Below are 72089 nucleotides of genomic sequence, written 5' to 3' on the forward strand. Positions count from 1 at the left end.
AAAAGACTGTTTTTCAGCATTACCAAAGTGGCTTGAAAATGCATATGCAAATGCACTTGTGGAAAACACTGAGGAGAACACTAGCCATTGCTGTGTAGGTCTGGTTGATGTACAGTGTGCAGTTTCTCACCAGATTGCAGCTGCTACACAAGATCTGCATAATGGATGGTGCAACGGTTTTGATCTGAGAGATGTTGTGGTGAAACATCTGAATTTGATCAAAGTGAAAATAAGAGTGAAAGGCCTTGGTTGAAAAAGTGCAAAGGATTGATGGTGCTCTGTCAGAGTTTCTCAGCACCTAAGTAGTCCAATTTGCATGGAAAGTATGAGCCATACTGATGACAAGCTGATGACAATGAGTAAAGAAATGCTGAAACTGTCCTGTTGAATTCCTTTTTTATTATTTTAGTTACTTATTTTAAAGAAGACTAACTGTTCCAAGAAGCTACTTACAGATCTCTGCACTAAAACATTTGAGCTTGGCTATATATGATCTGATTACAGACCAAACTTGTGTTTTGCCTTAGAAATAGAAGTAACATTCTTATATGATCAGCTTTGCAATTTAAAATAAATACATAAAAAAAAAAATTGTCACTTATGAAATGAAATATGTGTGATGAATTATAAATCATTTTATTATGATTTGAATTATCAAGAGGGTGGATTGATGGAGCAGATTTCATCTGCAGTCATGCATTGTTTTATTTTTTGTGCTTCAGACAGGCTGTATTTAAATTGCCACGCACATTTTGGTGCAGGTTAAAAACATGGCACATGAAAAACATGAAAAGTGAGGCCTATTCACTTCAGACTGAAAATGCTTTTGCTGAATTAAATTAACATGTGTTTTTTTTGCAATGTAGAGAAAAAGTGGCCTTTTTACCTTTGAAGATTTTTAATAGAATGTGTTTCTCTCTTCCCAGCACATCCATGTAAACTAAATGTATTATTCCTGTCTTAATAGACTTTGACTTGTTGCATATTTTGATAAACATTTTCAGTTAATAACACCTCTTTTTATAATGTGTGTGAATTAATAATGCACTTGGGACACATAATGGACTGATTTACATGAAATTAATATTATCTTTGTGTTTGTTTTATTTTTGGGGCCTACACAAAACATGGCTGCCTGTGAATCCATCAAGACTATGGCTTGCAATTTAATGAGAAGGGAGCATGCGCAGACTGTGGCAGCTTTCCTCATGACAAAAAGTCAAGGACAACCTGAATTCTTGTCATTCTGCCAATGTACCAGTTAGTTAAAAGTGTCCATCTACTGCGCTGAGAAGGAAGGAAAGATGAATTAGATTGAAACATTTTTCCTAGTAAATGTTGCAATGTTTATAAATGTAGTTATTCATGTATGCTTCTTTTGTTAAGACTAGTGAAGTCAGGTTTTTAGAATGAGTCAGGGAAGTGTGACCTCATGCCTTTATGACTGACCAATCACGTAAGGTTCTCCTGAAAAATGTTACATCTTTGTGTACTCTGCCAATAATTATGGTATAAATACTGTCCTCTCTGGATGGGAGCTGCCACTTCTTCTTTTTTCTCAGCTCAGCTGGCTTCTATGGGTTAGGTACGAGAAACGTCTCGGGAGATTGCTGAAGGGCAGGTTTGCGTCCGAGGAGATTCAGGGGGAGGTTTTTTTGCTTCCACGTCATATCTTGGCACTTCATGCCGCATTCCTTTGAGGTCTGGTGAAGGAGGGGCTGCTTTCCTCTTTAGACACAGACAGACAGAGAGTGCAGTGGATCAGGATAGGATTAGATGCTAATATGTTTTGACTAATTAATTAGGTCTGAAAAGATTTATTTGATTTATGCATTTATTTCTCTTAATAGCATATTTTTGCAAACTATTTAAGTACTGATTAGCTTTGCAAGACTATTTTTTCTTAGAAACTCTTTAAGAATTGTGACTGAAATTTTGCGCCACATTTTCATAACTACATGTAATGCTTATATGCAGACTGTAATGTGTTCTGTATTATTGATATTTTTCCTGTTTTCCAAATTCTGTAACCTAATTGATATTTTACTAATGAATAAAGGGTCAGAGAAAAATTAACTTTTTGACTAGAAAATAAAACCCTTTAAAATAATCAACAACTCTCTTTATTGGCTTGAATAATAAGATTGCAGTTTTTACTGTTCATGATTTTTAAAGTCTCCTGAAGGTAATACATGGTGTGAAGGGCCCAACACCTTTTGAGCGGTAAATTAGAGGTAGCATGGAGGTTTTACATTGAGAAACTACCAGAAGAAATTACCGCTCTCTATCACTACCGGCACTTCTTATTTTTGTCACTAGAAGTACTGCACTGCTCTACTGTGAGGAGAGTACCGGTACTCATGAAAGGTAGGCGGATTGGCTGCAAGTGCTGGTGAGCACTAGGCTGTCAGCATTGGAACCTATCTGACAGCCAAGGCCCACTGTATTCCTGAGCTGAGCTGCGGCTGAACTATTCAGGGTGGGCTTTTTTGCATGATGTCCCTTGTTCACCATCACATCGTGTTTGAAGGTGGAGGCCCCATTTAGGCCCTGTGCTGTTAATCACATTCACACTATTGTGTGGATTTGTGTAAACACAGGTATGTAGGCAGCAGGCCGACAGCAGCTATTAAACAAGCATTTGCAATGCAACGGTCCCGCCTTTAGGACCTTAAAAGTATTTAGCCATGCAGCACATTATCCTTGGTGTTATATCTACTCTTCTCATTTAGCCTTACACAACTGCTTTTGTGCCTTAAAAGGGTAGTATATAAATAGGATACTAAAATACCATGTTTAAAGCGGTGGAGGCTATTGATAATGTGTAGATTAAGGGAACAGAGACATAAAACAAAGTGAATATATGGTTTACTGCTCAAGTTGTGAACTCTAGAAGCACTATAATTATTTTAAAAAACATGACTACAAAAATGCATTCTTCCGAATACTCAAAAGCCTTTAGGACGTTGAACGTGTTTAGAAGCTGCTGACAGTGGACACGGGCGCTATTTTTAAAGTGCGGTAATTTTCAGTGATTTTTAACCGCATGCGTGCGGCCGCGATTTTCGCGCTGTGCGGCTTTTTTTTAAAAACGCGTTACATGACGAGCTGAGCTCGTCATGAGCATGCGAGCGGCGCAACTCATGACGAGCTCAGCTCGTCATGAGCATGGAAGGGGTTAAAAGATCGCATTTTAGAAACTTTGAACTATTGGTATTGTAAATGACAATGGCTTTCATTAGTGCAGGTTGTTTAAACAAATAAAAGGCATTGTCATTTACAATGCCAATAGATCAAAATCTCGCAATTTCGAGACCTATTGTATTGCAAATGCTTATTTACTTACATTTTTTGTTTGTAGTGAAGTGGATGGATGTTGTTTGTAGTGGAATTGTGTGGTTTAATTGGAATTGTTAGTTGTGGAATTGTGTGGGGTGTAATTGTGTGGTGTTTAGTGTATTTGCATATTGGAAATAAGTGGGATGGTGAATTGATAGGTGTGAGAGTTGTATAAAATAGAAAGTAAGAATGAAAGTGACAAAAACTTTGTGTATGAAGTGGTGAATGAACTCTATATAGAGTAGTGGAAAGAGTGTGAGAGAAAGAGAATGAAGTGGAGAGAAGGTTACAGACACATAAAGAGGCTAAGCAATATGAGTAATGCTGGATCAGTGTGTTTGTGTGTGATGGAATTATGTGGATAGTGAGTATGTGGTATTAAATGTAGTGGACTTTTATGTAATGGCATTGTGTGTCATAGAGTGGCACGTATTGAGTGGAATTATGTGGCATGGCATTATTTGGACTTTTGTGGGGTGGATTAGATATATGTGGTGTGTAGGGGAATTATGTGTTGTGGAGTGGAATTGTGTGGCGCGCAATGGAATTGTGTGGAGTTGAATTGTATAGTACTGAGTGAAATGTAATGAAGGTTGTAACAAAGAGTGGAGAGGTGTGGTGCAGCCAGTGCAGCTGACTTCGGAGCACAGGGTTCACGGTTCGATCCGCGGCTCCAGCAGCAGCTCAGCTCAGCACCATGTGACTGGGCAATAGCTCACTTAATTTCCACAACGGCCCCCAGTGCCTTGAGACCCGTAAGGGTGAGTAGTTCGCACTTTACAAATACGGATTTACATTTATATTTACAATAATCAATGCAGCAAGTGGTTCAGTACTACACGTTTGGAACAACCCTTCAAAATTCACGTCTGACACCAAAACTCTTACCACATATGCCCCTCTTTAAACTTATGCTACACAAACAAAGTACAATAAATGGAGTAACCTCATCCAAAAGCAATTTGGGGTTTTGAAAGGGGTATGGGAAACTACACAAATGTAATAAACAGTTTGCTACACTTATTAATACCTCAAGATCGAGTGTTCAACAATATGAAGTTCAGAAACTTAATTTCAGGGAGACTTTAGCAAAGCATTATCACCAGCTATGCCAAACCAATTTAATTATGTGGCGAACTAGTTCCAGGCAATTTTGCCCCAGAATTGTCACTCATTCAAATTCCAAACTGCCACAGAGGTCCACATTTTTTTTAAGTCACTGATTCCAAAATGATGCCAAGCACAATTTTCACTCTATGAGTGACTGTCAACCAAATACAGCCAAATCTCAAAGCTATTTAACAACCACAGACATGTTTTTTTTCCATGTGTGGGAATTTGTAGTGATGCAGTTCACATATTTCGATAGAAGTGAAACTTGAGCGGAGGCAGCAATCAAATGACATCTAGGGAAAAGTAAGTACAAATTTAAGTATAAAAGGATCCATTCAAATATGCAGTAGAAAATACTTTGAGTACTAGAAGGTAAATGAACACCTGTGTGGGTCTTCTGCAAGGTAGTTACCCCAACCCATATGGGCTTGACAGCATCACACAAACAAAGATTGCCTTTCGATTATGACATTATGCTAAGCTTTTGACCTAAATAGAATGCGAAGTGGAAGAGGCCAAGGGACAACAGTAAAAACAAATATGTTAAACTCTGAAATAATTAAATAAATCAACGATAACCACATGTTCAAAATTGCAGAAAGTAAGATGGAAGTGTAGTGGAATGAAGGTTGATAACCAAAGAAGGAGATTAAAAGATGATAAATAAAACTGCTTGTAGACCGGCAAAACTAGACGGGATAAGGAAGGAAAAAACAACAACAGTCCACAAAAATGTGATGGAGAAAACCTCTGCTTCCCTTTTTGGAGACTGCTTGAAAAGTGAGGGACTCGGATGAGCGAGGGGACATTAGATAGGCCAATAGAGTGCCTTGGGTCCTAATGCAATGAAGGAAAATGGACACACCGCCCGACTGTTTGAGGAGTACAAGGCATATCTGAGGTGCAGTATGCTACAGTGTTTCTATTTTTGGACTTTTGATTTACAAATCACCACTATCACATTTTTTTGTCTAAATAGTGCAATTTTGGCACTATAAAACTACAATACCCAGAAGGCATTAAGTTGTCATATGAAAGTCTAGGACTGGAAACTATGTGATGGCACAGAGTGAGGTGGCCATCTTTACTCTGTTCTTCAGACCCCAGGCACCACTATTCCTGCTGTATTAATGACAGCTACATCCTCAGTAGTACTTAAGCACATCAGCTGAACCACGAGGACCGAAAACATGTTACAAATGTTTGAGAAGGGCGCATCCAGGAGCATTTCCATGGAGCAAACATAGCTGGCAAGCAGTGACCCCCTCAGCAATAAGCAGATGAAAAGAGACGTTGTTCTCAGTTACACTGTGAAATGTAAAACAAGGAAACAGAGAAGGAGAAAACGGGGGAGCAGAAGTGAACATGAAGAAAAAAGGGTCGGTGGGATAAAAGAGGAAAATTAAGAAAGGCATTGGAAAATATTTTATATAGCAAATTAGAAGGAGGAGAGATTCTGTTTTAATATATTTTGCATAGTTCACCAATTCCGTGGCCTCTATGGGAATCTTGGAGCACAGATTCTCTTCTGCGCAGTGTGATGGATAAAGACAGACGTGAAGACAGTGTGGATGAAAGGAGGGGACGATGGAAAATGACGGGGCGGGGAGAAGTTTTCAGGCAAGGTAGAGAGATGTAATATGAAATTATGAAATATATGTAAGGAGGAAGAGATGGGGCTGAGAAGACCGAAAGAAGATAAGTAAAAAGATACACGGGAGAGGAAAGAGCGATCGTTAAGGAATGTGACAGGGGTTTAAAATGAAAGGAAACCTAGGAAAGGAGGATGACCCTGAAAGTTTTTAGAGTTTTACTAGTACAAAATCATAAACAGGCATATGCGGAAGGATGACTACAACTTGCAGAACTCTGCCCTCCTGTGTACAAAACATGATGTTGCAATAACCAGCCCCCACCTGACACGACTCTTGTCAACCAGTAATGACCGGCACCCCCGCTGACCCCTTGCCGGAAACAATAGCTATCAGGCTAGCTGGACAAGTGAAGACAGGGGGCAAATCTCCTGCGTGTTCCACTCCTCAACAATCAAGGCAGCATGAAACAATATTGGCCATAGGGTCAATTACGAAACCTATGGAATCCCAAACACTGAATAAAAATACCCGCACTCTCTACGCACGCGTATGTGGTGTGGCAGCAAATTGTACCAGCACGCAGATAACTACGATCGTCTCCCACCAATCGCAGTGCCTTTTCCATATGGCACCCTATTAAGAGAAATACTCTAGACACTTGCATAAATGTCATGCATTCCATTATAAGCACATCGCCTGCATAACACCAACGTCTTCACTTCCATTTACAACTTTTTCAAGTGAAAAACAAAACATCACAAACGGCTTCTGACATCTTTCATCGGCATGGAACTCAAACAGGAGCCTTTCAAACACATATAAACCCACCGCTCTCATGGAACCCTGTGACGCATAGCAAATCCCCAGCACGGTGCACGATACATCACGCGCTCACCAGTTACGCAAGATTTGCTGCATTCACGCGGCCACATAGAATGTATTTCCCTCAAATCACTTTGCTAATCATTTAAATACACTTCCAAAGTTGAAACTGCAGATATAACAAGGTGGGGATCCACAATTAGCTACTGCCCTTGAACTGTGCCTCAAAACAAGCCCCCCGTGGCCCTGCTATGCTGCGTACAGCACTCCCACCTTTGCTGTCACCCCAACTTCCAGCATGTACGACTCTTTATTTTTCTGACACTTTGTCTTGGATGCTGTCACTTGGGTACTCTATATTTGTGCACTCGATACATCGTCTACTTACCTGATAGCGTAGCTTTTCCGCAATGGTATGTTTTTTAAGCAAGGTGTTCTTTGCAGATCAACAAATCCGCAAGATTGTGTCTGCAGACGCTATATTAACAAAATGTATTGCGGGCGCCTCCTTAAAAAGCACCTTAAACTAACGTTTGCATTCCCCTCCCTACTTACTCCCTCATTCCTGGCTGACGTCAGGGCTCCCGGCTCTGGTACGTCGTTTGAATCAACCATTCAAGTTTGATTGTGTGCGTTCACGACCTCTTTCCAGACAGCAGGGATACAAAAATAGGCAACCATTTCGAAAATGTAACCTACAGCTCATGTGACCACGAACTTTACCTGGTAATCGTCCTTGAACACCCAACAAACCCCTACACTATATCCGTTTCTAAAAATATGCTTGTCTTTACAAAGCAGTCAGGTTTCTGCCTGGAAGATATAGTTAAAGCACATTTTTTTAATGCCAGACTTACTTTTATACCTGGTGGTTTTTCAAACACTGGATTACAATTTCTCATCCAATTTGTGATTGAACACAGTAAAAAATCAAGCGGTCCCTCTACAATAACAAGCCGTGAGCATGCACGCTCCCGAACTTCCGGTTTCGGGATGTGCACGCTCACGGCTGTCGTGGGGCGGGACTTCCGTCTTTGCGAGAAGCCCGCGCCCACGGAGTGGATGGCCCAGAGGACCGGTGGCAGCAGAAGTCAGGAGTGGCGGCTGAGGCCGCTGATGCGGTAAGTGGGGCTTGGGGGGCTTGGCACGTGTGTGTGTGTGTGTGTCTGCGCGTGTGGGTGTCTGCGAGTGTGTGTGTGCGTGCCTTCGGCCGGCCTGCGTAAGCGCGTCCACAGACCCTGGTAGGCTCGTGCACCGCTCTGTCTCCCTTGAGAGGCAACTCGGCGACAATAGGTCTCGAGAGCGAGACCTAAAAAGCCATGGGAGGTAAGGAGTTTAAAATGGCTTTAGTCCCACCTGAGACTTTGCGTGAGTGTTTGCATATGGCTGTGTGCTTGTCTGATTGTGTCTGCCTGCTTGTGTGTGCCTGTTCTTTTGTGAGAGAAAGAGGGAGAGAATCAGGACACTGGTTGCTCCCCATCGCCCCCTTATGAGCTTTCCATATCTGATTGTTAACGCTGCTGCTAGGTTCGTTCTCTGTCTGTATCGTGGAAACTCCCGGTGCTCCCTTTGGCAGGAGCTGGGTCAGGAGCTCTGTAGGAAAGACAGCCTCTACCTCTCCCCCTCACTGGCCGGACTTGGGTAGGGGAAACGAGTGAGACGAAACAAACAGATGGAACAGAGAGTAGGAAGGATTTCTTAAACACCCGTCTTCACACTTAAGGCAGCAAGTTTAGCCACTTCTTTCTCAAGCACACCTCTGCGTTCAGTTAGAGGGTGGAATGCTCGAAGTTAACTGGGTGGCAGCCATACAATGGGGGTTAAAAGCAGTGCTTAATTTCTGCTGGTGTTTTCCGGTGCTTAGCACAAGCACCTAATTCTTAACACCAGCACTTGTGTATGACAGACTAACATGTGGTGGTGCTGCCTAGTTATTTTAAAATACAGGATAAAAAAAACAGCGTTTATTAATTCAATACCAGTGCACGCAGGACAACTTTATGTTACCTGAAATAGTAAAAAGATCACATTTATAGGACCGTGATTTCATTTGGCTGTTCTGGCAGGGTGGATGGTGAAATCCTCAGTGGCTTCCTGCTAAATACCCTGGCACTTATTTTTCCACAAATTAAGTACTGGTTAAAATGTTGCACTTGGAGTTCCTCCGTCCTCACTTTTCTCTTCCTCTTTGCTGGTGGATTGCTGCCTGGCCTATGGCCGGGGTACAAGCTATGGCTGGATACTATAATGCTGAGTACGGGGACTGATGATGTCTATGATCACAGCGGTGAGGGCCGGCCAGCCATCATCGGAATGACGTCATGGTTGCATGGATTAGTGGGGTTACGATGAGCCAAAGGGTATTCTGCTAGATTCAATGACAATTGTCTCTCAGCCAAGTCTTTTTCTTTGGTAATTACACCCATTGCTCGGACAAGAAATGTGTCCAACTCCCCTGCAAGTCCAAGGGTTTATTGTGGGAATACAGGTTGCATTTTGCCTATTTTGCCAGGCAATAGTGATTGTTTTTCGGGTGCCTGGTAGGGCTATAGGTACTGTAGATTCTATAGATACTTTAAGTCTCCTCCTGCTAGAACAACATATAGGATCATACAGGATCAAACTAGCAGTATATTTATATAAGTATCTCAAAGGACTAAAGTAGCAGATCTTAATTAATGCAGAGTGCCAACAATGCAGCTGAGTTTATTATGTTTAGTGAGGTACAAAGAGACTATTTACAGACTATTAGTAGACTATGGCACATGGGTGCTTAGGGAACAAGCCAAGAATCAGTGAGAGGCAGGCAACACTGTGAGCACAAACTGCTCTGACATATTGCCGACTGCTTCTGTTTCTGCTTCTGTGCAACAAGGTTGCTGCCGAAGCCGAATGCACAAGCTGGCTATGCAACCAACTTCGGTCCTTGTGCCCTGTGCCTCCCTCTCACCCTCTACTACGCGCTGTTGTCTGCTGCATTCCCACTCAGGCCAGCGGCGCCCTTGCTCAGCCTCTGTCCCTCTAGCGCTAGAGCCCTCATTATTCAGCCTTCTTTATGTACAGTTGGTTTGCTCATATTGTGCCCTCTAAAGTTTTGTGTAGCTTTGTTTAGTTGTGCCCATTTTTGCTGGTGTGTAGTTTGGGTCCGTGTGCCGATTACCACTGTTGCTATGCTGCTGCCTTTTCCCGCCATCTCCCTGCCCTGCTTCGGCCTCCCACTTCCTGCAACCCGCCTCCCGTCCAGTATGTACATAATGAAGGCTGCAGTGCAGATGCCCCGCTAGCTTGCCAAAGGCATGCCCATCTCCACCCGCCCATGCCTGGACCGTGCCCAGTACTAGGACCCCTGGCCCTTCTGCCACCTGCGGCTACACCACTGAGAAGCTCCTGGCCCTGAATCCTGAACACTGTAATAACAGCTGCTGCACTGTCTCCCCGACATCCACCAAAGGACCATTCACCTGCTGCCATTGCCGCTTATCCTGCAACATAGGACCCACATCCCGCACTGGAGCCTGTGCCGTTACAGCCTAGAATACCATGAGCAAGCCGAAACCGCTCTAATGCATCCTGTTAAAAGCCCGATCCCTTTGCAAACACACCAAGGAAATCTAGGACACCATCACTAAGCTTACCACGAACATTCCCTTCATCACTGAAACATGGCTCAGCCCCTCCGCAAACCCAGATATCCCTACAGCAACACCCAAAGGCTACAAATGTAAATTGATACTTGTATAGCGCACTACTCACCCGCAAGGGTCTCAAGGCGCTTGTACGCATACCGCTGTGGAACCCATCCTGGCTTTCCCTGTGAGGTGTCCACTCCTGGGCACCCCCAAGGTGGAGGCCAGGCATCCTTAGCGTTGTGGGGGCCGTTGTGGAGATTAAGCAAGCTATTGCCCAGAGTTGCAGAGTGGGACTCCATGATTGGAATAGGCACCGAGGCAAGAATTATCAGGTCTGTGGAATTTTGAGCCCTAGACCTGCCGAGGCGGGGAATTGAACCCTGGTCCTGGGCTAGACCTCTGCATCAGGGTCTGCCACTCTAACCATTGAGCCACACTTCTCCACGGCAAAAGTGTGGCACGGCAGGGGCATTGCCATCATCTTCAAGGAAACCATCCCATGCATCACCACCAATGACTCCACTCATGGAACACCTCAACTTCCAACAACAGACGTACACCAAGACCAAGTTAAGAGGCACCCTCGTCTACATACCCCCTCGTCTACAGACCAACGGGACCCTGACCAGCTTTCTGTGATGTTATCGCCGACCTCATCTCTACGACTACATCCTACTCGGTGACCTCAAATTCCATTTCGATGACCCAAACAACGCCAACTCCACCTCCCTCCTGGAGATCCTGAACAACTTCGGCCTCCTCTACCTGGTCACCCAGCCCAAGCACAAATCCGGAAACACGCTCGACTCCATTTTCACCTCCAGCGACAGAATCAAATTCAACCACGTCAAAGAACTCACCAGGACCGACTACGCCATGGTTCACTTCACAATCTCCACTGCTCATCACACCATCACCAAGCACCACAGCTCCTCCCGCCATAGGTAGAGCAAGGTAACTGTGAGACAGTGGACCCAGGTCCACAGCACCACTCAACCCAAAACTTTATCAAACCTTGTCCAGAAGTTCTCTGCATGGATCACTGAATGCGCTGAGAGAGTCGCCCCAATGAAACCAGAAAAAAAAAACTCAAAACAAGATAGCTGGTACACCAGAGAGCTCAGAACCACCAAGTGCAACTGCTACTGACTTGAGAAACGATGGTGCACCACAAGAAACTCTGTTGAAAAAGCCACTCACAAAGCAGCCCTCAGCAACTACTACCTGGGCATCAAAGAAGCCAAGAGAGAGGCTATCACAGCTTGCATCAATACATCAGCCAACCACATGAAAGAACTCTTCAAAATAGTCAAGAAATTCTCCAATCCAGCAGCTATGAAGAACACAATTCACCCCTACCAAGAACTCTGCGATACCCTTCCGGACTACTTCCACAGCAATATCACCACCATGTACAACAACTTCAACCCTCTCAACCCATGACCATCAACCTCAACAGCCTCGTCCAACCAGGGCACACCGACTGAATGATTACCTCCTGGTCTCTGCTCACCACTCACACCACCACGGCCCTCATGTAATCCATCCACTCAGAGGCTCCCACTGACCCTCTGTCCTCACTGCCTTTTCTACCTCAGATTCAATCCTATCAGCCAGGCACTAACCAAAATCCTCAACTCCTTCATCTCCATAGCAGTCTTCCTGGATAGATGGAAATACTCTGAGATCAGACCCCTCCTAAAGACCCCTCCACCGACCCCAGCAAATAAAAAAATTATCAACCTGCTCCTGTCCTCAGCCAAAGTACTTGAGAAGGCCATCAACAGCTGACCGAATACCTGGAACAAAACCATCTACTTGACACCTCCAATCAGGACCACAGCACCAAGACTGAACTGGTCGCCGCCACAGACAACATCAGAACCCTCCTTGACCGTGGCGAGACTGTGGCCCTGATTCTCCTCAACCTCTCTGCAGTTTTTGACACCTTTTCCCACCACACCCTTATTGACAAGCACTGCAACATCGGCGTACAACAAAATGTCAACAAGTGGATGACCTCCTTCCTTACTGGATGCACACAGAGTAGACATCTGTCTTCCTTCACTTTCAAACCCGGAGGACATCATATGCGGTGTACCCCAAGGATCATCCCTCAGCCCATCCTGTTCAACTCCTACATGACCCCCCTCGCAGACATTGTTAGATCATGCAGCCTCAACATAATTTAAAACACAGACGACTCTCAAATTATCTTCTCGCTCACCAAAGACCCTTCCACCACCAGAACCAACTTCTACAATGCAATGACCACTGCAGCCAACTGGATGAGGTACAACTGCCTTTAACTCAACTTCAACAAATGATAGACAGAATGCTGAATGACTCAGACCTTCTCCTCCAGTCAAGAGATCTGGGTTAAATTTGTTGTTCTTTTGCCCACTATGCACCCCAGTTTGGACACAGCCATTTGGAAATCAGTCTTGACCCTGTGCCTCATGGAAACAGTCCAGACCGAACTGCCTGGACCGGAAACCAGCATGCTGGGACCGGTTTCAGGGTATGTCATCCTTCATCAGCCAGGCTAGCTTGAATCCAGTGGCATAGTAAGCAAGGGACCCACTTAGGGCAAAAAGTGTAACTGCATCAAATGATAGACAGAATGCTGAATGATTCAAACATTCTTCCCCAGTCAAGAGATCTGAGTTAAATCCATCGTTCTACGCCTCTCCATGCCACTTGAGTCAAGCTGTCCTGGCTGATGAGGGCTGAAAGCCCGAAACCGGTCCTCGGATGCTTGTTTCCAGTCCAGGGAAGACCTGGCCAGGTAGTCCGGGCTGGACTGTTCCCATTGGGCGCCGGGTCAAGACTACTTTGCATATGGCTGGGTCCAAACTGGAATGGCATGGTGAGCAAAAAAACGATGGATTTAGGCACAGATCTCTGTACTGAGGTGAATGTATGACATTGTTCTGCATTCTGTCCATCATGTGTTTTTTGCGCATTAAACTCAACTTCGACAAGACAGAGATACTGATCTTCAGGAAGAACACTTCCATATGGCACCGCACTTGGTGGCCAGCAGAACTCGGACCAAAACCCATGCCTACAGGCCATGCACGTAACCAAGGCATCATCCTTGACAGCAAACTGACCATGAAATGACAAGTCAACTCAATCAACCCCTCCTGCTTGCACACTTTTCGTACGCTCTGCAGAGTTTCCAGCTGGATCCCAGCCAACACCAGAAAGATCGTCACCCGGGCCCTTGTCGACAGCCACTTTGACTACGGCAACATTTTCTAAGTCATCATCTCTACCCAGCTCCTAAAATGTCTCCAGACCATACAGAATGCCACAGCCAGACTCATCCTGGATCTTCTTAATTGGACCCACATTTCATGAGACTGAGCCCCACAGTGCATGTGTAAGATGTTACAGTTATGTGGAGCATCTTCCTCTAAGAGGGCATTCCATCCATGCAGTTCAATGCTACTCTATCATGCTTGCCTTTGTTCCTCCATTCCTTCCTACAGTCTTATTATCCCAAGCCAGATTAGTTTTAGATAGAAGGCCGGGGTCTGCATTGGTTCTTGTCCCTACCATGGGCATCCTAAAAATGCAGGGCCACGTTCACCTTTCTGAGCCTGGCCCTATATCTCTAACAATGCTCCATTTTCTTGTGCCTCATTTGATTCAACATTAGGACCCTTGTGATCATAAGGTACTACTGCTTGCAGTTCTTTTGGTGTGGCTCAGGTATAGTAACAGTATGCAGTTACTTTTTCCCTCTTTATGGAATGTTTTTGGATAATGCTTATTCATCATTTGTGCATTGGAAACACCTAACAAAGAACAAAGCAAATACGCATTTGCATAAGGAATCATGCTGGCCCCCCTCCCCACAGCAGATTGTGGTGAAGTGGCCCTGAGACTCCTTATTTTACAGTCTTGAGTTGAAATTTGGCCCCCTGAAAGGTGGGGTACACCCTGTGCCTCAGGGTCTTCAGAGTCCTGTGTTAAACCATTGCAAAAACAGTTGCTGGATCTATGAATTGATTGCATAGTAATGCAATTAGAACATCCGTTTCAAAGGGAATTTAGTTGAGTACGAAAAAGATGTTTCTTAACAACTCATAGAAAGAAAGGAGGTTAGATTGGGAAGGACGTCTGGCAAGAAGCATGTTCAATATATTATTGCTGCTCTCTAAATGACAATATCAAGCTCTGGAGGTTGTTTTAAAGTAGAGTTATTTCCCTTGAGGGCATGTTGTTCAATAAGTTGCCATGGTATTTTGGTTTGTCTCTATGGATAGTTGTGTAAGGTAATATATTTTGAAATTGGTCCTTGTCTCAATGGAAAGACAATAGTGTTGTATATGTATTGGAGAACTAGGATCACATTTTTTCTTTTTTTTCTACACATTTTACAGCTAACATTTTAACCCACCCCTCCAAGTGGATAGTCCATTCTTAAGATTAATTCATGTCACGTCAAATACACAGATCAAACATTTATACATATATTCCTATCTTTCCCACTTAGAAGACACCCACGGAAAAAATTGCCCAGGTAACCCTCAATCCCCACATCCTATTAATAAAAAGAAAGATGCTCTTCCATCCCTCTTCAAGTGTAATCACCCAACCCATCAGAGAAGCCCACACCCTTAAACCTTTTCTCCTAGACCCCCTGTTTTTTTTTGCATATACTGCAGCCACCGGATGAGCAAGCCATTGTTGGACCAGTGGTGGAGAAAGGTCTCACCATAGCCAGCTATAGCCGAAAACAGTCATTGCAATACACACAAATGCTTGTGCCTGGATAGGGATTGACTCATTGCTAATCCCCCGTAATATAAATTGCAGGCTAAGTACTATACTTAGTCCCAATCTTCCCTCCAGGAACTCGGTAATGTCCCCAATCAGACCACCTAGGGCCGGGCAGGTTGCAAACATGTGAATTAAATCCACCCCATATGAATGGCATTTAGCTATTTCCCCCGGAGTGTAGTACAGCTCACAATAGGTTTTAAAATGCTTTACTTGCAGAGAGGCAAAAATGAAGATAGTCTGTGCCAGATTTCTGGACTCCGAGAGGACATCCGTTCCTGCCTGAATCTTCTCTACCTACCACTTTTCCTACTTTTCTATATCATCTGGCATGAGCCAATACAGCAGCTGATAATATTTCCCGATGGGTGTTTTCCTAATCAAAACTCTATCAACCTGTTTAATCCTAGAGAAACCTTCGGCCCCTCCCACCATTTTCAGTAAAATATCACGGATCTGAAGATATTTTAAAAACTCGTGATGCCATAGATTAAACCTATACCGAAGGGTCTCAAACAAGATACCCCCCACCCCCCTGAAAAAAAATCTCCAAATTTTACAGGGTTACCCTCTTCCCAATGATTCATATAGGGGTCCTGAAAAATTACCGGAAGATTAGGATTTTTGTGTTATAAAGTATAAAAGTTCAGCAGCGCCAGCCCTACTTTTTTCTGAACCGCTGCCCATATTTTGAATGAACAACAGAGGGTCTTAAAATCTGACTATTTTATAGTACCCATACTCAAGCTGCCACCAAAGTACTCCCTATGCCGCATCTCCAATCAGAAGCTCATACAAGGTGGGACTTTGATAAGGCATTCCTTCTATCCCCAACAAAATTATTTTACCCGGCGGTGGCCCAGTGATAGATTCTTATATTAAGTACCACTAGCCCCAACGCTCTCTCAGGAGGGTCAGATATTTCAGTGCCCTTCTAGGCCTCGTGTATGCCCACAAAAATCCAGAGATCACCCCATCAATAACCTTAACCTATTGCTTCCCTATTTCAAGAGGGATGGCTCTAAAAAAGTAGAGTATTTTAGGCAAAAGAAGCATCTTGATCATATTGGTTCTTCCAATTAAGGGCATTAGTAAAGTGTTTATTCTGCCAAATTCTACCCTCATACTTTTTATTAATGGATCTAAATTTTTATGTATAATTTTATCTACGTCAGCTACAATTTTTACCCCCAAAAAGGTAGCCCCCTCTACCATGCGCTGATCCTCCCATTCTTCTTCTGTGTTTTTAACAATTTGGGTCTTATCCTGATTTATTAGATATCCCCAAAAACTGCTTAGCCTCTTCATCTATTTCTCTCACTGCTTCCCAGGGATCTATAGTAACTACTGCCAAGTCAGCAGCATAGGCCAGTATTTTTGATTCCCAGTCATGTGACCTCATGCACTGAATTCATTTATTGTTTCCTATCCTTCTTATCAAAGGATGTAACTGTAAATCTGTATTTGTAAAGCACAAACTACTCACCCTTACGGGTCTCAAGGCGCTGGGGGCTGTCGTGCACATTAAGTGAGCTATTGCCCAGAGTCACATAATGCTGAGCTGAGCTGACGCCGGAGATTGAACAGTGATCCCTGTCCTCTGAAATCAGCTGCCCTGGCCACTGCACCACACCCCTCCACAAATATATATATCAATATACAAGGTGAATAATAAGGGGGAACAGGGACATCCTTGTCTAGAACCTCACTGTATTTTTAAGAGGTCCAACTGGCCCCCATCATGGAAATCCTAGCCTCGGGCTGCTGATACTACAATGCTTTCAAGGCCATACAAAACCTGGCCCCTAAACCAATATTCTTGATCAAAAACCAGAGATAGTACCAGGAGACCCTATCAAATGCTTTTTCAGCATCCAAAAGTATTAAGCCACAGGGTCTCCCTTCACTGACACTGTGTCAAAAAGTGTGATTACCCATCTGATGTGGACAGTTATTCCGCGACCCGGAACAAAGCTGCGTTGCCAAGAAGACAGGATTTTGCTAATTATTCCTGACAACCCTGTAGCCAAGATCTTGGAGTAGATTTTAGAATCACCGTTCATTAGGGTAATCGGCCAGTATAAGTCTAGTTCTAATGAAGAGTTCCCTTTTTTTGAGAACACTACAATATTTGCTAAGGCCCAAGACCCAGGTGGTGCTTCTCCTCCCTGTACTGTCAGAAAAAGTTCCAGCAAGTACTTATTGAGGCAATGGGACAAAATCTTATAGAAGTCTTGTCAGACTGGAAAGGGAGATTTCTGTGACTCGTGCACAAGAGTGGTTGGGCTCCACTCAGATTCCCCTTTTCCACACTTCAGTATTTCATCATGGAAACACAATTAAAAACCAAACCAGAATAATACCAGTCAATGGCTGGTCTTATTTTTGGGTGATTCATTGCCTCACACCACCAAACTCCTGTGGACAGACCATCGCTGCATCCATTTCACATTCAGAACACCCACCATCCACAGAACCCAGCACCTGCTCCCACGCATAAATTGGACTAAAATCACCGATGACCAGCTCCCCACTTCACTCAGCAACTCCACCCCAACCATCACAGACAACGACGACCTCAACACCGCAGCCCGAACCTTGCACAGATGAATCTCTGACTGGGCCAATACCATAGCCCCCACAAGAAGAACAACAACACACACACCAGGAAAGCCAGCTGGTTCACCACCGAGCTCCGAGAGTCCAGACGCACATGCTGCCACCTCGAAAAGTCCTGGAGAACTCCAAATCTATAGAAGCCCACAACTTCAGAGCCGTCACCAAAGCCCGCAGCGAGTCAGACTCTCTCCCTTCCTCTCAGACCCCACACCGACCACCTGCAGAGTCCCCCAAGGATCCTCCCTCAGCCCCATGTTGTTCAACATCTACATGGCTCTGCTCGTCCCCATCGTCAGAACCCACAGACTCAACATTTTTTTCATATGAGATGACACCCAACTCACCCTCTCCCTATCCAACTAACCCAACGCAGACAAACACAACTTTCGAGAAGGCATGGAAGCAGTCGCCAATTGGATGAAGAGCAGCTGTCTGCAACTCAACACGGACAAAACAGAAGTACTCATCATGGGCCAACACCCCGATGCCTGGAACAACACCTGGTGGCCCCCCGCTCTCGGGAGCCCGCCCACCCCCATGGACCACGCACACAACCTCGGAATCATCCTGGATTCCAAACTCAAAATGGACCACCAGATCAACTCCATCGCATCCTCCTGCTTCCACATCCTCTGCCTCCTATGCAAGACCTTCAAATGGATCCCCCTTGAACACAGGAAGACCGTCGCACATGCCCTCATCACCAGCAGACTTGACTACGGCAACTCACTCTATGATGGAATCAACAAAAACCTCACCCGCAAACTTCAAACCATCCAAAACGCCGCCGCCAGACTAATCCTCAACCTGCCACGACACTGCCTCATGCCCCAGCACCTGCACACACTACACTGGCTGCCCATCGAGGCTAGAATCACCTTCAAGATTCTCACCCACGCACACAAAGCCCTCCACAACACCGGACCAGCATACCTGAATAGCCGACTCACATTCCACCCACCCCAAAGGACCCTACAATCAGCACAGCTCTCCCACGCCATAGTCCCTTGCACCAGGAAGTCCAGATTGGGAGGCAGGTCCTTCTCCTTCCTCGATGCTAGACCCTGGAACACCCTCCCTCTCCACGTCAGACAGAGAACATCACTCCCCAACTTCACGACATGGCTCTTCGATAGACCTCCTCCTTGATGGACAGGACCTTGCGCCTCAACTCCCCCCGACAGCCTCGAGACCCTTATGGGTGAGTAGTCACGCTCAATAAACCCATGATTGATTGTTAGATTGAATCCTGTTGGCACTAAGAAGACACATTTCCTGATGGAAAGCAATGAGACAGTGGATGAGACACATTTCCTTTGGGCACAATCAGTTTTGAGTGGCTAGACTGAACCAACCTGTGTCCTGGATAGGGGAGTCCCCACTCCCTCAGCACTCATTCCCACCCACATTTCATAGTCAGTAGAAGATACATTTGGGGAGAATTTCATGTTCTGGGCATTGAAATCCTTCTGCTCATTCTTTTCAATGATAGCCCATAGGTTTATGATGATGTCTATTATTATTATGGCAATTCAACTTATAAAAAAAAATGGATCAACCTAAAAAGAAGAATCAACTCTTCATTAGATGGGCATATCTGTGCAGTGCAGGGAGTCACTTTGGAACCACAAACATTGGTGAGTAGTCAACCCACATCACTTTTGTCTGTTTCTCTCTGCCAAGTTGGAAGGTAGGCTGGGGTAGGAAGAGGTAATAAAGAAGGTGGCATCAAACAGATGCTTCAAAAATTATAGTTTCCAATCCTTACCCTTTCCACAGCGACTCAATAGCAAATAGGAAGTGTTAAAGGTCGAATGACCAGGCATGGGTTCAACCATATGAGGTCATCTAGGTTCAAAAAGTGTGTGATGCCACTTTCCTCTCCATTACATTTTGGGAAGCACATGTAGGTATTCCTGGAACTGTGTGCCAATTGCAACTCTTAGAATGAGTTGAACATTCTGGAAAATAAGAAAATTTAGCAAAATATAAAGGCCTAAGACTGGAAAAAACCAATCGCTTTTTAACTACAACTACCCTCAGTGTTCAGATGAAAGGGGTGATTATGTATTTAGATGTAGACCTTGCCAGTGAATGTCTGCATTGACATTTTACTGCTCTCAGACTTTCACATTCAATTAAAGATATTCCTGAGTTTTCTCGCTTTTTCTCAGTCTCACATCAAAGCTGCTTAACATTTCTAGGGCACAGTTGACTGATGCAAAAAGCACACTCTCAGACACATTTCTAAAAGAGATTCAGTATTCCATTTTGATTTATCATATAATATCATGCCTTTTTACCAATCTAAAAATATTGTTTATTTTTAGATTTTTTCAGTACAGTGAGTGACAAGTAACAAGTCCTGTCATATAGCATTCTCAATGAGGTTGATCAGTTTTAAGGTTTCTTTTCACAAAATACAGACTAACACCAACAAGAGCTATCGTGTTAGTGTGACATTTGAAGGAGCTTCTATGATTCAAGAGATGGAAGTGAGTTAACAATATGCTGATTTATTGAGACCTTGAAGTCACTGAAATAAGAGTTGACAAAGCCAATAGGATTGACTTAGGGGCACATGTATCAAGGTATGATTTTGTGAGTCCTTAATTGTGATTATTAAAGAATTGCAATTAAGGACTCGCAAAAGCCTACGCATGTAGGAATCCCTATAAAAATAGCAATTCCTAAACATTTCTTAATTGCGACTCGTAAATTGCGACTCGCAATTAAGGAATGGCTCCGCATTCATTCCTATGGGCCTACAGGCCCATAGGAATGAATGGGAAATTGCATGCGCAATTTGCGAGTACCAATGAGTACTCTCACATTGCGCATGCAATTTCAAGGGTGCAAGGGTGTCAAAAGGAACACTGTTACACCCCTGGAATTGTGATGTGCATCCATGTTGCGCACACACATGCCCCTAGGGCATGTGTGTGTGCAACATGAAACTTTGAAAAATGCACTTTAGTGCATTTTTCAAAGTTTTTGCAAATTACCGACCAGTTCAATTGCTCGGTAATTTGTTGCCCCAAATAGCGAAATCGCTATTTAAAAGGGGTTATTGCATTACATTTAAGGAATCGCAAATTGCGATTTCTTAAGTTGTGAGTGCCTTACACTGTCAGGCATAGCAAAAGCCCTTTTTGCCGGCGCAAACGGCTGATTTTTGCGAATCGCCCCGATTGCGCTCGCAAAAAAGGTTGATGCATGTGCCTGTTAGTGTTTACAGTAAAAATATTTTTTTTTGTCCTGAGCACTAGAGTTAGGGCTTCATTTAGGTATTATTGGCATAGGGCAGCATAGCAAGACACAGCGCTGCTGTAGACCAAAGTAAGCCTGACAGCAAGGACATTTTGTTTGGAGTCAATGGCAACAGGTTTACAGGCTTTTTTGTCCTTTGGACAAGTCCGCGCGGCACAAAGCCTTTGGCTGGCAGTTTAAAGTACCACATTATGGATCAGGGAAGGGCACTGTCTGCAGTTTAGGTAACATTTTTGTCCTCATGTTATTGCTGTTCAAACTTGTATTTATGGATCATTAATTGAAAGCCTTAATTGTTAGGGTGAGCGCTCCAAGTAAATGTTGTAAGCTCTGGCTGCACTACTGACAGTGGTTCCAGTATACAAATGTGTACCCACGTTTTCAAAGTTTAGCAATATGTGGCTATGTATATTGCTCCCAGAATGCTCTCTGGTTTGATGCAAATATTTGCAGAAGCTTGAAAGCAAGGTTTATGATTATTTGCTTTCAAATAAAAATGGCCATAACAAAGGGAAAACTGGAAAAAACCATTTAGCTGAACTACTGTACCATTCCTTTGCAGCATAATTTAGTAACATGTGTTGATGCATGTTAGTATTTCCCAAAAATATTTATAATGGAAAATCAGTGTAACCAGTTTCAATAAGATTTAGGGAAACAAAAATAAAGAAGCATTGGCAAAGCCAGTAGGTCTGAAATCGGTGGTCCGCTTTTTTTAGTTCTGTCAGTGTGTGAATTGTTTTGGCATGTTTTTTGTAAAACCTTATTTGTGGGGGAGCTGCTAGGCTCTCACCATTATAACAACCATTGGCAAACGCAAAACAAGTTTTTGGTCTCAAACAGCACACACTGCCACAGTAGTTACTGGCACTAAACAAAACTATTTTGTGTGCCGATATGCTACTTGTGAAAGGCTAGAATGCTGTCACTCACAGTGAAGCCAATCGATATAGAGAGAGAGACAGAATTATGATAAACGCAAAAGGTCATGGTCAATGCCAGAACAAATTAGGAGCCCAATTATTAAAGTCTTTCAAAGGACTCAAACGTGCACCCATTATATATGTCCTTGCTGTCTCTTGACAAAACTTTACCTTGAAAGACAATTTTTTTCTGCAAAATTCTTGCATTGTGAAGATATAGGCCCTAAAACTACAGTGTTTAAACTGTGTTGTGATTATCAAAGACAGATGTCAATGACAGACACACACTAAGTCTGCCTGTGATGTCTTGGTGCCATGCACAACACAAAATCATACTAGTGTGCTTAAATGAACCGTAAGGCCATTTGAGACCGCCCCTAAAGCTCGCCGAACTCCAGAAGAAGACAAAAAAGCAGTCTCTGACCCAGTTTAGGGTGCAGTTTCCCTCCCATTCCTGGAAAAGAGAGGTCCTGCGTCGCTATCAAGGATGCTGTTAACGAGAGGCTTGCAATGCGATGTCCTGTCTTGAAGATGTGTCCCACACTGGCTGGTTCTAAAGAAGCTGCAGGCTTGCAATGTGAAGTCCTGCACTGAGGATGTGGATTTTCTTTGAGGTGGTGATCCTTGATGCGTCGGTTCTGCTGGGACCACAGTTGGCTGGCAGAGCACCTTCAGGCCTCATTCCCAGGGTTCAGAAATGGGATGGCACCACTTGGGAGGACAGGACTCACAGCTGGCAGAGTCCAGGTGCTGGGTTCAAGATGTAGGAAACCAGTTATATCCCTGAGGCTTCTGAACAGGAGACCAGCCAACTAGCCCTCGAAGTCACTCTGGTGGTCCTGGGTTCATCCCTTCTCTCTCAGGCTGGAGGGCAAAAGAGCAGCACAGCAGGGCAGCAAAATGTCAGTTCTTGTTGCAACAGAGCAGTTCAGCACTCCTTCTGAGTCTTCCACGGGTCCAGACAGGTACTGAACAGTTGGGGTCTGAGGTTGAATACTTATAGCTGGGGTCCACTTTGAAGTAGCAGATGTTTTGAGAGGGTTCCAACCACCTGAGGTGTCAGGAAGCCCCTTCCTCCCTGTCCTTACCCAAGCTTGTCTTGGGACCCAAAAGACTGGTCACAAACCCTTAGGGAGTGTGTTCAGGCAGAGCCTTTGTGGTGTGCAAGTGTGGTAGATGTCAATTTAGCATCATTGTTAAGTCAGAATGGCCTATCCTGCCAACAACTTTCTTCCCATTGTTTTACTGTCTGCAAACAATACACCTGCACAAACTGTCAATTACACTAAGTCATGTTACCAAGGGAAAGGCTGTAAATGGTTAGGACAAGAAAATACCAACTTTCTAAAAGTCGAAAAACAAAGTGATGGGTGGAGTGCTTGAATTAATCTCTGCCACTGGTGATCGCTCTGGTCACATCCTAATCCATCATGTTTTGCCCATCATGCCACTTTAGTTTGGACCCAGCCATATGCAAATCAACCTTGACCCTGCTCTACTGGGAACAGTCCAGTTCAAACTGCCTGGCTAGGTCCCCCTGAATTGGAAAAAAAGCAACCCAGGACCAGTTTCACACTCATTATGGTATTGTCAGTCAGGTACATCTTAATTTCAGTGGCAAAGCGAGCATTGGACCCATGTCTGGGCATACCTGTGACAGTTAGGGCATCAAAAACAAAGTGATGGATGGCATGCTTGAATTAATCTCAGCCACTGTTGATTAATTAGGCCGTATTCTAATCCATCATTTTTTGCTCACCATGTCAGTTCATCATCATCATCAGCATTTGTAGAGAGCCTGTTTACACCAACGGTGTGTACCCGCGCTGAGCAGAAACTCAGAAATGATACGAGATAGGTAGGAGAGCCCTAGCTGTAATGTCTCAAGGTCTATTAAGGTTTATAGGGAAAATAACCACGTTTTCAGCCTTTTCCTAAAGGCAGCTTCACATGGTTCTTTCCTTTAAATCCATTGGTAATGAATTCCAATGTTTTGCTGCCAGGTATTTGAAAGAGCAGCCTCCTAGCCTGGCCTTTTTAAATCTGGGTACTATTACCAATGATTTTCCTTCGGATCTTGGGCTTCTTTTTGGGGTGTAGGTTCTAATCATGTCTTGTAGATAACTTGGGCCTTTATTTGCTAGGATAAGATGACAGAAGCACATTGCGTTGAACTGGATCCTCTTGCCCACAGGCAACCAATGCAATTTGGCCAGGGCCTTTGTGTTGGACGATCTTCTAGGTAGATTCAGCACTAACTGGGCAGCGGCGTTTTGGACTGATTGCAGCTTCATCAGCCTTTTTTTTGCTACACCTAGGTATAGAACATTGCCGTAGTCAATCTGAGAGGTGACCACTGCATGTATTATAGTTTTTCTGTCTTGTACTGGTAGTAGGTCAATGACGTTCCGTAGGGTTTTCAGCGTTCCGAAACATTTTTCTGATATTTTTCGAATTTGATTTTCATATGTGAGGTTGGGGTCAAGCCAAATCCCAAGGTTCTTGTCTTCGGTTTTAGGGGAGGGGAGATGGCCAAGTGTTTCTGGCCACCAAGCTGATGTCCAGATAGAAGGCGCTCTTCCCATTACCATCACTTCTGTTTTAATGTCATTAAGTTTTAAGCAGTGGTCTGCCATCCATTAGGCAACCCAACAGTGGAACAACCCAACACTACACACAATCAAATTGTGTGTGTCGCACCTCTTAAATGGCAGCACGCCCTCCCTCTCAAAGTAGGAACTAAACTGTAAGCTCCTAGCTCACGTGGTGTGCACTTCCACTGCTACTGTTGTCCCCAAGGGGCGATCTCAACAATCCAAATCAAAACTTCTGCCCACTGTGGATTGCACCACCTCACATGGGTAACAAAAGTGCAAATCAATTAAGAAATGTCCATCCAATGTTGTATGGTTTAACGTTTTCTTTTAATCTTCTTTTATTCAAATAGATATTCATCGGGCAGCCAACGCGTTTCGTTCTTATAAAGAACTTCGTCAGGGCGATGTTAAAATCCAAAATTCACTGGTCCCAGAAATTACAACACTTCCATAATAGTTGCATAATATATGGCTTCAGTGCCTGGATCACAGTGTTTGCTGGCGGCAACAATGTATCCTCTCGAGCGTTAAAACAAAAAAAACATGCCATCCATGCAGTTACTTCCTCTATACATTGGGAGGATTGATGTGCATTGCGTTGTGGGTTTTGCAATAGTGTGACGCTAAGCTGGGTATCGTCAACGTAAGATACAATGGACACTTTGTGGTCTTCCACTATATTAGCAAGGGGTCCCATATATAGGTTGAACAGAGTGGGACTCAGTATTGACCCCTGGGGAACTCCTTGTAATATGGGAAATCTCTTGGAAGTGACTGTGTCTTGTGTAGCCTGGAAACCCCTTTCCTCAAGGAAGGATTTCATCCAGCTCAGAGCTGTAACCCTGATTCCACAAGATTCTAAGCTCTGTAGGAGGAGGCCATTGAAGACTGCATCAAATGCTGCACTGAGGTCCAACAGGATCAGTGCAGATGTGCGTCCTTCGTCCGCCTGTTGTCTTAGAGTTTCTGTGGCCAGGAGCAAGGCTGTTTCAGTGGAATGTGCGTCACCGAAACCTGATTGTGAGCAGTGTAGTAGCTCATTACTATCGCTGTGTTTTGTGAGCTGAGTGTTAACTATTTTTTCTGCGAATTTAGCAAAGAAAGGTAGGAGCGAGATGGGGTGTAGATTATCTAGTACCTCATAATCTATTTGTGGTTTTTACCTTAATGGGCAGACCATAGCTTGCTTCCATTTATAGCGAAAGTTCAGTTTGGAACCAGCCATCTGTAAATCAGCCTTGACCCTGCTCCAATTGGAACAGTCAAGTCTGAACTGCCAGGCCAGATCCTGCCTGAATCAGAAAACAAGCAACCCAGGACCAGTTGTAGCCTTTTAATAGGCTTATCAACCAGGTACAGTTTGATTCATGTGGCACAGTGAGCACAGGACCCATGTCTGGGCATAACCGTCACACTTAGGCCATCAAAAAACAAAGTGATGGATGGAATGCTTGAATTAATCTCAGCCACTGATGATTGTTGGGCTGCATCCCAATACATTGTTACACTAGATGTAATTAAACAATTTAAGGAAACGTTTAATACAGTTGTATGATTTTACCCCACATTTAATTACCACACATGGCAGAACAGCGCATACTTTACTACGCATGAGCCACTACCCTGACATTTACCACGCAACTATTTATCTGCTTTTTACCAAACTTATTATTATTACTGTAATCCATTTGAACACATAAAACAGCCCATTCCATGCATTCCATTGTAATTAGCATATTCCTTTTGTTTACCTGACCAATTTCATGTAAGTAATGTGTACGTTTGTCCCTCGTCACTTTCGGTGACCCCTACAAATGTTTCCACAAATAAGATGGCTGAAATCCCTTTCAAAGAAGGTAACTTGCAATTTCCAAACTGTAATTTAAAATATACATTTAGTCACGATTTTTCTTATTTTAAAAGTCGATTCCCCTATAGAAAGGGCCATCCACCATTTTGATATCAATGGTTCGCGGCCATCTAAAGTATTCACACTATTGTCAGTGACCGGAGAAAACAAATTCTCATTTAGACCAACACTGCCATCTAGTGATAGAAGTAAGTACATCGATTTCACACAAAGAAGCGTTATCAAGCAACATTAGTTAATTTCCTGTAAAGTTTTTAAAGAAAATAGTTGTTAATTATACATTTCAGAACTTTTGTCTAGAAAGTGGCAAGTTCATAGAAAAAACAGTTAACTACAGAGCAGAGAGACAAGGTAAAGATTGTTTTGCATTGTTGTATTAAATTGCTTTTAATAGTGAAATGTAAAACATACTTGTTAACCTTAAAAACCGTTCTGTGGAATACATTTACACAACTTAAGTCTGTGATGTATGATATACATGTACATGTAGCAGAGGATGAGAAGATACCAAAGGAATAAATGTTGTCAATGAGTACCGGGCACAATTTGAATTGTAACACAAAAAGGAACTGGACAATGTTTTTTTGAGAAATAAGTGTATTTTTTTCAGTCTCCTTGCAAAGTTTTCTCAGACTAAGAGTATATCAGTGACTGGTTGGTTGTCTTTTAAATAATACCATTCATTTAATTTATATTGTACAGTAACTGAGAGGCAGTGATAGAATTTTTATCTGAGTGGGGTATTTAAATAAGGGAAGGTGTTGTTCAGTGTCTGGGGGCCAGTTTTTATATTCTTACTCCGCTGGGTACTTCAGGGAAGGTGTTGGTCAGTGTCTGGGGGCCAGATTTTATATTCTTACTCCGCCGGGTACTTACCTCAGCGAAGGTGTTGGTCAGTGTCTGGGGGCCAGATTTTATAATCTTACTCCACGGGGAATTTACCTCAGAGAAGGTGATGGTCATTGTCTGGGGCCAGATTTTATAATCTTACTCCGCCGGGTACTTACCTCAGGGAAGGTGTTGGTCAGTGTCTTGGTGCCAGATTGTATATTCCTAATCCGGCCGGTAGTTACCTCAGGGAAGGTGTTGGTCAGTGTCAGGGGGCCTGATTTCATATTTTTACTTCGCAAGGCACTTACCACAGGGAAGGTGTTTGACACCTGAATTGAAAGCCAGAATAAAGTATCTTTACTCAGTAAATTAGTACAAAGAAATGGAATAGGTCTAAAGTATGATTTAAACATGTGCTTGACCTTCATGTTTGTTTTTCTAATCAGGTATTTCACAGAAAGACATTTCCATCAATCTTTAGCGAAAAGGGAAGTACAGCCTGAAAAATAAGTTGCTAAGGAAAAAACAAACAAACAAACAGGAGCATCCATTTAAATCTGATGATCTTTAAACATTTTTGGGTTTCTAAAGTAATATTGAAAATGTTGAGATTGTAAAACTGTTTGACTTGGCCCTTTTTGCAGTGTCATCCCTGAACTTTTTGCCTTCCTCCTGTATTTTGTCTGACCTGTTTTTTGTTGGTTTTATGACTCTGGGCACTTTACCACTGCTGATCAGTGCTAAAGTGCATATGCTCTCGCTATTATAAATTTATGTGTGAATTAGTGATACCATGATTGGCTGGTTTCGTTTACCTGTCAGACCCTAGTACAGTGTACCAGGAGTGCCCAGGGCTTGTAAATCTAAATGCTGCTGGTGGGCTTGCAGTACTGGTTGTGCCACCCACAGAAGCAGCCTTGTAAAATGTGTCTAAGGCCTGCCATTGCAGAGCCTGTGTGAAGTCTGGTACTGTCATGCAGACTGGGCAAGTGCACCCACTTGGCAGTCCCTAAACCTTTCCTTTTCTTCATATCAGACACCCCTATGGTAGGCCCAAGGGCAGGGTGCATTGTAAGTATAATGTAGGACAAGCCCTGATGTGTGTGGCATGTCCTAATAATGAATTACAGCCATTTTCATTTTTCACCATTGCAAGGCCAGAATGGGCTGTTAGATTAGATTAGATTATTACATTTTATAATCCTAACTGACTCAGAGAACATGGTGAAAAAGAGTTTAGTACGCCTGAACTCAGGATGATAAAATACATCTTTTAGTGAAGTTGGTTTTAACATTCTGTGTTTGAAAATACCACTTTTAGAAAGTAGGTATTTTCTTGTCTATATATCAAAACTTGCCTCTGCTAGGTTGTGTATTCCTTGTCTGGAGTTTGAGTGACAGGGCTGGGGGATTCTAGGAGACAGAATGAGTCAGCCCAGTGATGAATAGAGAGATCTGCATCTAGATGGGTGGGAGGAGTTGCACCTGGGACCTGAATAGGACAGTGCCTGCCCCCCACAGTGCTGGCACAACCCCCTGTGGTGCGTCTGATGTCTCTGCCCTGCACACTGAAAGAAGAGAAGGAGTCCTGTAAGCAAAGTGCTTCAGGACTGTACTTGCCTTCCACAATGCTGGCTCCACCTCCTGTGGGGCGTCTGATGTTTCTGCCCTGCACTGTGAAACGAAAGGAGAAGTCTGGTAAACAGAGTGCTTCAGAACTGGTTTGGACTGGGCACATGCCCCTCTCCCCTCAGAGAACAAAGGATTTTGGGGTATAAGTATTGGGACCCTGATCCCATGAAATTAGATCACTTTTGGACAAACAAGAAGAAACCTTTGCTGAGGAGAGGAAACTGAAGAAACTGAGGAGAGACTATTCCTAAGCTGAAGTGCAGCTTAGGGGATTGGCATGCAGTGGTTGCCTTACTGCCAAAGAGAGGAGAAAGGAACTTTGTGTACTTTGCTTTCAACTTGTGAAGGATCTCCAAGGGCTTGGAAAAGAGCTTGCCTCCTGCTGAAGTCTCAGGGACAACAGACTTAAACCCCCAGCTCCCCAGAGTTCTTTTGGAAGTGCCTACTGCTGTTTTGGGCCTTCTGAGGAACTGTGTGTTGCAAGGAGCTGGAAGCGCGATGCAACGAAGAGAAAGCATGTCGCCGCGCTGCTGCTGCCGTCGCACTTCTGAACAAGGGTGTCGCCCCTGGAGTTGTCGCACTGCAAAGCATCGAGAGAAGTGTCTCGCAACAAAGAGGAAGCGTGTCGCCATCGCTGCTACCTGCCATCGCACTTCTGAACAGGGTGTCGCCGCGGGAGTTGTCGCACTGCCCCACATCGTGAGAAGAGTCTCGCAATGAGAAAGAAGCGTGTCGTCGTCGCTGTTGCTGCCGTCACACTTCTGAACAAGGGTGTCGCCACTGGAACTTTCGCATCGAGGAAGGCGCCTCGCATCCCCGAGAAGTGCACAGCCGTCAGAGCTGCTGCTGTCGCATTTCTGAAAAAGGATGTCGGCACTGTAGTTGTCGCATTGCGCGGAAGCTACACGCATCGTGGGAGAAGAGTGTCGCAGTTGGAGCTGTTGCCGTCACACTTCTGAACAAGGGTGTCGCCGCTGCAGTCCACGCATCAAATCGAGAACTCACATCCCCGGAGAACCATGCCGCATCTGGAAGATCTTCACGTCTTTATTTCTTTGCACCTGAAATTTGCCGCATTTCCCTCGCTGCAACATTGCTTGTTGTGGAAGCGCAACGCATCGTAAGGTACATTGACGCAAAGTGTCGCATCCTAAGAACTGAACTGAACTAAGCTAAATCTACCATCTTAAAGTAACAGTATTGTGTATTTTTGTCATTTATGGTCTTGTGGTAAATCTATATAAAGTATACTTATTTTTTATATAAAAACCTTGTGTGGTGTCCATCTGTAGTGTTGTCAATGGGTTACTGTAGGTTGTCACAAATGCTTTACACACTGCCTCTGAGATAAGCCTGTCTGCTCGTGCCAAGCTACCAAGGTGGTGAGCAGAGGTTATTTAGGAGTGTAATCCCCTTATCCTGACTAGAGGCAAGGGTCCCTATTTGTCATAAGTACCTACCTGTGCCAACTAGAGACCCCCAAATATAACAAAACCTAACTTTAAAAATGTTTGTTTTAATTTGCAGGTTGAACAACATTTTAAAACAAACTTTTCTAATCCTTTTCTTGATACTTCTCATTCCAGCTACCTCTATAAAGAACACCAGGAGTATCTATCAGAGGTGAAAAGAGAGTACCAACAAAAGCAGCACTTTCAATAATACTATTGAAAACAAAACTTTACCTCAAAAGAACTAAGAAATGCAAACCTCAGGTACAAGGGCAAACATTTAATTTATCTTCTTAAAAAAGTACCATAATTAATTTTTCTTTTACAGGAATTTAAAACGGTCGATTAATAGTTTAGCACATTTAAAATGAGTTGTTTAAACTTTCTCTTGCATCTTTTCTATTTCAAAATGAACCTCTTTTTTACAATTCTATTATTGAATCATACATCCTCTGTAAAAATAGACCAGTAGCTTCATAAAAATTACACTCACTTATCCTTATCCTTTTTTCACAAAATCATTCACAGTAGATTCCAGTCGGCGAGCAATTTACTTACAATCAAAGCGGGGTAACAGGTTATTGAAATTTGGTGGCTACATTTACTGCCCTTGCTACTGAAGACTGTGCCTAATACTTTCCACCAGGTCCCTGCCAGCCGCCCCGCGGGAGGAGTCACTAGCACAGGAGCACTATATCAGACGCTGGTGAAGCACCAGAGTGGAAGCCTTTGCTACTGGATACTGTGCCTGATACTTTCCATCAGGTCCCTGCCAGCCGCCCCCCGGAGGAGTCATGAGTGCAGGAGCGTTATATCAGACGCGAGTGAAGCGGCGGAGCGGGAGCCCTTGCTTCTGGAGACTGTGCCTGGTACTTTCCACCAGGTCCCTTCAGCCGCCCCGCGGGAGGAGTCACGAGCGCAGGAGCGCTATATCAGACGTAGGCGAAGCGGCGGAGCGGGAGCCCTTACTACTGGAGACTGTGTCTGATACTTTCCACCAGATCCCTGCCAGCTGCCCCGCGGGAGGAGTCACGAGCGCAGGAACGCTATATCAGACGCGTGTGAAGCGGCGGAGCGGGAGCCCTTCCACTGGAGACTGTGCCTGATACTTTCCACCAGGTCCCTGCCAGCCGCCCCACGGGAGGAGTCACGAGCGCAGGAGCGCTATATCAGATGCAAGTGAAGTGGAGGAGCGGGAGCCCTTGCTTCTGGAGACTGTGCCTGATACTTTCCACCAGGTCCCCTTCAGCCAACTCGCGGGAGGAGTCACGAGCGCAGGAGCGCTATATCAGACGCAGGTGAAGCGGCGGAGCGGGAGCCCTTGCTACTGGAGACTGTGGCTGATACTTTCCACCAGGTCCCTGCCAGCCCTCCGCGGGAGGAGTCACGAGCACAGGAGCGCTATATCAGACGCAGGTGAAGCGGCGGAGGGGGAGCCCTTGCTACTGGAGACTGTTCCTGATACTTTCCACCAGGTCCCTGCCAGCCGCCCGCAGAGGAGTCAAGAGCGCAGGAGCACTATATCAGACGCGGGTGAAGCAGCGGAGCGGGAGCCCTTGTTACTGGAGACTGTGCCAGATACTTTCCACCAGGTCCCTGCCAGCCGCCACGCGGGAGGAGTCACGAGCGCAGGAGCGCTATATCAGATGCAGGTGAAGCGGCGGAGCGGGAGCCCTTGCTACTGGAGACTGTGCCTGATACTTTCCATCAGGTCCCTGCCAGCCTCCCCGCGGCAGGAGTCACGAGCGCAGGAACGCTATATCAGACACGGGTGAAGCGGCGGAGCGGGAGCCCTTGCTACTGAAGACTGTACATGATATTTTCCACCAGGTCCCTGCCAGCCGCCCCGCAGGAGGAGTCACGAGTGCAGGAGCGCTATATCAGACGCAGGTGAAGCGGTGGAGCGGGAGCCCTTGCTACTGGAGACTGTGCATGATATTTTCCACCAGGTCCCTGCCAGCCGCCCCGCAGGAGGAGTCACGAGCGCAGGAGCGCTATATCAGACGTGGGTGAACCCGCTGCGTGGGGACATGCGCGCGGACACCGAGTGGGCGAAGACCGGGCCAAGACGGGCCCGTCTGAGCCCGTCAGAGACTGACTGAGGACGGGTCGGCCCCATCTCTTTGATCCTCCAAAAGGCTGCATGTTCTCGGTCTGGGCGCCCGCACTTATCTGAGGTACAGAGGTGTTGTAACTTAGTGGACTCTCACTGGACTGCTGTAAGATGCCTTGTTATTTTTGGGTACATTCTACTAGGTTTGTCTTATAACTGCTACTTAAGGGTTTCTCCCAAAGGTCTGTATTGTTATCTTAAATGGGGAAAAGGAAAATGTTAACTAAGCAGGTTGCACCCATGGAAAAGATTCCCGGGGACACACAACAAACACTGCTTTCATACCTGACAGGGGCAATGGGGGCGATCGAGAGACAGATAACATCTGTGGAGGAGTCATTAGAGTTAAATACACAACGTGTCTGTGAACCTAATAACACCACAGCGGAGGCGGAAACTGAGACCATTATTGAGAGCAAAGGTGTCCCTGTTTCCAAATCCCTTAAAAATGGCTCCATACAGTACACGACCGACACAATTGACCAAACAAGCGATAGGGACTCCTTTAGCCAACCGCCACAAAAGCAGATAAAGTTGCCCCCGATTCCTATAAAGAACATAGACCAAGCAGCTCCTGCAACCCCCACTAAAACCATCAGAGCCAATACCCCAACGAGAGCGGAACCAATCAAAAAAGTGTTGGCAGGAAAAAAAACTCCGTTAGAGAAAAACACATGCAAAACAGAAGGATGCGGACATAAGGACATTAGTTACATTGGTTACTAACTTAGACCTCGTTTTAAGGGATTCAAACTCAAATATCGAGGGAAGAATACACATAATAGAACACACTTTTGTGAGTCTTTCTGATAGAATAGGCCATATAGGCCTACCAAGTAATCACCCTGAAAGGCCGGACAGTGGAAAGGGCAAAAGGGAAAGTAGTACAGTACACAGTGAGCAAGCCCAGACAGCCCAATTTGAAGAACGGACACATTTAAATAGGCCCAATGAAAACGCTTAGGACCAACAATGGAGTATCATTCCCAAAAAGGGCAAAAGAAATGTATAAACAGAAAGTCGTAGGTATAGATCGAGTCCCTCGCACGAACAAATGGAAGATAGTTTTATAAAAGAAACATAAAACGATCCACTTCATTTAGACCTACTCCGTAAACCATAGTTCCAGCTAACGTGCCTAAGTTGAGACCAGAAGAGAAGGAAACATGAGAAAACTTAAGGAATAAAGTGCTCCACTGCTTAAGCAGAAGAGTGGGTTTAACCAATCAACTCTTCATGGCCTTTAAAATGGCTAGGCGGATAAACTGGGTAGGGAGAGGCCAAAAGACTCTCCCCGGGGATTGCATAGTGCTAACTTTTAAATCGCCGGACTTCGTAAAAAAGATCCTATGGAACGGGGGGAAGTGGGTGCCTAAACACAACTGAAATCAGCATTCTCCCCTTAGGCTACTTTTATAAACCTGAAAACATAAGGGATTGGGACAGCACAGGTTGGACACACGGAAAAGGCACTTGCTTCCATCCAAGTATCATGTTAGATAACCGCTAGGCACCACTGACATCTCTAGAGGAGATAGACTGACTGGATGATTGCTTAAACAACCCGGTTAAAGCCTATGCAGATGTCGCCCCCTAAGCCGTTGTGCACAGGATAGGCCTAAGTAAATAGATAATTGCCTTTCCTTAACAGAGGGAGCTATTACCAACTGTTCTTGTACTGATACTACCTTAGCAATTGATACCATCCTGGGGACTATTTTTAACTCGCATTTGCAAGGAGTTCCAAGTGGCGACCTACATAGAGTAAACAACATTAACAGCTTAGATGAGCAATTGCACTCACAAACTGTAGACCATAGTGGGACGTTATTGTCCAATTTTACGTAGCCCCTTACATACTAATACCCAAGTTCTAAATCAGGCAACAGCTATGATAAATAGTATTACAGTATTTTTTGGGAATATTGCAGGACTTCATTCCAAATTACACAATCAAGATATGGGACAAATTTGATATGGTAGCACTGCAGGAGACTTGGGCACTGGAAGATCTCCCTCTGGCAAATTATATACATTATACAGTCCCAGCAATTAAAACCAAAATTTACGGACGGCCGAAAGGGGGACTAGCAGTCTATATTTCTACAGAACTAAAAATCAACACTGAACAGATGGTTTCAGCAGGACCTAACACTCAAATGATCAAACTAACATCTGGGCCAGTGGGTAGAACAAAAACCGTCCTGCTGATCAATACATATACACATCCTGTAGTAAGGAAAAAATCAGCCCACAATGCTCAGTTGATCGCAATTATCACAGAAATAAGGAGTACCTATCCCCTATGGGACCTGATAGTTACAGGGGACTTTAACTGCAATTTAATTCATACCCCGACAAAGATGACATGCTTGTATCTGACAATATATACTGGAATGTTCCACAGCAATATCAGCCATTGAGACCTACAGTGGACCACTTAGGTCAAGGACTTGTAAATGCTCTAGAGTTTCTTGGGTTAAGAGTAATAAATGGCAGAACAAAAGACGATTTCCCACCGAAACACACATTTCATGGTGGAAATACTAGATCACAACAGGACTATACAGCAGTTTCAGTATCATTGATGCCATTCCTCTCCCATTTTTCAATAGAGTACACAACCAGGAGTGATCATTCCTACCAGCACATACCTTCAGGCTAAATATCATCACAAAGCATCAGGCAAAAACAATAATTGAAGGAAACATACACACAGTTGACCTAACACGTCTAAAATGGTCAAATGATACAATTGATACATTATAGTCCAAGATAAAAATGAAGATAACGGCTAGTAAACTGGAGGCCCAGAATAAAATTGAGGCTTGGGTCAAATTTACGGCGGATCTTACATCATTAATGCCGACTGGTCAATATCAGACAAAAATCGATGGCCAAAAATAGGTACCGAATAATAACACGGCTGGGCTGCGAGCTCTGAAATGCAAACTCACGCCACTTGTCCCTCTAAGAAGTTGGACGCCGACCGCTGGGGGTCGCGTAACTAGTTAGCATGGAGGAGTCTCGTTCGTTATCGGAATTAACCAGACAAATCGCTCCACCAACTAAGAACGGCCATGCACCACCACCCACAGAATCGAATGTCAAATGAAACAAAAGGCTATTAGGAACTTAAAAAGAACAGCTCCCGACCAAGTAGCCTGGGACAGGGTACGGCAGCTACGGAAAATCTACAAAAAAGAGCTATGGGAAGAGAAACGAATGAGTAATGATAAATTTTTGGCTGAACTGCTTTGTTGCGCTAAGAAAACGAATTCACACACATTTTGGGAAATCATAAACAAATTACACAGGCCGGCGATCGCACTATCATCAAATATTCAAGAATACGAGTGGGCTGAATTTCTAAGCACAAAGTTCGTAGAACCCGCTATGCCGGAAGGATACATGCAGGCCCAGGCTGAGGGAAAAGATACATCCAAAGGGGTCACTGAACCAAACAGCTCAGGAGAAGACATAACACCTCACACGAGAGAAAAAAAAGATCCAGGGTTTAAGCTAATTGAGGAAAAATGGAAGCCGCAGGAGAAAAATGGCATTCATTCCCCGGTAACAGCGACAAGCCAGTCATCCTTGTCAAGTGAAGGAGTGATACGTATAATTAAGAAAAGTAGAAGTGACGGCGCTCCTGGCCCTAACGGAATCCCTCAAGCAAATTTTGAGCACGATACATCGTTCTGGGGCAATCATCTTTCTGACCTATACAAAGATATAGAGCTCTTAAATTATGTACCATCAAATTGGCAAGGCTCGATATTGACACCTATTTTCAAAGGCGGAGAGAAAACCAATCCATCAAATTACAGGTTAATACCCCTCCTGGACGTCGAAGCCAAATATAATGCCAAACTAGTTCTAGAAGCCCTGAAGGATTGGTCTGATAACCTCAACCTTATCCTGGTAAACCAGACAGGCTTCAGGCAAGGAATAGGGACGATAACGAACATCTTAGCTCTATCTCTAATAGCTAACAAGTGTAAGCAGAGGAAACAACATCTTTACCTCTGCTTTATAGACCTAAAGGCAGCTTTTGATAGTGTTGATCGTCACCTCCTGTGGAAAAAGTTGCGAGCATGGGATATACCTGAAAGGCTACTAAAAGGTATACTGCTATTCTACTCCAACACATGGTTAAGAATCAAGATAGGTGACGGGTCCAGACTATCAAGGAAGCTGATAACGACCAGAGGCCTCAAGCAAGGGTGTGTTCTGGCCCCTCATCTTTTTAATTTGTTCATGTCTGATCTCTCACAGAGGCTAGACAGCATTAACTCTCACCCGGCGAAAACTTGGTAAATTGGTACTCACTCACATCTCATATGCCGATGATGTGGTTTTAATGAGTCAAACAAAGATTGGTCTTCAAAGAGTTTTAAATGAAATGTCAGATTACATTTCAGCAAACAAACTTGAAATAAACACTTCAAAGACTAAAACTATGGTGATTGGCACTCAGCGGAGATGTAAGCCGACTATCTGGCTCAACAGCAACCAACTAGAGGAAGTTAAAAAATATAAGTACCTGGGATTCTATATTGACAACTCACAAAATCATACAGAACAAAAAAAGTGCATGACGCAGAGAACCAGTGCCCTCTTATTCGCCTTTATTCAACCGTCAAAAAAGTTTAAGGGTCCATCATATAAACCACTGCTCGCAGTAATGACGGCTAAAATCCTTCCTACAATAACATACCCCAGTGCTGCTTTTCATGGAGAAGACAGAGAGGTTTTAAATCAACTAACCGCATCCATTTATAAAAAAGTATTTCAGATCCAATGGTCGGCATCGCCGGCTCAGGTCCGCCTCGAATTTGGCTTAATAAACGAACACATAGGGAGAATGTACGCTACAGTAAATCTTGGTATCGGCTGAAACAAAATGCAGCCACATCACAAATTAATGAAGCCCTATGGACCGAAGTAGACGAGGACAGAAACACCCCTTTTAATCAATACTTATGTAAATCTCTTTCAGTAACTTGTACAAATGATTTATGGAATAAAAATGTGCTGTATCAGTCTTTCAAACAAGCAATAAATAAAGTAGCTAAAACCCATTCAGCACAAACTGACAAACAAATCTTTAGGTTAAGGTCGCACGCTTGGATGGTGATAAACAATTATAAGTCTCTTGCACAGGCTTCATACTTGAATTTGACATTTTCAATTGACGTAAAAAAAAAACAACTAATGGCATTACGTTTTGGAAAATTACCATCTTTGGCGGATCAGCCAACCTGGGTGCACACAGGTCCTAATTCATGCCGACTGTGTGATTACTACAAAGAAGACACATGTAATAAACTTTACAACAAGCAAGCAATTCTCCTGAAACAAAGCTTTAATGTGAGAAGCATTAGGTCTTGTAGAGCTGCCATAACTGTGTGCCTAAATCCATCAGACCCACAACTGAATGGCAAACCGATCAAATTCCTCAAAGTCTTTTCAAAGCTTTGTTAAAAGGGTCTGAATTCGGGCAAAGAAAAATGGACAAACCTATGGCTACTGAATTTTAACAATGTAATTTTATGTGTAGCAAGCAGCGATGAAATGAATATAGTGCTTAATTCTATTTTTAATCTATTTTGTATAAACACAAGGCTTTTATAATGTTATGGCTTTAATTAACTAAACAATAAATATTTACTTACTTACTTACTTACTTACTTACTTACTTACAATCAGATATGGCTAAACTTCGTGAGCAAATTCGATATACTCTGTTTGCAGGAATCATGGTCTCTGGATGAAAATCATATTGAAGGGTACAAGACTTTTAACACTCCAGCACTGCCATCGGCAAGTGGGAGACCAAAGGGTGACCTGTGCATATACGTGTCAAACCTATTAAAGGTAACTAAAGTACAGCTGGCCTTTTCAGAACCCTATTATCAAGTATTGGTTATGAAATTGGAAAATCGTGAAACAATTATATTGGTAAATGTTTATATCAATGCACAAAGGGAATGTTTAAGTGATATGTTAAACCAACTCAGAAACGCAATGGTGAACACTGAGAATGATAATAGGGACAATGCACTATTGGTTTGGGGGGGTTATTTTAATACCGCTTTATGTCCACACAGTGATGAAGTTTTATATGGCCTTGCAGAAGAAAGAGAATGTGACCTCCCTCATTTTATTCATAGCTTACAGGGTGACGCCTTAAATGAGATTCTTTTCTTTTTAGATGTGGGTTTTGCAAATATACTGACCTCGTCGTCTATTCCGTTTGCCCCGATGTTCCATGGAAGAGGGTCGAACACAATCATAGACTATATAATGATTCCAAATAGGTCCACCTTTAGGGCTCTAAGCTTTAAGACCCATAAAATGCCTTAAGTGATCACTTCCCACAAAGTCTAGAGATATCAGTTGTGTCGAAATTACGGACAGTACATTCCGAAGGGACTCAGAAATTACAAGGTTTAGCAATAAATAAAACAAATGGATATTGATTAAAATGGACTCAGGTAGAACGTTTAGTAATTACGAAAGAAGTGGTGGAAAATAGTATGGAAGACATTCTGAAGTGTCTCGATGAGACCACACCACACAAAGACATATTAGGGTCCTACATTCGCATTGCAGATGTTATAAGGAATACACTGAAAAGGGAAGCAAAAAACGGGAAGGGAAGAAAAATTGGATGGTTCGATAACAACTGCACGAAAGCATATAACACCTTAAAGCATGCCCTACATAATAAGGAACGGGATAGAGAAGAAATAAGGTGATGCCGGCACGCATACAACCTGCCGTTAAAAATCAGAAAGAGGGAAATAAAAACAAACGCCTGGGCAGACTTACACAAGGCAAGTATAGAGGGGGACAGTATTGCGTTTTGGCGGGAGGTCAATTCCCCCCTTTTGAGACTGGAGACAGCTCCAAAAACCGGAATTGCAATTGATGAAGGGCAATGGGTCGACCACTTTTCAAAAATGTACTCCAAGCAAGATGTGGTTAGTAATCAGATTGCCTGTCCCATACCACTCGGCCCTACAAACGTGCCTTTCCCAATTAACATAGAGTTTACTTTAGATGAAGTTCAACTTGCCCTGAAAGCTAGCAAGGGTGGAAAGGCTCCAGGACAAGATGGGGCACCCGAAGACATATTCAAACTAAACATAGAACTATGGGGTCCCTTAATTAAACAATTGCCTGTAGCAGCCTGTGGGGTAGGTCTCATAGGAACCTGGTCAGAGTCACTGATGGTCCCAATCTTCAAGAAAGGCGATAGACAAAATCCTACATGTTACCGGCCTGTTTCCCTATTAGATTCAGTGGGAAAGGTGTTAGGTCGTATCATTTTAAACCGCCTTCAGGAATGGGCTGATGTTAAAAACATTCTAACAGATCTACAATTTGGATTTAGGGAAGGTTTAGGAACAGTTGAACAGGCCCTCAATCTAACAATTCGCATGAGGAAATACACCAAGGCCAAAAAAGGGAGACTGTACCTAGCGTTCGTGGACCTTTCCACCACGTTCGATTCCGTAAGTCACAGCAAAGTATTGAAAATTCTTGAAGCAATGGGGTTTGAACTACCCCTAATTTAAATTGTAAGAGAATTTTATTCTGGTGCTAGAGCCAGAGTATGGTATGGGCCAAATGGGGAATATACAGCCCCATTTGCAGTAGAGAGGGGGGATAGACAAGGTTGTGTCCTGGCACCCTTTTTGTTCACCTTGTATACCAACGGCCTTGAGCAGGTGATGCTCGAGGGGTGTCAGGACCTGCCTCAAGTACAAACTCGTCCTATGCCCACCCTACTCTACGCCGATGACGCGGTGGTAATGGCTCAAACACCACTAGAATTGCAAAGGGCACTGACCAGATATAGCGACTATACGGAGAGTCTTGACCTAAAGATCAACGCTAGCAAAACCTATGTAATGAGCTGTGGGAAGGCATGTAGGAAAGAAAGATCTATCTTTATTGGTGGCAATAAACTTGGAAATGCAAAAACGCACCCATATTTAGGAATCCTTGTGGACAATAAGGGCACTTGGAAACAGGCAATAAGGGCAAAAAAACGTATATTTATGAAAACAACAACAGCCCTCGTAAATTTTGCCCAGAAAATAGGAAAAAGGCCCCCATTGGAACTGATTAAAATTTACAATGTGAAATGTGTCAGTGCAGTATTATATGGCACCAGGATTTGGGGTCACTGCAATGTGGAAGATATACAGAAAGTGGAAAACGCCTTGATCAGTTAGATACTGGCTGTCCCCCGCTCAACTTCGACCTTCATTTGTCACACAGAGCTGGGGCTACAATATATCATGGATAAAATAAGGGTCCAGCCAGTGCTTTTATGCCATCGAATCTGGACCTCCACTAAAACAACTTTTAACTAACAGGTCATAGAAGATTCTCTTAAACTGGACCAAGCCCTAGCCATTAGATGGTTGGAGCATATTAGAGATATTATGGGGGACTTAGGACAACCTGAATTATTCCATAACCCAGTAAAGATGATGGACATTTCCAGGAAAGATTTCAGGAACTAATGTATGACGCATCTGGAAAAAATCAGATATGCCAGTGAAGTCCACAAATCGACTGTTAGATCACACCAGATGATTCTTTCTTCCACAAAGATGCAATCTTATTTGTCTTATTATGGTACTGGGTACAATAGATTTGTACTCACACGTTTTAGATTAGATTCTTTTTATCGTTTAGTATTGTTCCCTATAACAAATGATTGGTCAACAAATTTAGTTCCCTGCCCTTGTGATGGTATTGCGCCCCAAACAACAATCCACATTGTTTTATTTTGTAAATATTATAGGGAACAAAGAAAAAGGTGGATACTTCCAATCTTAAAAATCTGGGGTTTGAGTCAATGTCGCCCTGCCTATCTCGTATTGCAACTATTGGAGAATGAATGTTACACCAGAAATATTGTACTATTTTTAAAAGCCGTAATTAAGTGTAGGAAACAATTGTGAATTTTAATGTATGGTTTTATTTGGAAAAATGGTTTTAAATTAAATGTGCCACGAATCGATAAGCATTCATTATTCAGTAAAGCGGAGTAAGGGAGTGCCAATATAACATGATTCTGGTATCAAAATGTATAACATTTGTATCTATGTATTATGCTTTTATGGTTTTTTACTGCAAAGGAAAATCGAATAAAGCAAATTTGAACTTGAATTTACTGCAAAGAAAGATTAACAGAGTCCAGGAGTCATTAGAGGTGCGTAGAATAGTTCTCATCGCATTGCAAAGGCAGAGCGATTACTCTGGGTGACATAGTGGAGAGGTTCACGGAGCATAACCACTCTGCCTCTGCAATGGAGATAGAAGTTAGGGAAAATCTACAGCAGATTAAAATTTTGGCTGCCACCTCCAATGAACCCTGTGGCTCTGTTTTTCTGGAAGTTGAGCAAAACGTCCCCATGCACATTGCCAGTAATATGCCCACAATCCCTAATTTAAGGCGCATGATCCAGAGAACAAAACAGGTCATAAATCCACACGCACTAAGACCAAAAACGTTTTCCGATATTAACATCCTCCCAGAACTGACTGTCACTTTTACGAACAAGACTTTCCTTTTGTATGATTTTTTTATTTATTTTTTTATTTTAAAGGTTTTATATAGCGCTGGCTAGACCCAGGGGTATCAGAACGCTTTACAGGCGTGCAAGGAAGTACATTAATCAATACATTTGGTTAAACATTGAAATACGAACCAATAATAGGGAGGGCAGACAAATACGAGAGCTATTTGCAAGAGTACAATGATAACCTTATATGGGATCCGGGTAATTAGTTAGGGTGGGTGTGTGGAGGTGTAAGGGAGAATATAAAGGTGGTGGATAAGGAGAGGTTAGGTTAGAGGAATAGGGGAAAAGGAGATCAGTGGGAGCCCGTGCGTGAGGCTAGATGTCATAGTTAAAGGTAGGGGCAGGGAAGGGGGTTAGGGGGAGGGAAAGTAAGGTTGCTGAGATAATGGAGCAGTTGATAGTGTGGCAGAGTACCATGTTGAAGATATGGTGAGGGTAGGGGTCCGAGGGTGCTCCAGAATGCATATTCTTCATGAACTTGAGGGTGTCCTCAGCAGTGAGGGGAGTCTAGCTGAGCATTGTCTGTTGGGGTCTGATGTTGTTGGTGCGGTGGTTGCGGGTGCGGTGCCAGGGTCTTGGGTATCAAGGCTGAAGTGGTCGTAGATCTCCTTAATCTGGCAGTGGAAGAAGGTTCTGAGGTTGTTTTAGAGGTCTTGGGAGGGTGGGATGTTTGCTGTCTCTGTGCTGGTTTCTAGCTCTGTGCTGGTTTCTAGCTTGACACCACAGCTACAGTGGATCACCCAAAAGCACTAGCTGCCCGTACTGCAGCGGATCCTTGTGCGGCTCACAGGACTCTTCCTGACTGCTAACAATACAACAGTCCCCTTAGTTTGCTGCCTGACAGACAATCTTCAACTTACACTGAATTTGTATCAGTTATAAAATCTAAAACTCTGAACAAAAGACCTAGGAAAGTAAGAATTGATTTGAGTTGCAAATGATAAATACTATTACTAAACTATATCCGGATACCCAAATCCAAGGATGTTTTTTATAATTTTTCCCAGGCATATTGGCATAAAATTCAGAAAACATCCTTAGCTGAAGATAATGTGTCTGACATCAGACTTCAGTATGAACTTAAAAAAGTAACTCCTTTGTGTTTTGTTCCTCCTGAATGTGTAGATGACTTCTACACTGCAATTGCTCAATCAGATTATTTGATGGCAAATGAAGATAAATTGGCACCTCCTCTAAATTCTTTTGAGGAAACCTGGATTGGCCATCTGAGCAGGTCAAGTCGTAGGAGGAAGCCAAGGTTCCCCATTGACTGATGGAACTGCTACTTAACTTGCTTGGAAGGAGGAGCAAAGACAAACAATTCCATCGAAGGATGGCATAACTCTTTTAACAAATCAATTGGTAAGAGGCATGCAAACTTTTATAATTTCTTGGAAATTTTGAAACATTTTCCAAGAAATGCAGATGGCTCAGTCACTTTCAGGTAATCTGAATCCTCGAGTGTCACGACGTAGCACAGAGATGTGTGAAAGGCTTCTTTCTAAAATTCAATATTTTCCTTAAATGGACACGTCTGACTATCTTGAAAGTATTGCTTATATTCTTCATTTCTAGCTAACACTATCACTGTGTGGATTAATCGCCTGTTTTCACTACTCCCAAAATAATTAATTGGCTTTTTTTTTAATTTCTAAATTCCAGATACATTACAATTTTGCAGTCTTCCCAATTTGTTAAATTTTTCAGAACTACTGGCACATCTATTGTGATTCTGAGCTTATAGCAGTATACATTGTTTTCAAATTGTTCAGATTTTTAATTTTCTGAGTTTACAGTGTTACACAAGATATGGTTTAATGAAGGTGTCTGTGTTCTTCAAAGATATGTTAAAAACAGTACCTTACCAAAAAAACAAATCATCCATAAGCATGTGTGTTATGGCAACCTGCATGGGGATCAAAGTGTTGTTAATTGAAAATGTAAAACATACTCTTCATAGTATTTAAACATATCTCCCACATCTTTCCCTACAGTAAATGTACCTACCACATGTTGTAGTTTAAAGTAAATAAAGTTCTTAACCTAACCGCACCAAGTCTTCAATCTATTGCAGTCTGAAACGCACCACCAACTAGCAAAACACTCAAAAAACAGCAACCGTTGATGAAGTTTCTATAAATTGAAAATTGACTATTTTATACATTAAATGTATTGCCAAACTGTGGGAAAAAATGTTTTTTTTAAAAACTGAATAAAGTATTAGAGTTTGGTATAAATTATTTGTTTTGCTTCTTTAAAAATGTACAGAAACCTTTTTTTGGAAAGATTTCTATCAATTATATCTACTCAATAAATACATCTTTTCACGGTAAACTGGATGTTTTTAATTGTATTTTCATTAGATATTTTTAGTACATTGTTGCCTATGTTCTAATTTGCTTGCAATTGTGTTCATGTTTGCATAAATAATTGGATGACACTCAAAATGTAATACTTAGGTATTATTTTTCCTCTCAGAATAAAATACATGGGTATTAAAACACTAACCAACCCAATACCCCTGTATCCCAAGCATCCCGCTCCTAAAGGATGGTTTTGTATTTTCTTATAAAAATGTTGTTCATGTTTGCATAAATAATGGAATGACACTCAAAATGTAATACTCAGGTATTTTTTCAACCCAGAAAAAAATACCTGGGTTTTAACCCCTTCCATGCTCATGACGGAACGGTTCCGTCATGAGCGTCGGTTGAGCTGTGCTCATGACGGAACCGTTCTGTCATGAGCCCATAGGCTCATTAGAACCTTCCGCACAGCGCGAAAATTTGCGCCGCGCTGAAGGGGTTAAAACACTACCCCACTTAATACCAATATATCCCATGCATCCTATTCCTAACAGATGGTTTAGTATTTTCTTGAAAAGTATTGTTCATGTTTGCATAACTAATGGGATAACACTCCAAATTAAATACTCAAGTATTTTTTCTCTCCAAGAAAAATAAAAAAATAACTGGGTATTAAAACAGTGCCCCACCAAAACCCCAACATCCCGAACATCCCACTCCTAAAGGTTAGCGTACTATTTTTTCTCATAGATAATTGTAAATATTTGCAAATATAATGCAATGACTCCTCTAATTTAATGTAATACTCTGGGCTTTTTACGTAGAAAAATATCCGGGTATTACACCAACACCACAACCAATACTCTTACATCCTAAACATCCAGCATAAAAATAATCATGTACTTCATCCCAAAATTACTTCATCCTAATAAATGTAGCCTTAACCATAGTAAGATCAAAATATTGTATTAAACAAATTGCCCAATTATTAAAATTCATTCTATTTTTAACCTTTGTTAAAAAATACTTATGTACATCATCAACCCCCCCCACACACACATAAAACATGCCATCAAATTTTATATTTTATACAAGTGTGTATGGAACTCGTTTTTAACAAAAAATAAATATGTTTCTGCATCCTCCCAAAAATTAGTTTAACCTCCAGCAAGGAAGGCTCACCATTGTGTAAGTTCAAACAAAAACTGCCAATGCAAAATAAATCATATCACCGGACAACTCGACTTGACAAATGCTGCATAATTAGTCACATGTGCTGAACAAAGCAAGACCTCGTTGTATGTGACATGCAAAAAATAAAATACTTTAATGTTAATATTGCATTTTCTTTTGAACTGTGCTTTACTACTTCTTTTAAATGAATAAAAGTTTACTTATATAAACGAACAGTTTCTTACCTGTCTGCCCCACGCCTTCCACCAGCACCCTTGACTTCCACTAACCTGTGAAACAATCGTGAAAACATATCTACGCCGATGGTAAAAAGCAAAAAAGGACTTGTTGCAATAGGTATGTGCCTGATCAGCTTGAGTTGTAAAGTCGTTTGTGAAAGGCATACGTGTGGTAAAGACCGGTCAAAGAAGGGATTCCCGTGATGAAGAAGTGCCTGTGCCAGCCAACGCAGCTTGTGTTGTAAAGTCGTTCGTGGAAGGCATACTCGTCGTAAAGATGTTTATGTGATAAGTGTAACGTTGTAAACGTTACGCGTTGTATAGCCTGCTTAGTAAAGGATGTTTTCCATTTAATACTATTGCTAGCAAAAGTGCTTACATTCAAGTTCAAGCACAAAAATCTAGGAATGTCTTCTTCCGAAATAGAACTGGGAGAACACTAGCTAACCAGAGCGCTCCTGTGGCTGCGAGGTGGAGGATTTTGTAAGCATGTCCTTGAGGGAACAGTCCTTTTTAGTGTGTGGTGCTGCTATCCTGGAGCTATGGGCCTCCCTGCCCTTAACCCCACTGTCCATTCACCTGCACCCAAGTGGGCACAGCAGTGGACAGGCAGGGGATGCAGCCCGTGATCACCCCAGTAGGATGCAAAGGGAGTCACAGCCGTCTCTCCTCTCGGGGTACGTCCTCCGATTCCCTCAGGGCACCCCACTTCATTCCAGACCCCCAAACGGACTCCCTCATGGCCCATGGAACTGCCTCTAAGCCGGACAGGCCCCCTCCCCAGGCAATGGGGACTGAGAGTCAGTGCAGGTGCTTCTGGATAGGCTTCGATAGCATGCCCTGGGACCCCTAGGCAAGCTTAACCTGTTGTTTTGTTTAAGAGGGGGATAACCTGGCCAGTATTTAGGCAGTCAGGGATGGATCCTTGCAATAGCGATGCATTGATAATCTTGGTACAGAAGGGGATGATGATATGGTTGATAGATGACAAGCATTTTGAAGGGAGAGGATCGTTGTAGTGGTTGTTAGGTTTGATAGTTGATAAGGTCTTGGAAATATCTGTGATCGTGTAGTTTGAAAGTTGACCATTGAGCTTCATTTTTGGGCAATTGCAGAGCAGATTGGATTGGACAATCGACTAGGGAGTTCTTTGGGGTTGCTGAGTTGTCCGCGGCAGTCCTAAGGTCATTCTCTAGGGACTTGGCTTTAGATGTAAAGAAGGATGAAAATTCTTCACTGCTTAATTCTGATTTTGAAGTCATGAGAACGGATTTGGCCAATGTGTTTGATTGTTGTTTTAATATTTAGAAGAGTTTCCTCGGTTGAAAATTGAAGGTAGGTGTAATCTAACACCTGGTCTGGAATTGTATCATAGGAACTGATTATCTGGACTTACCCCCTACTTTTATCTGAAGCCGGCTGGGATGGTGTTGTCAAGGATTGGTTGGATGAAGCATCTAGAAACTCTAGTTGGGGGTAAGACCTGGGGAAATGTGTATTGGAATGAAAAATGTGCCAATAATAAGTTCTATGTGCTAGTGGGAGGCTCCAATCCTCCTCTGTTTCTCCATCTACAGCTGACCAGTGGGGGCAGCAGAGTAGCTTCCGATCCACCCAGATGGAGGACACCAACCTAATACAGGCATTGGGCCATTCAGTGGCTGAAGAAAACGGACAGGTAGGACTATATTACTGTGTGGTGAAGGGTCTATTATAGGGGAGGATAAACAAAGAGGACGATTTGGTGTCCCAACGGGTCATTCCCCTTCCCTTTAGAGACCCCCTTCCCTTTGGCCCATTGTCAGGTTGGGGGTAGACATTATGGGCTGAAAAAATAAAGGAATATTTGTTAAGAAAATTCTACTGGCCGCGGTATTTTCTGATACCTGTGACAGGTGTCAGGTTTTTAACCCACCCCATTCACCCAAGGCACCCTTAAAACTTCTAATCATTATCAACATCCCCTTTAAAAGGGTTGGGATGGACATTGTGGGTTCCTTGATACCCTTGGCCCGGGGCTCTCAATACATATTAGTCCTTGTGGACTATGCTACAAGGTAACCTGAGGCCACACCACTATCGAGTATGACTACGACCTCAGTCGGCCAGGCAATGATAGAGTTCTTCTCCAGAATGGGATTTATGTTGAATTTAACGTCTCAAATATGTAAGATACTGGGAATTAAACAAATTTGGACGTCCGTTTACTACCCCTAAACGGATTCCCCTGTTGAGCGGAATAGCTACACTATCTGACAATAAGTCGCTTGCCATATGGCAGGGACACTATACTGTTCTGTCCCAGGTCACCCAGTGACCTATATGCTGCCTGTGCCTCATTGTGCTTCTAAGGGGTAAACATGCCACATCAATCTCCTCAAGATGTTGGAGGAAGTAAATGAGCAGGACAATACCACACTCAGCGCTCTATGTGTGACAAACTCCCAATCCTTAGATTTTAGTTTTGTCCCTAGAGAACCACATGCACTTGCTGGTATGGTCTAGCTTGGTCTCTTTCTCAGTTCCATTCTGAAAGGGCAAATAGAGGAGAGAATCGAGCGATATGGGGATGCATTCTCAACAGAACCCAGGAGGACTTCCCAGATGAAACATGAGATCATCACAAAGGGACGTCAGGTAATGTGGCTCAGACCCTGTTAGATACAAGAGGCTAAATGGGTACGGTCGAATGTGAGGTGTCCAGCATGCTAGCAGAGGGAATTAGTGAACCCTCCAACAGTGTGTGGGGTTCGCCAGTAGTACTTGTCCCTAAACCTAACGGGTCCATTAGGTCCTGCATTTACTTCCACCAACTCAACCTCAAGTCCAAATTTGATGCATATCCTATGGCCTGTGTGGACGAGCTGATTGAGACCTAGTGAAAGCCGCATATCTCACCATCCTCAATCTGCTAGAGCTTTCTGGTAATCAGTCAAAGTGTCAGTTCAGGTCATAAACTATCCCCACTGTACAGCCCTTAATGACAGAGAAATGTGGGTATCATCCATGGTAAAGGGCGGGGGGCTACATCAAAGTAGAGCCCATTTCCAAACTGGTTCCCAGAACCCTGCACTCTCGCTCACACCTCCTCAGCACCACAGAGGGGGCAAGAAGACCCAGACTCTCGAAGACAAGGACAGTCCCTCCTCCTCGCCAGAGGGGGCCTAGAAGACACAGACCCTCAAAGTCAAAGGGTGTCACTCCTCCTCACCACAGAAAGCGCCTAGAAAACCCAGATTCTCCAAGACAAGAAGTGCAATGGCAAAACCTATCCAGAAAGTATTTCTTTCTCTCAAGAATTGCGCAGGTGGCGGTTTCACAATTGAAACAAAGGTCATGTATCACACCACTTGCTGAGAGGAGTGAGGCCTTTAACAATCTCTGCACTAAGGAGGCCTGGGCTGATGAGCCAGGAAGGGCGGTTTCTGTAGGGGGTCAGGGTAGGCTGAAGACAGGGAATTGCAGACACAGGCAGTGCCAGGATACAGGCATTGCTAGTGTGTGATGGAATGACACACTAAAAAGGCTTGGTGGGGGGGGGGTAGCAGCTGGGGAGACATAACATTTAATTTCATGTCCCTAATATATAGTAGTACATGTACCCAGGGCATGTAAATTAAATGCTACTAGTAGTCTTGTAGCACTCCTTCTCCCACTCACTAAAGTTCCCATTTAAAACATACCTCAGGCCTGCCACTACAGCAAGTAGTGCAAGTCTTAACCTGCCAATTTGACTTGGCAAAATAACCTGGTTGCCAGGCCTAATCCTTCCTTTTTATTACATATAAGTCACACCTAAATTATGCACTAAATAGCACATATGGCAGGGTTCATTGTATAAAAAAAGTGGGAATATGTTTTTAAATTATATATGTCCTGATAGTGAAAAATCCTATATTTGTTTTTCACTACTGAAATCCCTATCTCACCCATAAGATAACATTGGGTACCTTATTACACTTAATAAGTTCTAACTTTTGATTGAAGCAGATAAAATGCCAAGTTGGACCCAAATGACCTGTAATTTAAAAACCTCTTTAATCTTAAAGTTGGATTTCAAGTCACAATCCTGAAAACAACACTTTTAGAAAATTGCCATTTTCTTGTCTATACCATTTGGTCCCTGCTGCCAGTGTTCTAGGTCACATGATCCTGCTATTAGGCTTTGTATTTTCCTCTCAAACAGTGAGACAATAGGGCTTAGATGTAGGCAAAATGGGCCATCCTGATCAGATGGGTGGGGGCAGAGATGTGCCCTGTGGCACTTACATTTCAAAGTGGCTTGCCTCGAGCACACACAAAGAGCCTAACACCAGTGTTGTGTGACCCTAGACTTCTTGGAGCCTTGGTTCTCCATAACGAGCTGTGGGGGTAGTACACGGAACCCCCACTTCAAAGGCTGGAACCAGGTATACATATTGGACCCCCTGAGACGCTCATCAGAATGCTCCTGGGCCTATGGGCACTACGAAGTAGGATTTCCCTTCTGTTAGAGGTCTGCCCTTCTGCTTGAGGACTGCCTTGCTATATGAGAAGCTAAACTGGACCTACTCCCTTCATCTCAGGCTTACAGAATGACTCCATGGGTCACCTGCTGCAACTGGACCTGGCTGAGCCCTGCTGGCCTCTGCTGGAATGAGTTCCTAATCTCCAAGAGTTGCCTTATAAGGTCCCGGACCCTTGTTTGGTATCAGTTGAGCTCCTGATATCACAAAAGAGACAGGAGGAGGACAATGCAGCCATACATACCTCCCATAAACAACTCATATATCACATAAAATGAGGGTGCCTAGACGGAGAAGACCACGTCCTAAATGACCAGAGCGGTCATCCTCTATTGCTAAAATCAGCGAGGGTCAGATGAAATAGGAAGGCCATCCTCAATAGAAGAGGATGTCTCACACACATAATAGTGTCATGCTTCATCATCGGCATCCTCTCCCCACCCAGGTCAGATGGTACTACCAGGGCGGACCCAACCTCCACGAAGACTTGACAGCAGGAGGGAGTTCTTACATAAAACTTATTGGACAGGGCTCGATCCAGACAATCTAAACATACCTAGAGTCTATACTTGTTAGCAATAGTGCAATATTGTAATGGGACTCTACCTTCACCATTGTATAACATGTGTGCTACAACAGTGTATGAACATCTTAGCAAAACTGTCATAATTCAGTACATGCATTATCAGCAATGCTGTGATATCAGCATGTATACTATTATATGTCACTAACTATACTTGTAAGCGTGGTTTTTAGGCAACATGCACAATTACATGTTCAAGAATTCATAACACACCAGAGAGTGGATGAGCCAGTCGTCAGATGCCCATGTGCAGCCCCCACCCAGGAACAGGCAGCATACTTGCCAACGTTCTGTGGTGAAGATAAAAGTTAGCGTATTCCAGATTAGCGCTTCCAATAGAAGCCCAGGTTAGATGTGCAGGACATCTAACCTGGGCTTCAATTGGAATTCTATAACGCATATTAGCAAGCCCATTATCGCCGTTTTAGCGGCCGTTTCCTGCCGCTAAAACGGCGATAATTTTAACGAGGTTCTTGCTAATATTCCCCTTTATTCCTTGGCATGAATGTTTTCAGTATGGTAAGAATTGTAATCATTAATTGCCAGGGCCTGAAGTGTTTCCTTGCTGTATAATAACATTTTGCCTAAGCCTGCGAAGTGTGAGTAAATTAAAATAGATAAATCACTGCTGTTTAATGTTTATTAGCTGTCAAAAGGTATTACTATCAGTTCTCCTCAGTAGGCTCGCTGACTTAAGAATGTGAGCCAAACTCGTATATCCATCCGTTTCGTTTTCACCATGGCTAGGTTTCACAATTGTGCAGATCTTTTGAGCCCTTTCTTTCCGTACCAGCTAAGGTCACCCAGAGCACCACTCTCCCCTTTGCCTGAGCAAACTGTGTCCGGGCTGCAATAGCTATTTGTGCTCCGCTGTCTTCGGCAGCTAGCTGTCTTCGACGTGTTTTCTTGAGGCTTTGGTACTTATCTGAAAAGCAGTGGCATAACAAAAGCCCCGCAGCCCCCACGGAGCCAGGGGGCCCTGAGCTCTGCGGGCCCCCTCCGACACTGGCAGGTCCCTAAGCATGAGAGCTCCGGACTGGGTGTACTTTGTAGGGAAGCCCCTCAAGTTTCATTACGCCGCTACTGAAAAGTGGGAAGGTGCAGTGCTGTGTCAGGCACAGTGGCAGTTGCCCGGGGGCCTCATGAGCATAGGGGTCCCAGACCAGAATTTAATATAAGTTTATTTTATCGATAATTAGGATTTGTATTCCTGTGAGTAGTTGTGTTGGCAGGGCTCAGTGCACTACTTTGCCCGGGGGCCTATAATACTGTTAAGATGGCCCTGGGAAGGTGGATGTAAGACTGAAAGGAAGGCAGAGCAGGACCTTAGTTTGGATTGAGGAAGCAGTAACCAAGTGCGAATGGCCTCTCGAGAAAGGGCATACGTGCCACATTTTAGAACAGGAAAGTGGGAGAAAAAAATCGGGGAATGTATTTCCTCAGTTGAATTCCATTGATGCAGAGAACATTCTGGCAGGACGTAGCTAAAATAAAGCCATGGCTTAATAAATTGGGAGTCTCCGGCATGAATTGGATCCGACTTGGAAGACAACTCTCTATATGCTGCAAGGGTGGTGCTTCAGACAGGATGGACCTTTAATATCATGGCATTGCAGGGTGCTGTGCAGTGGAGCAAGGAAGAAGGTGTAACTCGTGAACAGAGTGCCCAGGGAACAGGTTGGGAATGGTGCTCTTCTGTTCTTGGGAAATTTATGCCAACTGCTGGGAAGCACCGCGATTAGGAAAACATACATTTATTATAACACATGCTAAAACTGTACCTGAATGGATAGAGAAGATAAACAAATCAGGCGTTCCCAGTGGTCGAAGTGGATAAAAATAAGTTGGGGAACTGTAGGCGGAGAACTAGGTGGTGGGAATAACCTGAGGATTGGGTCACAGGGCGGAGTCAGAGGTGTGGCCAGAAAGAACAAAACATCCCAGTTATTGGTATTTGTTTGGCATTTCACTGACCAGTTACAGCTTATTACGTTATTTAATTTAAGCAATGGATATACATGTTTATATATGGCTTAATATAAGTTATTGACATTAAAATACATTCACAAAGTAGGATACGTTTCCAATCATAGAATGTCTCAAATGAGCTTATAAGTGGAATCCTATGCCATTTGCCTCCAAGCCATGTAGTTTCTGTCATCATCACTTCTCCCTTTTACCACAAGAGCAGTTCAAACATGAATGGAAAAATATCCTAGTTTGCAAATGTTGTCAACATATTTATAGCTCTGTGATATTTGCCACATAATACATCATCTGGTGCATAATCTGACGATTTTAGCCCTAAACATGTTTCTAGCTCAAATGGATCAAAAGTAACTAAAAAATGTGACTTGGGTCGCTGCGAAGTGAAGGGCCCTTTGCAAAGGTTGACTGGTCACCTTTCCCACTGCTGCATTTGTTAGTTACACTGGTGCTAATGAGGCGAAAGCTTTGCAGGGTCTGTTATTGTGTGTAAAAATGCCAAAATAATAAAGTGTCAGAAAAAGTACAACATAACGCCACAGCCTTTTTTCCCAGCATAATTTAGTCAACACTGCAACATAATTTTATCCTCCATTGCCGCATAATTCCAGTGGCCCCTATGCAGTTAGCACATGATAAAAGTACTTGTGCATGGAGCAGAGAGACCGTGAAGTTTGCAAACTTAGTTTGTTGTGCGCTCATATCCTGCATTGCCAATCCCTAGTGAGTTGCACTGCTACTGCTGAAACAAGGCCAATGGAGGTACCAATGGGTGAAGCAAACTGACCTCAAGGGTCACGTGACCTCAGTGACAGAGTCACTTTTGCTTCAAAGGCCTGCCCCAAGACTGGAGGTAAACTTCCCTTTGGATAGTGGTGGAGAGGTTTTCAAGGTCAACCCACACTGGCCACCGCTCGGGTGCACCTGCTGCTGCTAAGAGGCCAGGCCTTCTAAGGTCCAGAAGGCCTTCTCTAAGGTCTATCAGGGGAAGGTGGTGCCTCAGGAGAATAGTTTGGTGGACTGGTCATTAAGGCTAAACCTGGTTCTCCGGTTTCAAATTCGGCAACTCTGGCCATAGAGCCATATACTCCTCCCACCGAACACCTTTCTGGCCCACTGACAAAAACTGGCCCTGCCTTCAGCTACAACCCAATTGTTCCCTGTTATAAACACCTGGAGGCTACTGAATTCAAATTATGCACTAGAGAAGAGTAATATGCTGCCTCAAAAAAGGGTAACAACTTTCTGGAAAAAACAAACACTCATAGGGACTGCAAGATTAAATAAAGCATGTGAAATGTAAGCTGGAACGACATGGTTACCTTGAAGCTCTTACACTCATTATTCAGAATTCATGAGTATTTTTTGCCTGAAAGGACATGAATACATGAGAGGACATGCTTCAATGTTCATTGCTTATAGACTTAAAAAAAGTAAGCAGTGTGATTTATAAAGACCTGGGGCCCGATGTAGGTAGGCAAATACCGGTCGGAAACGGCCGAAAATACCGATTTTCGGCCGTTTCCGACCGGTATTTGGATATTGAGATGTAGGGGCATGTTAAATTACAGAATCGGTAATTTTACAGAATCTGTAATTTTTCAGAATCGGTAAAATACCGAATCGGTAAAATACCGATTCTGTAATTTAACATGTAGGTAGCACTGTAATCAGTGCTACAAGGGTTTAAGAATTTGTTATTTACCACTGTTAGAACTGGCTATTTCTGGTAGGCTAAGGCTGACGCCAAAGCCAGGCAGAAACCACCATTCTAGTCAGGGCAAGGGAGTCACATACCAAGATAACCCCTGCTCACCCCCTTGGTAGCTTGGCACGAGCAGTAAGGCTAAACTCGGAGGCAATGTGTAAAGCATTTGCGCCAGCACACAACAGCAACAACATCCTAGGCACACCACAAAAGGAACTCCACACAAGGTTATATAAAATAACTTTTGTATTGTCAAAACACACCAGATAGTATCACACAATATACATGGTGCCAATTGGCACGGGCTATATTCACAAGGGATTATTTACAGGACAGGGCCACATGGGCCACTGTCAGAATCAGCACTTAGTAGAAATTAGAATAAGCGTAACACACAAGAACAATTATAGGTCACAACCAGTAACTACTGGTAAAGGTAGGTACACACTACGCAATACTAATAACCATAGGCCTAGATCACGTATGGACACATAACCTCTCTAGTATAACTATACTAGGCAAAATACAACCACCTAAGAATAAAATACACTTAGGGGTATAAGCAAGAACACCTTACACATGATGCATCACAACATTCAGCGGTGTAAGAACAAGGCACATGATGCATCAAAAACACATTCAGAGGTGCAGGGAAGGAAAACACATGATGCATAAAAACACATTCAGAGGTGTAAGGAAAGAAAACACATGATGCCTAAAAACATTCAGAGGTGTAAAATCAAGGGAGACACATGATGCATAAAAACATTCAGAGGTGCCAGAACAGGAGGAGGAGCTTAGCGGGCATCCGTGATGGCCGCGTGAGCACAGCGCTCTCCGGACCCCCGCCACTCCCGGCATGATATCCTGAGTATATCCTGACTTCTAATAAGGGCTAATGAAGAGGAACCTGGGCTGATCTTAATATTGTTTTCGGATTTCGAATTGGACCAGGGGCACCGAAGCTACGTCGACTCGAACTTTCGGGGCCCGCCTTGGTGGCACGCCCGGGTCTTGGTGAGGCTCTGTTGCCGTGTCTGAGTTGAACAACAGCGGCAGGGGGACTCGACTCATGGGTCCCCCTCTTAACTTTCGGTTTCGATTCTGACTCAGACTACGTCTTCCAACGGAGGTGTCTGGCCGGTGCTGAGTCCAGCGGCGCTGGATCGCAGAGGCACCTTTTGCCTGCTTCGTGTCCTTCCAGACCGGTTCACACCTCGACTTGCCCTCGCTACTGGCTTTTGGCTCCAGCGCCCTGTTTTTCTGCGGCCATTTTCACCAGGTCGCGTGGGTCCCTTGGGGACTCGGTCTCCGCTATGGCTGGCAGAGGGGACCAAGAGAAACGTAAGACCAAGACGCCCCTTCGCGGGGGCCCGGTCCAGTCTAATATCATGGACCGGTACACACAGTCGAAGGTGTCCCCCGGTGCCGCTTTGCCTGGCCCGAGTGCAGTGGGAAACCCTTTGGAGGCTTCGGCGGAGCCGTCCCTACAGGACATCATGGGCGCCATCTCTGGCATGAGAGAAACCATCGGCCAACAGTATGAAGCTCTGGCCCACAAAATTGATACTGTGGCCATTGATGTGAACCTGATTCGGGCCGACTTATCTAAAACCAATGAGAAGGTGAAGTCATTGGACCTCAAGTCATCTAGCCTCACGGCCGACGTCTCGGAGATACAAACGGAGATCGGCAACCTCAGAAAGGTGAACGACTTCATGACTCAGCGTTTGGAGGATTTTGAAAACAGGGCACGGCGTTGTAACGTGCGTGTGATCGGCGTTCCGGAAAATCCTGATCCACATTCTATTGATCTCCTGGTTGAGGACTTGGTACAAAACTACCTTTCTCCATCTGGATTGAGCAAATTCTTTGCGGTGGAACGTGCCCATCGTGTTCCGGGTGGCCGGGGCAAGCCGGGCGCCCCGCCGAGGCCCATTGTTGCAAAACTTTTTCATTATAGGGACCGTGACGCTATCCTGCAGGCCTCGAGAGTTAAGGGCCCGGTGGCCTTCGAAAATGCCACGGTGAACTTTTACCCGGACTTCTCTCAGCTTGTGCAGAGACAGCGAATGGGCCTCCGTGGAGTCAAGAAGCGTCTCAGAGACTTGGGTCTGAGATACGCCATGCTTTTTCCTACCAGGCTACGAGTTGAGCACGGTGAACGAACCTTTTTCTTTGATCGACCTGAATCGGTAAATGATTGGCTGGACTCTCTGCCGGACCGGCCTAACCTGACTGATCCCACCGAGCACCCGGGTGGTGCCGAGGGTGGCGTGGAGAGCTGACTTTGTTATCTAGGCCCCTGTCTCCGTATCATGTAATTTCTTCCTGGGTTCTGTACTTGAGCGCTTATATTTTCTGTGTATTCTCTCCCCCCTTTGCCTCTGTCGGGGTGGCGGGTGGGAAGGGGCCTTTTCCTCCTCCGGGGTCTTTCTGTAAAACGGGGTTGTTCGGGCGACAGGCACACTGCATGTTGGGGTGGCTTCTTTGTCTACTGCAGGGGTGCAGGGTGGGGGGTGTTTCCTTGGGTGTTGGGGGGTGGGTTGTTGGGGTGTTTGTGGTTTGTGTTTTGTTTTTTCAAGGCGATTCTATATTGATAATTGTATTCTCGGTGTCATGCTCATTGTGGGGTGGTTCCTGCATTACTTCGTGGGATGGGGGGTAGCGGGTTGAGGTTTATTTCATGGAATGTCAATGGTCTTGGGGATCGTATAAAGCGGGGGGGTGGTGTTGCGATGCCTGCGACGTTTGTCTCCCGATATTGTCTTTCTGCAAGAGACGCACCTAGTGGGCAATACTTGTCGCGCGATGAATAGGTGGGGCTATCGTCTTGTTGCACACTCAGGGTTTACAACGGGTTCCAGGGGGGTGGGCATCCTTGTCCGGTCTTCCCTTCCCCTTGCGATAGATGATATACTCCTCGATGATCGAGGGCGTTACGCCGTCCTCGTGGGACGATATGAGGGCAGGACCCTTTCCCTGTTCACCGTCTATGTGCCCCCCGGCCTGCAGACCTCTACCTTCTCTGATGTGGGCCGGGTTCTGTTGGGACTCCCTGATGGTGCTCTTTTCATGGCTGGTGACTTTAATTCTGTCCTCTCTGGTCTGAGTGATCGTTACCCCCCTAGGGATACTCCTTCGGCCCAATTATGGCTGGGTGGCTTTTTGGATACCTTTGGTTTGGTGGACTGCTGGAGACTTATGCACCCCACTCAGCTTCAGTATACTTTCCACTCCGGGGCTCATGGGAGTTTGTCCAGACTGGATTACTTCCTCATGCCAGCTGAACAGTCATCGGCTATCCGGGAGATTAGACACCTCCCCCGGGGCATCTCGGACCATTCTCCACTCTGGCTCTGTTTTGACGTGGGGGTGGAGGCGGCAGGTCGGGTGGCCCCTATCAACCCTTGGTACCTGAGCTCCCCTGAGACCCGTGGTCAATTGATTAAGTCCCTGGATCACTATTTTCTGGAAAACGAGGAGTCTGTCTCTTCTGCAGTGTCCCTATGGGAGGCTTTTAAGACTGTAATTCGTGGGCAGGCCCTGTCTCTCATTGCTGACACCAAAAAGGCGAGAAATCGGGAGGTGGTGGACCTTGAGATGGAAATACTTGAGATGGAGGCTGACCTGGAATCGGGTGTCACTCGTGACAAACTCCATGCCCTGGGTCTGAAGCAATTTGCCTATAAGTCCCTGGTCACTGATGCGGCCAAGATGATGTTTAGAGAGCAACAGGGCCGTCTGTATGATGTTGGGGACAAAGCGGGTAAATTGCTTGCCTGGTTGGACAAGAAGGAAAGGGCGAATCGAGTAGTGCCTGTGATTCAGACTTTGAATGGTGTGAGAGTGACTGACCCGGTTGGAATAGTGGAATGTTTTGCGGACTATTTTCGTGCGGTTTATTCCCCGGTGTCGGAGAGGGATGAAGACGACTCTCGCCTCTTGCTGCGCAACATAGCTTTGCCCTGCCTCTCCGATTTGGAGCGGGTCTCTATGGAGGCCCCGTTCTCGACGGACGAAATAGCGACTGCAATTCGCTCTCTCCGTTCGGGCAAGGCTTTGGGCCCGAACGGTTTGCCAATTGAGTTATACAAACTGCGTCCTGATAAGATTGCGCCCTATCTTCGAGCAATGTTTCGGGAGTCCCGTGATCGGGGTGCTCTCCCTTATGACCAGCGCCTGGCCACGATTGTGGTAATTCCTAAAGATGGTAAGCCCCGGGATCTTTGTGCGTCGTATAGACCCATCTCCCTGTTAAATGTTGAGCCTAAGGTTCTTGCCAAGATCTTGGCTACTCGTCTCCTAACGGTCATTAGTGACTTGATTCATCCGGATCAATCCGGATTTATCCCGCACCGTAACACAGCTCTTAATCTGCGGCGCCTTCATGGAGCCCTCGCGAGGGCGGGGCTTCTGACGGAGCCGGCCATTTTGGCTTCGTTGGACGCCTCGATGGCCTTCGACACGATAGAGTGGCCCTACCTTTGGGCGGCTCTTGAGAAGTTTGGTTTTGGCCCGGAGTTCATCGGATGGGTAAAATTGCTGTATACTGACCCCCTGGCACAGGTCGTGGTTAACGGTCAAGTGTCGGCTCCCTTTTCCCTTGGTAGGGGGACCAGACAGGGGTGCCCCTTGTCTCCACTACTTTTTGCTCTCGCATTGGAGCCACCAGCTGCATGGATCCGATGGGAGCCGTCTATCAAGGGTATACGTTGGTCCCCGGATTTTGAGGATCGTGTCTCGCTTTACGCGGACGACATTCTTCTTTACCTTACTTCCCCGCGTAAATCTTTGAATGTCCTTTTCGACGTTCTCACCTCGTTCGGCAAGAATTCTGGTTTGATTATAAATTGGGCTAAATCCTGTGTCTATGTTATCTCGGGTGGTCTGCCCCCGTTGCCGAGTAGATTTCCCATCCAGGTTGTTCAGTCAGGTTTCAAGTACTTGGGGATTTTTATTACGCTGGATTCGTCGCTCCGGTTTGAACGTAATCTCCTTCCCCCGCTTCATAGATTGAGGCTGGACGTGGCTCGCTGGCGTAAATTACCCTTGTCGCCGCTGGGCAGGGCCGCCCTTTTCAAGATGATGTCCTTACCGCGATTCCTTTACGCACTCCAGAATTCCTATGATGATATCCCTACTACTTATTTCCGGGAGGTCGAGAGTTTACAGAGACAGCTGATTTGGGACGGGCGTCCACGTATTGCCCTTGCGAAGCTCACCATCCCTTGGTATGACGGGGGCATGGCACTTCCTGATATTAGGAGATATTATTGGGCTACTCAGCTGTCTGCCATTAACCACTCGATGTACTCCCCGGGTCCGGATCCAGCTTTTGAAATGGACAAACTCCAACTGCCGGGTGGAGACTTTAATAGAGTGCTTTACTCTAGGTCGGCTGGGCTTCACCTTACCGGACCGACTAGGATTGCGGTTAGTGTGTGGCGCGCTTCGAATGTGAGCATGGGATGGGATGAACGAGTTACGCTGGCGACTCCGCTTTATGCATCTGAGCGTCTGGGATGTCTTTGGACAACGAAGGGATTTGACCGCTGGGACATGATTGGAATCAGTAGAGTGGGTGACGTGTGGGCGAATGGAGCGGTGAAGTCCTTTGAGGCCCTTCGGAATGACTATGACCTGAGTGATAGGGAATTTTTTAGATATTTACAGGTCCGTCATGCCCTTACTTCTGTTCTGCCTTCTGGTGCCGCCATCCCCGAGTCCTCCCCCCTTGAGGATCGTGTCCTGGATGGTCATCTCCCTGATAGCACTATCTCCTTGATTTATAAGAAGCTGATTAACAATCGCGCAGACTTGCTCGTTCGACTTAGAGAGGCATGGGTCGGAGACGGGCTGGAACTGGATGACGAGGATTGGCAGTCGGCTCTATCTTCTCCGAAAGAGGTCGCCATTCCGGCCCGCCTCCGTCTGGTTCAGCTCAAGATCTTCCACCGGGTGTATGTCACTGGTCCTCGTTTGGTTGCAATGGGTTTTTCCCCGGATGGCCTATGCAAGCGTGGGTGTGGGATGAGTGCTACGTTTATTCACATTATTTGGGAGTGTCCGAGGGTGGCTGCTTATTGGACAGAGGTGCTTGCGGTGATGGCTGATGTGACTGGAATTGCCTTGGTGCCGGAGGCCCGGAGATGCTTGTTGAACGTGTGGGAACCCACCGACTATACGGCGGCCCAGACCAGATGGGCGACCCTGGGGTATATGGTTGTGAAGCGGGACATAGCACAACTTTGGGGCTCGCACAGGCCTCCCACTGTGTCTGTGTGGGAAGAAAATATGGACTGGTCTATGTTCCGCGAAAAGACTGTGTACACAGCTAGGGGCAGACCTAGGGCATGGACGAAGATCTGGTGTCAGTGGAACACCTATCGCGGGGATATTTGTACTCCTCCCCTGGTAGAGACCCCTGATGTTCCCTTATCACCCTAGGTTGGCGTTCCTGAAAGTTCGTATACTGTCCTTTGGCTTGATTGACCTCCCCGCTGTCCCCCCCCCTTGACTCATCCTACTGATTGTAACTTTGTATTCCTGATTAGTGGGTTTCCCCCCCTCTAGGGCTGACTCTGTGTGTTACTCCTTCGCCTTGTTTTTGGTGTTTGTTACTTTTGGTTGTGATTTCAAATAAGAAAATTGTCCTATCCTGTTCCATATTATGGGCGGCATTTTGTATCCGGTTCGTGCCAGACCGCCGGGGTGGAGACCACTGTTTTATACCACATTATGCTCCGATTTTTAGCGGCCAGCCCGTGCGGTTGTAGGCCCATTTCTGTAAACATAATTTTGTTGCTCAATAAAAGTTTTTAACCCAAAAAAAAAAAAAGAGGTGCCAGAACATAACCCAATAGAGCAAAAACACATGATGCCCAAAAACATTCAGAGGTGTAAGATCAAGGTGCGTAATCATATTAACTGCATTACATTTCCTAGCACCACATCACATTGCGCACAACTCACATAAGCCACTACCTGTGGCAGTCCCTAGGCCAACTGGCCTTGTTGGGGCTAGGATGCCCTGTGTCTCACTGTCAGGGGCCTAAACGTGGCAGCTGCCCACAAATTGCTGGGCAGCTGAGGACAATCCCAAGCGTCTAAACGGTGCAGCTGCCCACTAATTGCTGGGCAGCTGGGAATCAAAACTGCGACAGGGTCCTCACTGACCCTAGAACAGAACTGCGCCAACTGTTAAAGCCACACAGGCTCTGAAAACACTTGTGTCCACGTTGGAGCCACACAGGCTCTGTCAATAACTTTGCCCCCCAAGAGCCCTCTCTGGGCTCGCAAAACAACAATGTGGGCATGGAGCCTCTCTGGGCTCTAAACGCAACCATGTGGGCAGGGAGCCTCTCAGGGCTCAACAAATTGCCCCCACGAGCCTCTCTGGGCTCACAAACAAATTGCCCCCACGAGCCTCTTTGGACCCGCAAAACAAAGGTGCAGCTTGAGCCTCTCGGGGCTCTGCACAAAGAGCGCCTTGAGCCTTCCGTGGCTCGGGAAACAGATGCGGCACTGTAAGCTGGAGTCCCCCTCCCGGGGACTTCCAAAGACAAAGGTGCTCTTTGAGCCTCTCGGGGCTCTCAGCAAGAATGTGGCCGCCGTTGGAACCCCTCACGGGGGACTCAAGCACAAGCAATGCCCCTCAGTCAAGACGCCTACACTCACCAGCTTCCCTGTGCGGCGGTGGCTCCTGGGGCGGCTCTCCTCCGTGCGGCTCGTTGGCGAGGGCAGCGCCCTCCTGTTCACCCCGTCCCGCTCCCGGGGGCCAGGTACTGCTGAAGGTGGCGGCCGCGACGTCCACTGCATCCCGGGGCTCTCCCTTACGCCGGAAAGCTTCCTCCTCTTCCCGGGGCTCCCTCAGCACACGAGAGCCCCACAATAGGCCACGCTTCCTCTCCCGGCCGGCGGTGGCGGCCAATCACAGCGCGGCAATGGGGCGGGACTTCCTCTGCAACTCGGAAGTCCGGCCTACGGTCAGGCGCAAGGCTGCCTGACTTCGTGTGCGGCCATCTTGACGCGGCTCGGGCCGCGGCTGTGATTTCGGGTGCAAAACCAGGGGTGGGCACCCTCGAGATTAAAATAAAATAGAGAAGCGAGGTGGGCACTCGCAGAATAATTAAACAAACGGGCAACGTCGCAGGGTAGGCACCTGCCAATCCTCACGCAAAATGCGTGACGGCGACACGCTCGCACTACAGAAAAAAGCGCTCTCAAGCGCTATGGGACCAAATAAAGCGCTCTCCCAGCGCTATAAGCAATAAAGCAGCCCCCATGAGTGAAGGGGGCAGGAGAGCCAGGCAAACGGGTCCCCAAAAGTCCTGGGCAGCAAAGTCCAGCAAAAAGTCCTTCAGGGGTCCAGGACAAGTCCATCAGGGGTCCAGGACAAGTCCATCAGGTATCCAGGGGCTGGGCAGGGCCCAGGGATTCCCCTGGGCCCAAGCAGCAGCACGCCCCTGGCAGGATTCAAGTTAGAAACAAGAACATTTTGGAAGGGGACACAGCCCCTTTTTATACAGAGAAATCCTTTGTCTAGCAGGGTGCAGGCAGTGTGAGAACCAGCTAGAACTGGTTATAGGGAATTCCTTTCACTGACCAGGCTAGGGACATCAGACGCACCCCAGGGGGTGGAGCCGGCATTGTGTGGGGAAAACCCAGTCTCACTCAGGACCCTCAGACCAGACAGTCAATCCACAAGCAGGCCCAGGCTCACTCCTCCCCTCACATCAGCATGCTAAACACTCCATTCACCACCGGGGCAGACCCTCCCAGACTCTTGGAGCCAGGCTCACCAGCCAGCCTCAGCCAATCACACGCCAGACACAAATTACACAAATATGCCAACTTCTAAAAGTGGCACTTCTCCACTAGACACAATCATGCCGCATATACCATTACGCAGTATTCAATCTCACGAGTTCGCACATACCCTGCACTCCCCACACATCAGGAACTACCATGGGCATATATATTCCCCATTCATTCCTATGGGAAGGCAGGTCACTCACCACACATACACAGAGAGCTCACGCACTTTACACTGTACCACAGTGAAAAAGTGCGCAGAGGCCTAAAATCACCAACCCCAGGTTCCAGAAACAGGCTAGGCAAAAGCAAAAAGTTTCGGGGTGAACCTGCCAAAAAGGGCCAGGTCCAACAACCACCAACTAGAAGTTGGTGGTAAATAATGAAAACCCTTCAAAAAGCATTTTTTTGGCTTTGAAAAATGTGTCATGTTGCAGACATACATGCCCTAAGAGCATGTATGTCAGCAACATGTGCACCCATGCACAATTGAGGGGTGCAACAGGGTGTCAAAGTGACACCCTGTCCCCCTTGCAAATTCGGTAATTTTACCGAATCGGTATTTACCGATTCGGTAATTGGCATTGATTCCTTTGGGCCTCAAGGCCCATAGGAATCAATGGCAATTACCAAATCGGTAATTACCGATTCGGTAATTACCGAATCATTCCGATTCGGTAATTTCAAAAGTGAAATTACCTACATCCCATTTACCTACTCTTAAATACCAAATGAAACAGACAGAGAGGTGGTACATATTGCATAAACTAAAAGAAGGAAGATAAGAGCCACCTTAAACGTTTCCACAGTTATTTCTTAAAAAGAAATCAGAGAGTCCGGGGGTCCAGTTGGGGTATAACTACCTGATTCTTCCGGTGCACCTATTTCCGGTAGGTATCATTGTACCTCACTTTTATTTTTATTTTTTCACACACCAGGAGGAATAGAGTATCCTGACATAAGGGGACGTGACTGTAACCTCTGTCTTATATTATTTGCCGCCCCCTTGAGAGTAAACGAGGTTCTGAGGTCCTGAGGAATTGCCGAGATACTGTTGGGACTTTTTTAAAGACAAGAAACATGTTGACCCTTCTGCACAACTCACAAGAACTGATACAGGTCTAATTTCCCCTCTCAGTTTGTGACTGTTCCAGTCTGTTTTTATTTATGGCCAAGATACTCCACGAATAAATTCACCTTGGAGTATCTTGGAGTCATTTTTTTTTTCTTTTAAACAATTTTTATTAGAAACAAAGCAGGACATTAGATTGATAGCTTGTGTACTGGTGTTCAAAAGATCACAGCATTATTTTCTCATCATCAATCCGGCATAGGCCCAGGACAGTATATTCCAATAAAAACATGCTAAACTACAGGAGGGTCACTTACATGGGCTCGTGTCAGGAAACTTCAACCATACACATCTAAGACAGATTGTCTGCCTCCAGTCCCAATACTTCCATCACATCTTCCCCCTGTCTCAGGAGCCTTTCCCTCCTTAGTTCAACTGTCGGCGAGACACATATATACCCTCTGTACTTGTTCCAGCATCCCCATTTGTGATCCCATTTACACGGGCACCCCCTGCCTTTGTAGACTGTTTGTAGCGGCAATCATGGCATGGTCCATATCTATTGCCCAGTCCCTTAGTAGTGGTATGGTATCTACACCCCATTTCTGGGCAATGTTTCGTTTCACTATACTCCATGCATCATGGCCCATGATTGTTCGGCTTGTGTAAGGTCCGCTGCTCCCCAGATATTAAGAAGACACAGTGTGGGGGTTGAGAGGATAGGTTTGTCACAGGTTCTAGTTAGCTGCCTGGTGACAGCCGTCCAGTATTGTTGTATGTGCGGGCAGCCCCATAGGATATGCAGGAATGTTCCCGTTTGATTACAGAGTCGGAGACAGCGAGTGTCAGGTCGCCTGCCTAACCGGTGAAATAATGTGGCGTCAAAATATACCCGGTGAAGAATTTTAAGCTGTACCAGTCAAAGCTGCATCGGGATGGCTACATCCCGGGGTGAAGACAGCGCCTCCAACCAGTCGTCATCGGGTAGCTCCCCCAACTCAGCCTCCCAAGATGCCCTGAGCTTCAACATTGGATCGGTACGGTTATTGATCAACTTTTTGTATGTGAGAGAGATGGCTTTGCGGAGCATAGGCTCCAACAGAAGCCTGTCTTCCAGGGAAGAGTAGTCTGGAAGGGGAGTATCGTTAGGGAGAGTGGAGTCAATGGCATGGCTGATCTGGAGAAATCGAAATCTCTCTGTCGGCGCTAGCTGATATTTAATTTGGAGATCTGAGAATGATGCCTTCTTGCCCTTGACCCACAAATCGCCCACCCTGGAGATCCCTATCGTATCCCATTTATCAAAGCCAGCACAGGCACTAAGCCATCCCAAAATGTCTGTTTCCCATAGGGGGGTAGCCTTTGTGAGGCGGCCCTGTCAGCCCATATGCCTCTGCGCTCCATGGCACACCTCTACAGTACGCGCCGTCGGACCGATCAGGCCCAGTTTCCTGTGATTCATATACAATGTTCTATTATAGCCCCCTTTCCCTAACAACCAATGGTCAGTGCGAAAGGTGGGGTCGTTATGGCGCCCAAAGACCCATTGGTTGATATCAATCAGTTGCGAAGCCTGATAGTAAAGGCACATATCCGGCAGAGCTATCCCTCCATCGTACTATCCCATAGTAAGTTTGGCCATGGCAATACGAGGTGGCCTGTTGTCCCACAGTAAGTCCCTCACTGCAGCATCAATCTGCGCAAAATAGGAATCCCGTACCGGGATGGAAATGTTTTGCAGCGCGTACAGAAACCGTTGTAGCGCCAACATTTTAAATAAGGATGCACGCACCTAGCAAGGTAAGGGGGAGCGTTTTCCAATATGTGATATCAAAGCAAAACCTCTGTAACGGTCCGAGCAGGTTTCTTTCAAAGAATAGTGAGGGATTGATAGTGATAAAAATTCCTAGGTAACAGAAACCCTGAGGTGCCACCGGAATATCGTACCTTCTGGGACTCCGCGGTGGCTCTCCCCAGAGGGGATACATCTGGGTTTTGGACCAGTTTATCTGGTACCCAGATTGCGCACCAAAGATGTGGAAAATGTGGAGCACCCGGTGCAAGGAACATGTCGGCGAAGCGAGATGAAGCAAAATATCATCTGCGTACAGCGATATGGGGTCTTCATGGTCAGTTGTCCATCTAATGCCTCTAATGCCCGGGTCTTCCCTTAGCCAAACCGCTAGCGGCTCTAGAATCATGGCAAAAAGGAGTGGCGACAACGGGCAGCCTTGCCTGGTGCCTCGACACAGGAGGAACGGAGCGGAACGGTAGTTGTTTACTGAGACATGGGCCATGGGTTGGGTGTAAAGTAGTTTGACCCATCCCATAAACTTGGGTCAGAACCCGAGTCGGCCAAGTACTGCAAACAAGTATTCCCATGCTATGGTGTCAATCGCCATTTTGGCGTCAAGCGCCAGCAGAATCGTCCCTTCTTCTAATGTGTTTACTCGGCCCAGTGGACTATGCACACGACGTAGATTGCAAGCAGTATTCAGTTCTGGCATGGATCCACACTGATCTGGATGAATCAAGTCAGCAAGACAGGGGAGTAGGTGGGTCGCCAGAAGTTTGGCAAAAATGTTGGTCTCTACTGCAATCAGAGAAATGGACCTATACGAGGCGCAGTCCTCTACCGGCTTGCCAGCCTTATGGATGACTACAATAGTGGCTTCACGAATATTATTTGGGAGGAGGGCATTATCGTAGCTTTCATTGTAGAGGTTCAGTAGATGGGGTGCAAGTTTGGAAGCCGTAGGTTTGAATAGTTCGATCGGGCCCATCGCTTTACCCGCCCGAATATCCTGGATTGCCTTCCGGATTTCCTCAACTGACAGGTCCATGTCCAATGCCTCCCTATCTTGATCCGCGATGCCTATCACCCTGATAGTGGCTAGGAGTTCCGCTGCCTACGATGCTTGAGAGTCCTGAAGGGTATTATACACTGTCCTAAAGTGGCTCGCAAAGGCCTCGGAGATGCCCAGAGGGTCCGTTATTAGAACACCCTCAGAACCCTCAATCGTACGCACCCACCTCGCAGCTTGTTCCTTACGCTCCAGCCACGCCAGTAGTTTGCCGGTGCTTTCCCCTTGTTCGTAAATGCAATGTCGTGTGGCCAGGGCGCGTCTGTTGGCATCCTCTACAAGTAGTTGTTTGTAATCCTGTCGTTTAATATTAAGTTGGTGCTGAGTGTTAGGGTCCGGGACTCGAGATATGTCAGCGTCAAGATGCAGGATCTCGGCTTCCAATTCCAATACCCTCCAGCGACGCTCTGCCCTGTGGCCAACCATCAACGATAGCGCCCTCCCCTTGATTACTGCACCATAGGCTCCCTAAACTGTGATGGCTGGCTGGACCGAGCCAATATTTTCTTGGAAATAATACTCTGTATCTTTGGGTAAGGTATCCTTAATATGCGGGACCTTCAACGCCCAAGGCTGGATCCGTATCGGGCCAGGTTGTCGTGGGTGTCAGCACCGGGGAATGATCAGAGACTCCTCGCGCGAAATACCCCGAGTCAGAGAAGGTGTGTATGTGTTGTGCATGTGTGAACAAATAATCAATTCGGAATTGGCTGCCGTGTACCCCAGATTGAAACGTAAAGTGTGTGTCATGAGGGTGTGACCACCTCCAGATATCTACCATCCCCAAGGCCTCGATAAAGTCCCGTAATTGGGAGCCATGTATTGGGTCATGTCTGGGCGGGAGTCTGTCTAGTTGACCGCCGACCGTCAGGTTGAAGTCACCTCCCATGATTAAGGTGCCCACCGGTAAATTAAGCAAGAGTGCCCCTACATCTGTCAATGTCAATTTCTGCAGGCCCGGCGGAGCATATATGCCCTCCCACATGCCTGTGCAGGCCGCATATCGACCCTGTGGATCTGTCCAGGTGTCTTGTAGCACATAGGGACAGCCTTTTTGAAGGAGCTTGGAGTAATTTTTAAATCACACCCACACATTCCCACATCTACTCACTTGACACAGATTTTCCCACACATAATATCATCTAGCTTCACGATGGCAAAACCGAGAAGATCTCTGTCAAAGAGACCCCTTGCGGGGCCCGTTGGACATTGCAGCACAGGCCCAATGAGGAGCTGCCCGATGATGAAGCATGACACCCCCAGGGGTGTGTGAGGGCCCTTGCTCCTAATTGGAGCTATCCCCAGATGAGCATTCACTCACTTGCTCCCTTTAACACCACCTGTTCCCTCCCTGACGTGTCTCTCCTCTCCCCCCTCATTTTTCTTACTCTCCCCTCCAGCCCCCCAGGAACAGCATACCTTTTGACTTCAACTTCTGAATGAAAGGCTACCCTGGATGGAAGCCACTGCGACATCCAAGGTTGTGTTTCCGTGCAAAACCAGAGCTGCACCCCTGGTACCGATTAGCCTGGCTTCTGCTCCACTGTCAACAGAAAGCATTACAGGAGCATACCCCTTGTCAAGTAGATGCTCAAGCCAGAATTGATGATTTATTTGTAGAAATGAACACCACCAGCAGTGCACTCAACCTTTGTCCTCAAGCCTTCTGCAACGGTCCTTCACGCTCCATAGAACTCTAATATAGAAATTCCATAGCTTGCGTAGTGACAGAGCTAGAGACTTAAAGCTATACACAATACCCCTTTCTAGGGGTGTGCAGGGGCTGATTCACGATCATGGGCATTGCAGTCATTAGGCCACCTCTCTGGTTGCTGTGCAGCCCCCAGTTTCGATAGTAGGCTGTTGGTGTCTAGCCTTGCTTGTGGTTGCAATGCCTGGTGTTAGGCCATCATCTTTGCTGAATCAGCAGGCTGAGGGGCTTGACAGAGCTCCAGAGAGACTGAGAGTACAGACATGCATAGAGGTGATGGCCGCTTCACAGATGCTTTTGAATGGCTCCTCTTCAGCAGGGCTCTGCAGCCCTCCAGAAGGTGCATTTGGTGAGAAGGGACCAGGGCATCAGTACTCGTTATTGTTGGCATGGGCATCGTCACACCTTGAATTTTTCTTTAGTACACTCCTGAAATACTGTGTTATCATGAAAGTTGCAGAAGTGCCATAAAGTGGGTCCATGAGACTAGGAACCGCTGGGGGACGTGAGGGATTTATCCTCCCATATTTTGAAGGGGGGATACTGTACAAGGGTGGATGGGGGAGGGGTGCAATGTAGTCCTGTTTGAATTTTTTTGGTTTCATGGGGACTGAAAAAGGAACATATTTTAAATGGGCTGCTGACTATTTTTCCCCTGTCCAAGCCTGCAACGCCTATGACACAGGATTCTTATTTTGATCAGTGTTCTGGACTGTAGTATTTCACAGTTCATTCAAATACCTTTTAAAAGTTTGAGGCTTTTTTTAATTGCTGCTTTTGCTCCCTGCAGAATGTGCTCTCTTCATCACACTTACAAGGAGTCGTTTAAAGACTTTGTAGGGACAGGTTAACAGATGGATGGCTCCATTAGCATATCTTTCCCCAATGAGTAATACACTGCAGTAGTACCATGTCACACTCTTTTCTTCTTTTCTTCAAAGGAGAGGTTATGCAAGATTCCTTTAAAATATAAATGAGCAAGACAGTTACAATGTTTTAATATATCAGCATTTCTATAGCGCTTTCGTAACCCTTGTGAGTCCTAAATGTTAATGTGTTTTTAGGTCTCGCCTAGGGAGCGCTTGCGCTGCCTTTTCGAGACTAGCTGCATTCCGGTATGGAGTTTAAAGTTCCTCTCATTTTCCGCTCATCTTTACAATTGGCTTCTCTTGCAGTCCTTTGTAAACGATGGCTTTTGCTTTGAGAATAGGCTTATTATTCCCTCCTTAGTACAACCACTTTCTGCTACCTCCCATAAGGACAGCCACTCTTACTTGTGTCCTTACACTCTAGCTTTCATTAGCAGTAAAGGTGCCCTATTTACTTAATTCATGTTGTGCTGAAGCAGGCACTACAGTGCCCATAGCAATGGAGCCTCATCTTGTATGCATTTGCAGCGCCCTATGCACGTTTTCACTTTAAGAATGACTTAGTGACGCCCCACACAGCACTTGTAAGACGGTGGCTTCGCCAATGGTGGCCGCTTGTTTGTGTTTGAGCACGCTGTGTGCGCTTTCACTTTAACAATGGCTGCCCCCACAGGGCACTCACTGGGTGCCTGTTTTTTGTTTTGAGAATCTGTTTACCCTACAATATACTCATAAAATTTGCTGCACTATGTCGCATTATTTATATTTTTTTTACTCTTAATTTACTCAAAAATCAAAATGTTAACAACCACTGTATAACAATATTCCAAACTTTTTTGGAACCACTCCTCTCTGAAGAGCCCTTTCTTTTCAACCTCAAATTGAGCCAGGTGGTTTCACGAGATGCCAGTTGTAAAGCGCTTCAATGCATCGCCAGGAAAAGTAAGCAATATATTAATTCAATTACAATACAGTATAAAATGAGAATCTTTTATAGAAAAAGTTAAATTCTGTCATCTGGTTCTATAAGTGATTTTATTTAATGGCCCAGCATCCCACGTCCACCCGCTCTTCTCATTCCCGGTAATTGTTGCATTTAGAAAACTATATTGTGGGTGCTGTAGACCCTGTTGCACTGTACAGCGCATGTCACGTTTTCCTTCCATGGAAAATGCTTTGAGGGGATTGAGTGAATGCATTGCATGGGCTTTTTTTAACCCTGGGATTGCACCTAGGAAGGTTGGTACCCTTCATCTCATAACAAAATAGTCCAAACATAGGCTACAAGTCACTCACACACTTCATCCATACATTAGAATCAGTCGAGAGCAGCCTATCTCTCGCTCCTTTTTACCTCAAATTCATGCATAACAGCAGCGAAACCACATGGTAGGAGCACAGCTCTGATCACCTCATATAACATATATGCAACCTTTAGGTGTTAAACCAGTACTAAATAGGTGAAACCTTTTCCCATACAGTGTTACGATTTGTAAAAATGGCAAAATAATGAAGTGATATTATCACAAAGTGCCACGTTATGCAGCAGTATTTGCTTTTTACTGCTGCATAATTGACAAATTAACAGGGTGAGCAAAATCAGAGCTGAGCCAAAGGTCTGGCTTGGCTCTTAAAGTCTGTGAACAAGCTAGTCCTGAAAATGTTTACTATTAAAATCATACATCAAACACCACTTAAAATATGACAATGTCTGTTCAAAATTCATCAAAAGTGTATTTCTTTAACAAATTGAAGTTTTGACATTAATATGTCTCATTATAGCTCTGCGCTAAGAAGAATGTATTACCTGATAGTTTTTAAACATGAATTTCAGAACCAATCTTTCCTTGACAGTTGTCATGTGAATCCTTTATGCAGCTCACATTCTAATAAATAGAGCAACATAATAGTCTATTAAATTAAACACAATAGGTTTTGTACAACTGGCGCTCTGAACTCATGTATTTGAAGGTGCTTTAGTATGCACTAGTGAAGGAAGATGGATGAAATATTTACTTTAGATAACAATATTTGGTTAAGCAGGGAA

This window comes from Lissotriton helveticus, chromosome 3_1 (genome assembly GCF_964261635.1).
Source record: "Lissotriton helveticus chromosome 3_1, aLisHel1.1, whole genome shotgun sequence".
Classification (NCBI taxonomy): Eukaryota; Metazoa; Chordata; class Amphibia; order Caudata; family Salamandridae; genus Lissotriton; species Lissotriton helveticus.